Genomic DNA, 72089 nt, shown 5'->3' with positions numbered 1-72089 from the left:
TACATCTTTTTTCAACCAAAGTGAAGGAAGTAATTCGTAATGAAATTGGTAATACAAAGTTTTGCCTAATTGTTGATGAAGCTCGTGATGAGTCAATGAAGGAGCAAATGGCTATAGTTTTAAGATTTGTTGACAAGAATGGCTTTGTGCAATAACGCTTTTTTGGACTTGTTTATGTTTTTGATACTGCGGCATTAACATTAAAAAAATGTATATATTCTGTATTGTCTAAACATCAGCTAAACATTCAAAATATTTGAGGGCAGTGATAAGATGGCGCAAGTAATATGCGAGGGGGGGTGAAATGGGTTGTAAGCTTTGGTTTCAAATGATTGTCCATAGGGGTGATCAAGCGGTTTTTATTAACCATTTTTTAACCGCTAACCGCCTAGGCGGTTGCGGTTATTGGTTAGGGGGTTTCAAACACGGCTAACCGCTAACCACTTTTTCAAACATAATATACATTTCTATTATATATATATAACAATAAGTTGTTGTAGTATAGTGGTAATTAGCCCCTTAATTCATGCAGGTGACTTGGGTTCGATTCTCACTAATTGAGTTTAATTTTTTATTTTCAATATTTTTAATAATAAAAAAAATATATTATCATGTTAGGGTTTTTTGTTTAGGTTTTGTAAGTTGAGGCAGCCTCCCTCTCCCTCATTTCCCAGACACCTCCAGCCTCCCTCTCCCTCATTTTAGGATTCAAAGTCACCCTTCGAAGACGAAGAGCATGACGTCGTACATCACGACACCATAGAGCATTTTTTCAATCCTCAAATCCCATCCTAAGTATTTTTCAAGTTTTTTTTTTCATGAATCTCTGATATTAGATGTTTGATTTTGGGGTTTTGTTCGATTTTACATAACACACTTTATTTTTTCTTGTTCGACTTCTCTACCTCTCGACTGCTCGACCTTCTCTACAGCAGTGCGTCGTTCTCTCTACCCCGGTGACCATTTTTAAGTATTTTGTCCTGAATATCTGAGATTAGATTTTCGATTTTGGGGGTTTGTTAGATTTTACATATCATGATTTTTTTTTTTTTTCTGTATTTACATATCTACTGCTTAAAAATTAATTTTGAAGATTTTGTTTTGGAATAGATTTAAAATTAACTCCTTTATATTCATCTCATCCTCATGGAATATATTTAAAATTACATGAGAGGTTCTAGGAGTTGCTCGTATGTTTATCAGATATAATGGTATATGCAGTAAGTTGTCTCATGGTGTTTATTGTAATAGATTACCTATAAATAAAAAATGTTCTTGCATGGTGTATGTTTGGTGTGCAAACTGGAGTTGGAATTATTCCCAAGAAAAATGCTAAGGAGGTACTTCTGAATTTAAGGTCAAGTATGATGGGAGACATAAATAAAACATAGTAGATATATCATGGGAGATAGGACAAAGTTCCCTTCTGTTTGCGGCAAAATGAGACTTAAATGAAGAAACACTTAAAGGTTGATATTGAAATTATTTTGATCTAGAAATGATTCCTAGTTTGGGATGCTTTGAGTCTTTGATTTCTTTGTCTTTTCTTTAGCCACCTTGAGTCGTTTTGTTGTGTTACTAGATTACACTCTCTCTGTTTTGTTTTAACAGTGAAGTTCTCCCCCACCTAGACAAGATTCAAAGATAATAGTCAAGTATGATGCTTGAGGAAGTTGTAGTCATTTTCTGCTGAAATTATCTTTCTTGGTTGTGGTTAATTGTTCTAATTGCACATTATTATCTATATAATAACAGATGGATGACACTTTGAGTGATGCATGTATTGTGCCCACGGACACACATACCCCTCCTCTTGGGATAGATTCTACTGAAAATGTTAAAAACTAATCATCTGTCCTCAATTCAGGACAACAACAAACCACTAGTTGATGTATAAATGAGCCTATTGTATGGGAACATTTCAAGAAAATGAAACCTATTGACAAGGAAAATCTTAAAGATAGATACAATTATTGCGAAAGGTTAATAGAGTGTCATTATAGGAGAAATGAAACTTCATCCATGATGACACACCTTACCTCTAGTTGCCAAAACTCTCCACTTAGAAAATCTAAAGTAACCAAAGGCCAAACTCTATTGCAAATGTCACTTTTGAAATCAGCGGAAGGCACTATTAGCAACTAAGTTGGAGTCATGAAGTATGATCCTGAAAAATGTAGGACTTTGTTGACCGAGTATTTCATTGAAAGTGAGATGCCTTTTAGGCATGTTGAGAGTCCTTCATTTAGAAAATATACAAATGAACTTGAACCTAGGTTCAAATTACCAAGCCGTACTACCCTACAAAGAGATTGCTTGAAAATGTATGAGAGCGAAAAGCTTATGTTGAAAGATTTTTTGAAAGGTTTGCTTAACTATTGATACATGGACATCTATTCAAAATTTGGGCTACATGTGTGTTACTGCTCACTTAATAGATAGTGATTAGAAAATGCATAAAAAAATAATTAAGTTTTGCCAAATTTTCGATCATAAGGGTGAATCTATTGGAAGAAAGTTGGAGACTGCATTGTTAGAGTGGGAGATTGATAGTGTTTTTACTATTACAATTGATAATGCCTCGGCCAAGAAGTTGGGGATTGAGCATATAAAGACTAGGATGCAAAATAAGCATTCTGCTGTTTTAGGGGGCAAATTTATTCACATTTGGTGTGCTGTCCATATTTTAAATCTTGTTGTAAAGGATGACATAGATGACTTAAGTGATGAAGTTGGTAATATAAGGAATGCGGTGAAATATGTAAGGTCTTCACGGGTAAGGATGGCGAAGTTTAAAGGTTGTATAAAATGAGAAAATATTCAATGTACGAAGATGATGTGCCTAGATGTTGCAACAAGATGGAATTCTACATACTTAATGCTGAGCATCGCAAAGAAGTACCAAAAAGCTTGTGACCTACTAGGTAAGGATGATGGCCATCTTTTTGCTGTTCCTTCCATTACTAACTGGGAAAGTTAGGGCACTTGTGAAATTTTTGAAGACTTTTTATGATGCAACATTTAAGTTTTTAGGTAAATGTTGATAAATTAGTTATTTGCAAATTCAATTTATTTTTCATTATTTATTAATTCATTTTAGTTATTTATTACTTTTTAGGTTCAATTCATGTCACCTCCAATTCATATTTCATGTAACTTTGTATCATTCAACATACATTGAGTGATGGGTGTCTTAGTCTTGATCCTATCTTGAGTGCTGCGAGTTTAAGTATGAAACTTAAGTATGAAAAGTGATGAGTACCAAATATTGCATATTTAGACCCCTTAATTTGCATTTGCTAAGCTTTTAGTTTTATTATTTTCTAATGTTTTGGTTAGTTTTGATGTTTTAGTGTTTTTCAGGTTGCTAAGGGAAAACTGCGCCTTTAAAGGGAAAATCCATTAATTCTGGGGCTTAAGACACTTTAGGGAACATTGTCAGCGAATCTGAATCGAGCGATAATTCGCACCCGACGAGTCTCACTAAAAAGGCCATATCTAGAGTTGTAGAGCTCGGATTGAAGTGATCTCGGTGTCATTGGAAAGCTAACTCAAAGATTTACAAAGTTATGTTTCACAAGAGTTGGCTAACTCCATAGGTAGTGCGCTTGAGTGCACATATAGTGCGATCGATCATACTTGTGCCCATCAAAAGTGGAAAGTGCATGCTCAAGTGCGATCAAGCGCACTCGGCCGACCTGGCAGCGCTGAAACCCTAAAACTAGCTTATAAATATCATTCTTTTCTATTGTAAATGTACGGAGAAGCGCCAGGGGCACCGTACTTTGTCAATTTTTGACTTTTCTAGGTTTTTGGAGCTTTGAACTCCAATTCAATTGTCAGTTTTATGTTTTTTTCATGATGTCAATGAATTTTGTTATGATTTTTGTTATCATGAGAGACTGAAACCTTCAACTAAGGTTGAAGATGAAGCCTTGTCATTGATAAACATTCATGTTCTTGTTATTTTATGTATACAATTCGATGTTTAATAAAATTGTAGTTCAAATTTAATTCAATTACTTGATTAATTTCATTTGATTGAGACTTATATCCATTGTGATCTACAGATACAGTGGATGATTTGTCTTTTATTCATGCAAAGTTTTATATTCGTTGTGTTTTATCCTTGGATACATCGAATGATTTGATTGAAACTTATATCCATTGTGATCTACGGATACAGTGAATGATTTGATCTCAATTTTATATTCGTAGTGATTTGTTTAACGGTTGGATTCATCGAATGATTTAATATACATGTTTACGAAATTTGAACAATGTATAAAACCAATTGTTTGTCGGGTGTATGCATAAAATGAAAGAATATGTTGTTTGATTTGGCGAGGCGGATTCGGAAAACCTTAGTGTTTTTCCATTAATTGTTTTTAAATCACCATGTTTGTTTTATTTTGCACGACAAAATTTGAAAATTCGGACCTAGGTTGAAATAGGGTTAATTTAAATTAGAAAATTGGTCTTTGCAGCACAACTCCTTGTGGTTTGACCTCGCACTTGCACACACTTTATTGCAAACGACTTGTGCGCTTGCGAGTACAATTAAATTTGTACATCAAAAAGTATTGGGGGAATATTGATAGCATCAACTTTATGATGTATGTTGCTTTTATTCTTAACCCCCGTTCTAAGATGAAGGCATTGGTGTTTTGGTTGAAAAAATGCAATGGGCCTAAGTGGGTAGAAAAGATATAGGGAATGGTGAAAGCTCTTCTAAAATGTTTGATGGATCAGTACAATAAGTGCCATATGGGGGAGTCGTATGTTAATGTGAGTATCAGAAGTTCAAATGATGCTTATGTTAATATTATTTGTAATGACTCGGAAGATAGCGAAACGCAATTTAGAAAGATGTTCTCCCAACATGTTGAGAAAGAGAATAATTTGTAGTGTAGGTCCGAGTTGGATCAGTATTTACATGATGGGTGTGAAGCAGACACAGAAGAGTTTGATATTTTAGCTTGGTGGAAGAGTAATGCATCCAACTATCCTATCCTCGCAGAGATAGCTTATGATATATTGGCCATCCCTATTTCCTCTGTTGCATCTGAGTCCGCATTTAGCACCGATAGACGTGTATTGGATTCCTTTAGGAGTTCATTGTCTCCAATTACTATTGAGGCCTTGATTTGCACACAAGACTGGTTATTGGACCGCTTAAGCCATGATGAGTCGGAGGATTTTTTGGAAAGCTGTGATGATCTAGGTAAATGTTTTTAAATTAGTTATTTGCAAATTCATTTACTTTTCATTAATTATTAATTCATTTAACTTGTTTTATTGTAGATGGGCCTCAAGCTTCAAGTTCAATGATCGAATTTGACTGAATTATCATTTTTTGAATTGTCATGGTAATTTTTTGAATGAGACCAAATAGTGATGGAAGTAGAATTGAATATATTTATGTTTGTGTTCCTTGTTTGGGATATCTACTCTAAGGCTTTTTAACAACTGGGTTTTCCTTGATTTTTATATTTGTATTACTATGGGTTAGGAATTTGATCATATATATATATATTATGCTAATAGCTTTTGGGTTTTTTTAGGTACCCTTTACATTTTGTTTTTAATTTTTTTTTTTTTTTAATTTTTTTTTTTTTTTATATATATATGAGCTCATTTTGGAGCAAGCCCAATGTGGTATATTGCAACCTATATGCTTGTTAAATAGTGCATATTTTGATGCCAACAAAGGCACAAAAAAGGGCAAAATAAGCCAAAAACTGAAAATTGGACCAAAAGGCAAAAAATAAAACGAACCTGAAAACAAAAAAGAAAAAAAAGGTGGAAAAAAAACATTTAAAGTAAGCAAAAAAAAAGGGCCTAATTTCCAAAGTTGGCCCAAAAAGAAAGCCCAAACAAAGCCCAAAAAAGCAGTTAGTAAAAAAAGCGATTGGCCAGATGTGGTTAATCGCTAACCGGTGATTAACCGCATATACGGTTAACCGCTTAGCAGTTAGTAAAATGTACTAACCGCTTAAGTGGCTGCGGTTAGTGGTTTCAGCCACTAACCGCTAACCCTAACCGCATGATCACCCCTAATTGTTCATATGCTTACTACATTCATTGTTTCACATATCGTTTACAATTGGCATTAGTGGCAGCATCAAAAGAAGTTATTTCTGTTCATCAATTTTTTACCAATTTGAGTTTTTTTGTCAATTTTGTTTACACCTCATGCAATTGGTATGAAGAATTGCGGGTCGCCTAAGCTGCTGAAAATGCTTACATGATTGCAATTGATGAGATTGAGAGTGGAATGGAACTTAATCAAATTAGTACGCTACAATGACCTAGAGATATGCGTTGGAGTTCTCACTTGAGATCAGTTTTTAACTTGATCAAAATTTTTAGTCCAGCTTGTGAAGTTATTGTTAAAACCACTGATGTGGGAACTACTTCTTCCCAACGAGTAGAAGCTGATTCAGTTCATCAGGTAATAACGTCATTTGAATTTATATTCATCCTACTTCTCATGAAAAAAACTATGCAGATCACCGATCATCTATCTCAAGCATTGCAATCCAAATCTTAAGACATTTTAAGTGCTATGCATCTTGTTTCATCCACTAAAAGGTGTATCCAACGATATAGAAATGACAAATTTGAAGTTTTACTTACCAAAGTGAAGTCAATTTGCAATAAATGCAACATAGATGTTCTAAATATGAATGCATGTTATATTGAGAGAAGAGGTCGAGCTAGCCATCAACAAGCTGACTTTACAATTGAGCATCATTATTGTGTGGATATTTTTTGTGTTGAAATAGATTCTCAATTGCAAGAATTAAATCGCCGATTTAGTGAGCATGCAGTGGAGCTGCTTATTCTCGGCTCGACTCTTGATCCTTGAGCTATGCTTGAGTCTTTTAGAATTGATGTTATTTGTCAGTTGGTAAATAAATTTTATCCACAAGACTTCACCAATCTTGAAAAATTACAGTTGGAAATAGAACTTCACCATTATGAGCATGATATAGTTCAACATTCAAGTTTCCAAAGGATTGTTAAATATTTCCGAATTGTGCCAATGGTTGGTTAGAACCGGAAAATCAACTATCTACCAACTTGTTTTTCGAGTTGTTGTGCTTTTGCTTACTCTTCCCATTTTTTCCGTAACTACAGAACGAGCATTTTCAGCCATGAATATCATCAAAACTAGGCTTCGTAACAAAATTGAAGATGAGTTTCTAATGGATTCTTTGATGTTGTACTTTAAAAAAAAAATTCCTGCGACACTTAATATAGATTCAATCATAGATGATTTTCGGGATATGCAAACATGTCGAGTTTCATTTTGATAGGTGTTTGAGCTAAAATTTGAATTGTATTATGACACAACTATCTATGTATTTTTTTCTTCGTATGTTTATCTTTTTGTTAAAACTAAATTGAAGCTAATTTTTTTTTTTTTTGTATACATTACTTTTATGTATTTTGAATTTATACCTCAGTCCTCCCCAGCAAACTTTCTGGATCCATCCCTGATTGTTGGAGTTAGATTTTGAACTCAAAAATCACCCTTAAGAGGGTTGTACACGTTTTCCTTTATGGCTTAAAACATATTGTTTTCACTCAAGCAACTTCACTCTCTTTCATGTATGAACTAAGTTTGAGCTTGGGCTTTGGTTCAAATCCACTCTTCTCCCATTTCCAAGTACCAAGTTACGTTTGTTGACATTCAAACATCCAATTTACCAATTGGATTGAGGTAATTTCGTAATCCCTAATTTTCCTTTAAGTTAGGTCAATTTTTGAGTGTGTGGCTAAATTCCTAAAATTGGCTTAGGGCTTTTGTGTGTAGTGAATTGCTACACGTTATTTAAGCATTGGGTTGTCAAATTAATGGAATAAAACTTCAATTTTGCCTATGGTTGAAGTAAGGGTGTAAACCCTAATTTTATAGTTTGAATTAAATTTGAGGCTTTTGGTATCGGAACACTAGGAATGCTATTTAAATGGGTTAATTACATTTTAGATGCTAATTAATCCTAGGTTTTCATGGGTTCCATAGAAATTGATTCTATGAGTTTCCTTGTAGTGAGAGATGCTTGTGGGATTCAAGTATCCTGGTGAAGTTTGAGTTGTTGGAGCCTATAATAGAGTTTAACTATGTGTTTATCATGTAAATACATAGGTGGGTCAAGGTTGCTAAGAGAACCCAAGTGGATCATTGTAAGTATTTTACTTACTAGGCAAAAAGATACTATTTTTAAAGTATAAAAGATGTTTTGGATGGATGACTGATGTAAGGTGTTTTGTGATACTATGACTATGTAATGATGTTTCATGAGATGTGTTGGATGAATGTTTGATGTAATGTTTCCATGAGCTCTTATGGGTTGGAAGATAATATGATGATTATGTTATTATGAGAATATTTATGCTTTAAATAGTTGATGACACTATTTCATGATTTTTATGACATGAGTTATGATAGTATATGAGTTCAAAGTTTTGTTAACATAAGCATGAACATGGCATGAGCAATGGAACGGAAATGGGGTTCAATTCCGGTGGTGATTGAGTGTGGTCTCACTACTGTAGAGCTGGCCACATGCATAACGAAAATGGGGTGACAACTCCAGTGGTGATTGAGTGTGGTCTCACTACCGAAGTGCTGGCCTCATGCAAAGAAGGAAATGGGGTTCAACCCCAGTGGTGATTGAGTGTGGTCTCACTACCGTTGAGCTAGCCACATGCATAACGAAAACGGGGTGACAATTCTGGTGGTGATTAAGTGTAGTCTCACTACTGGAGAGCTGGCCTCATGCATAACGAAAACGGGGTGACAACCCCAGTGGTGATTGAGTGTAGTCAGTCTCACTACCGTAAAACTAGCCTCACAATGAGAATGGTACAAGATGATGAACATGAGCATATATAGCATATGGTTGTATGATGATGATGATTGGTTTTATATGATCTTTATATTAGGCGTATCAGTATACATATGTGACTGGTATGGGACAGACACATATGTATATCGTTACGACTGGTTGCATATGATGATTTTTATGCTAGACGTATTAGTATGCATATGTGACTGGTATGGGACGGACGCACATTTATACCGTTATGGCTTGATGATGCATGCTTATATAGTTTATATTGGACAAAATGAATGAGTTCTATACTGCTGAGCGTTTCTATTTTATGGAGACAGCGGGCTCATAATTCCACATGTATCATAGGTGGTGGTAATTCCCTTGGTGCAGATGATGTGGTTAATGTTGATGCAGGTGTAGGGACTTTTGATGATGACACAGTGGCTATGTATCTGGGTTACTACAATGTCTGAGGTATAGATGCGTCGGATGTTATTTTGTCAGACTAGATGATACTCCCATTTGTATAAGCACTCATGGATATGCTTAGCTGTTGGTATTTTGTATATGGCTGGTGTCGCATGTGACCCTTTTGTATAGTCATTCTTTTGTATGTAAATTTTCCTTACTTAGATGTACTAATCAACTCTGATGTGTTATGTATGTCTTAAGTTATTTATATTCCACTACAAAGATATGAACTCTGATTAATCATGGATGATGCATATAGCTCTGTGAGACTTATTAATTTGTCAATCAGGTTAATGTACGGGTTCATGGCATATTGCAGTATTGCCATGCCACTGTGACAATCCGCTTTGTTGTGGGTTATTGATTTTTAAAAAGAAAGAAAAAAAATTTTAGTCATGTTTTTATCTAGCAGGTAGTCAAAACCTCATTCGAACGAGTAAGTGAACTCAGTTGCAACTCGTTCGGACGAGGTTGCAGACAAGGTGCTCTGTGATAAAATTGTCTCTTCATCCGAAGTTCATTTGGATGAGACTACAAATGAGACGTTCTGTGCCTCCTCATCTGAAGAGTGTTTGGACAAGATAGCAAACGAGGCCCTCTGAAAGAAGTTCCTTTGGATGAAGAGACTCATGTTCGAACGAGAAAGCCCAGAAGACAACTTTTCTTTTGTTTGTTATAGATTTTACCATTTGTCTCATTAATCCAACATGTTTAATTTAAAATGTGGGCCTATGTCAAACATAACAAAAATAGACCACCAAATAATGGGCCAACAATGGGCCAAAAATATGTACATGTTAACAAAGGGCCAAAAGGATAAGGGCAACTATGAACTCTTTTGAATTTTATTTTATTTTTTTATTGTTTTTTTCCTCTCTCTTCTCCCATGCCGATAACACTTATTTCTTCGTTCTTTTCTTTTTCCTCTTCTTTCTCCTTCTCTTTTCTTTTCTTTCTCTTTTCTCACCTTCTCCCCTTCACTTTGTCCATAACAGAGAATGAAGTGGGAGAGCGAGACAAATAGAAGATCCGAGATCAGAGTGGGCCGAGTCATAGATCGAGATTTTTTTTTTCCTGACCAAACTGGCACCACCGGTTGGCTATGTTGTTTGTGGGATGCCGGATCTATGAGCAACGTGAACCATGCAGCGGAATAAAAGATGAAGATTGAGAAGCCATGTAGCGAAATATTAGGGACTACATTTTTTTTTTCCCTTGATCGACGATGCATGGAAGGAGCAAGAAGGTTGGACAATGTCTTTGGGAGGCTTATGGTGGTTGTTGGTGACAGTCTTCCACAAAATGGTAGATATGAGCCTCGCAAGCTTGTTTATGAAATTATTTTTCCAGATTAGATTGCAATGAAGGCGTGGATAGATTCTGGAATTATTTTTCCAGATCTGACCAGAAATGGGAACCACTACGACGGGTGGAAATCAGTCCACATGTTTTCTGGCTAGCGAAAATGAGTAGTACCAACACCCAAAGAAATAAAATATGGCAAAGCAAATGCCAGGGCAGTAACAAAATCTAACAAGCTTAAGGTGGAAACAAAGATAAAAGAAATAAGGGGTTTTGTGATTGTGAAAACAATCCGAACCAAATGCTAAGAAACAAAACTAAAAAATTAGAATCTAGAATCTAATAACTGGTGCTAGCCTATTAGCTCTGATATCATGTAAGAACTCATAATGCGGAATATAAATGACAAGAACATAGAATAAACACAAGGAGATTAAAGCGGTTCTACATATAGCCTACATCCACACACTAAAGCCATATATGCTACATCTTGCTTTTATTAAGTGATTTGATAGTACATAGGAGGCCTCAATATATAGAAGCCAAATGGAGAGAGACTCTCATACATAAGCAATGTAGGACAAGCCCACATACTCTCTAACATTCCCCCTCATATCTCAGTTTAATATTTGAATTGGTATATATTTTTGGTTTGGTTTCTATAGTTATCACTTTACTTTGTAATTATCTTCGATTGTAAATTGGTTATACATTTACTTGTAAATAGAAACATTGGCTAGCAATGTACATTCGCTGAGCCATTTTTGAATTTATTCCTTTTTCTTATAGGAAAAATTACAGTTTACCCCACTGAAGTTGACAACGTTTTTCAATTCGAACACCAAAGTTTCAATTTTTGTAATCCACCAACCCCAAAGTTCCAAATTTTTGCAATTTGACCAATTGTATCCAAAACTTCCCATATTGCCCCTAATTTTTATTTATTTTATTTTTTATAAAAAATTTTAAAAAAAAATTCGGGGTGGCTCTTTGGCCATCTGGCTATTTTTACAGACCTAAATTTATTTATTTTTTCATAAATTTTTTTTAAAAAAAAATAAAAATTAGGGGAAATATGAGAATTTTGGGATAATATTGGTCAAATTGAAAAAAAATTGAAACTTTGTAGGGGTGGATTGCAAAAATTGAAACTTTGGTATTCGAATTGAAAAACGCTGTCAACTTTGGAGGGGTAAACTGTAATTTTTCCTTTCTTATATGGTATCAAAGTCTTCTAGGTTCACAGCCAATCTCGATCAAATGACACCTTCATCCTCTTTCGCTACTGTTGTTTTCAACATACCAAACATCTCTCATCTAAGCAACAGAAAACTCAACAATTCCACTAATTATCTTTCGTGAACTTCACAATTTCTTCCTACCCTATGATGCAATGACTTGCTCGGTATTGTTGATGGAACCGAGTCTTGTCCTCCAAAATTTCTTGATGTCTCTGACAGCAAAGAAAATCCTCAAGTTAACCCAAATTTTGTTGTCTGGGTCAAGAAGGACTAGTGGTGCTTGAGTTGGTTAAATACTTGTTTATCTAAGAGTGTCCTTTCCTCAGTCTATGGATTGGAAACCTCATGACAAGTTTGGAGCTACCTTGCTTCAAGATTTGCTTCCCAATCTCGTTCCAAGATAGAACAAATCAAGTGACAATTGTAGTCTCTACAACAAGGAACCTCTTCTTGTTATGAATTTCTGCAATTGGCTAAGTCATGTGTTGATCAACTTGCTGCCATTGGCAAACCAGTTGATGATGACGACCTTATATCTTATGTGATAGGTAGTTTGAACTCCTCATACCATTCTTTTATCACATTTATTAATTTACAATTAGAGATACTAGTTTATCTTACGATCAGTTCCAAACATAATTGTTGAATCATGAGATGTTGATTGTCAACTCTCGAAAGTCCACTGAGCAAGAAGTAGGTGGCTTTGCTCTTTATTCTCAGAAGACCAAGAACCATAAATACCGCAGGAACAAGCCAATTGGTGGTGCTCACCGACCACAGAATCAACGCTTCTCCTTGAAGCAAAATCAAAACTCTGGTTCTTTTGCCCCCCAAAAAACCTAACAACCAGTTGAGTGGCACCTCTCAATCCTTCTCCACTAGACCCCCTTGCTAGATTTGTTGGAAGAATGACCACCAAGCCTTGGACTGTTTCTACATGATGAACTTTTCTTGTCAAGGTCGTCATCCTCCATCTTAGTTAGCTGCCATGGCTACAATGACAAACCAAGAAGATGATCAAATCTGGCTTGCAGACAGTGGTGCCAACACCCATATAACGGCATACATGAGTAATCTGGAAATCAGTGAGCCTTATAATGGTGGAGATGAGCTTGCAGTTGGTAATGGTTCTGGATTGACTATAACACACACGGATTCTTCCATTCTCAAACACTCTCAATCTAAATTCAATCTTGAGGCCTCTTATGTACTATCAAATCACTCAATAAATGCAAAATGTAGCCTATAAGACTTTAGTGTGTGGATGTAAGCTATATGTCAAACCATCTTAATCTCCTTGTGTTTATTCTATCTTCTTGTCATTTATATTTCGCATTATGAAATCTTACATGGTTTACCTTCTCTCCAATATGTGCCACATGGGCTCGTTTGGCAATGAATTTGCCAAAGTCCAAATTTTTTTCAACTCCCCAACATTGTTACCTTTTGTATTACATTAATCACTTTTTATTATTATTCAAATAAAAAATTCACTATAAAACAAAACATTTTTAATTTTCTATACAAAAATTCAAAAATTTTATTTATTTTATATCACATCAATCACTTTCAAATTAAAAAACACCTACCAAGTCTATTCCCAAACAAGCGCCATGATCACTCAAAAGCCATTGACTAGTAGTTAGGGTTAGACACTTTAAATCCTAGACCTTCACTATTTGTCCCTAGCCTACGGTCAACTTGGGCTGCTCAATAAGATGTCTTTGATAAAGAGTTGTGTAAGGAGAAAGGCCAAAAAAAAAAAAAAAAAAAAAAAAATTAAAAATTGATGAGATATGAAGTAAAAAAAATTTTGAATTTACTTTGAATAAAAATTAACCAATTTTTTGTTTTTGTTTTTTTGTTTTGTTTTAAAATTACTTTTTAATGAGAAATTAGAAGAAAATGAGTAATGTTAGGACTATTATATTCCTAAATCTGATTAGATTTTTAAAATTACTATTGAATTTGATAGGATTATTATTGAATTTTGAATTATTAATGATTTTAAAAGCTATACTATATTTGAGAGAAGTAATGCTACAAGTCTTTCTTGCGTCACTTAAAGAATGATGTGGCTCTTAAAATTACCATTGAACTTATGATTGATAATTATTAAATTTTGATCAAATGATAATTTTAAAGTCATTTTATTTTTAGAATGAAACAAGAGTGATATAAGAGAAATTTTTAAAATTACTCATTTGAGAGGACTAAAAAAATTTTAGTGCTTTTAAAGAAAATTGTTCCCAAGCATGCCGCATGAGGTATGGCTAAGGCTTAGGAGAAGCATTATAGCCGGAATTCATCCGAATATAATGCTTTTTCATGGCACATTTTAATTGAGTAATGCTACGGAGCGTAAAGAAATCCGTACCAAATCCGTAATAGATGATGTGTCCTGGTTAACAAACCTTACTAGGGTTATATCAATTTTAGAAAAAGAAGAAAGAAAATTGAATTCCGAAAGGTGCTATGCGTGGATTGAAATTTCATTTCCCACCTTTTCACTTCCCCTCTCCCCACGGACTCTGCTCCCCCATGAACGCTGCCATCCCCCCTCTCCCGGCCAAGCACTGCTGCCCACTGGGAAGCAGTGGCGCCAGCCACCATCCACCACCAACAAGGCCGCCGCCCACCATCCGGTGACTTTCTCCGAAAACACTGCTCTCTCTCTCTCCCCCCTCCGCCAACCACCGATACCGAACCCATCGGCGACGCCCACCCATCACGGCACCGACTTGGACTGCCACCTCCACCCATTTCACCTCCCCCATTTTTCCTAAAATTTTCCCAAGCAAGGCTATCCTTTCATAGTAGATGCACGCGGTTTAGACCAGTGGGAAAAAAAAAAAACACACACCGTGTTATCAAGTCCATGAAATGGGTATAGAATTTTTCCACCCAGAAGAATTTTTCCGGTGGGCAGCAGTGCTTGGACGGGAGAGGGGGATGGCAGCGTTCGAAATGAAATGTCAATCCAGCGTGATTGGATTTGAATTTTTCTTTTCTTTTTTTAAAGTGGATATAACCCTGGTTTGTTAACTAGTATACATCCTACTGGTATACCTCAAAGGGCTGCGGAGCTCATGAATGAAATTCCTTTACTACTCATTACTAGGTTTCCTAGTAAACGACGAAAAGAGGAAATATTTTTTTTTTTTTTTGTTCTTGGCTGGATTTTGTGTTCTCCGATTCGGACAAATGGACGACTCATAATAAAAGAAGAGATACATGTTGCGCCGGAGGAACGCTACTTGTTCATTCTGGGTCCCCGCTACTTGGCGGTAGCCGAGAGGTGGCGCATGCGGCGTGCCATAACCCCACCCACCTAACTTTCTCGTCAATGAAAATGTTTGTTGTCTAGCCACCGTCTCTTCAATGCTCTCAAACTTATCTTTCAATTTCAATGATCCACTCCATTCTAAGTGGGGTGAGATGGCTGAGGCTGAGCTTAGGGAAGGGTTGCTTAAGAAGAATAACAATGATGATTACTATGACAACTGCCCCGGTTGTAAGATTGATCGCCTGAAAGAAGACACACCTGGCCCTCCTTTCAAGCTTCTGCTCTATGTCTTTATCGTGGTCCTCGCCGCAGGTAGGGGTCCCCCGCCCCCCCTCTTTTTTTATGTTCGGTTTGTCAATTTTGGATAATGAAAGATTGGAGTAAAATTAAGTTCTTGTTTCTGTTTGAATTGCCTATTCTTCTCTGCATGCAGCATGTTGGAATCAGACCATTCATTTTCTCATATTATCAAGTTGTTAAAGGGTGTTAAGAAGTTGGAGTAAATTTTCTGTTTTCGTCATTTGTTGGGAAATACTTCTTCGCAAATTTATATTATTATCTTAATGAAGTCAAGATTTAAACAGATAAAATGTATTTGGGTTCCAAGCATATAATGTCTGTATCTTTATCTTCTGTTTGCTTTCCAAGCATATATATAATGTCTTCATTTGCCTTTGAGATCGCATCGCTATTATTTCATTGGACTTTGATATCAATCCATTTATATACACTTCACAGGAGCTTGGTATCAACTTTGCTTGAAAAAAAATCAACAGTTCCTATGGCATAGTGCCGTATGTTTCTATTTAGTTGCAGGAACTTTAATGACATTAGATAATTCTTCCCATAGAGCATGTTGCATTCTTATATGGCCCAATTCATTTTTATATTAAAAAGTATTAGTTCTTTTCCTACACATTTTGTTTTTTACTGAAGAATTGCAACCATTACGTACTCTTTTGTGGTTTTAATTTTTGCAGCTTTGCCCATATCATCTCTGTTCCCTTTCCTATATTTCATGGTAAGTATGTTACTTTGTGAAACTTCTATCTATATTCTAAAAGATTGACCCAAAGGCAAAACAAACAAATCACTACTGTTCATCTTTTTATTGTTTTATTGATAGCTTGAAAATTTTAAAAGTTCCCAAATCACAAATGCTGCAAGTTCAAAGTTTGTTTTTTCAGGGTCAGGGATGAGACTTGTAGTCTTTTTATTTTTTTATTTATTTTTTATTTTTTATAATTTTATAATTTTTTTAATTTTTTTATTAAAGGTTTTCCTTCATACAAGTAAAATACAAGCACCTGGGGGGGGGGGTGTCCAAATGATGATGTTGAAAGGAGTCATCTTTGGGATGAATTGGTTAGTCTTATGAGTTGGTGGGAGTTGCCATGGTGTATTGGGGGAGTTTTCAATGTTGTTCAGTTTCTGTGTGAATGCTCAGGTGATTCTAGACATTCAAGAGCTATGTTGGATATTTCAAAATTTATTTTTGATTAGGGCTTCATGGACATCCTTCTTGTAGGTGGGAATTTTACTTGGTCTAATAATTTAAATGTGTAGTCATGGTTTAGAATTGATAGGTTGCTCCTATCTCCGGTATTGGAAGAACGATTTCAACCGGAGCTTGGATATTCTTATTCCAAATAAAGAAAAATGTGCATGGGTAACCAAACAACCATCTTCTTCTCTAAACCTCACTGGAAGTTTGCTGGTGACATTTAGAAGTTGCCAATGACTACTAGAAAGACAATGACAAAATCAACTGATGATCATAACCACACAAGAATCCGTAGCAACGCCATTGTTTCTGAAATCCCCAAACCACCACTGCAGTCGGATTTGGCCACTAAAGACAGCACTGTGTATCATAGAGAGCGCCAATTACACCACGCAACAGCCTTGGGCAGGAAAAAACTCAAATCCCAGCAGCCACGATTGCGGTTTTTCTAGTTACACTAAAACCGTTGACGACGGAAAATATGGCAGCAATGGCGATGACATCATAACACCAATGACGGTGATCTCGACACCATTGGCCCCCTAACACGGGCATTAAGCCTAGTACTCAATAGTGTTTGAACAGTGCCAAGAACAAAAGGGGTGAGAGAAGAAAGGGAAAAGAGAAGAAGCAGGGAGAAATGGGAAGGATCACAGGGAAAGGGTTAAACCCTAGGCTTTGATACCATGTTGTAGAATTTGCATGGAAGTATTCAGACAGAAAGAGAAGGCTAGCAAATCTAACGTAGCCTCTCTCACCTCTTTATTATTTATATATATTGTAAAATTCAATATAATGACCAAAATACCCCTGTAACAAATCCCTATCACTAACAGATTCTTCTATCTCTTCTAACAAGTCCCTACCAATTAAACAACTTAGAGACAATCAGTATATATTGGCATTTTCTTTTCATTTTTTGTTTTCATTATGTTCTTCTCATTTCTTTATTTTGATCCCTTGCATTTTGACTTTTTGCAGATAAGGGACTTCCATATTGCAGAAAGGGAGGAAGATATTGGCTATTATGCTGGTTATGTGGGTGAGCATAATTTCTATGCATCTATATTTATGGTCTTTTTATTCTTAGGAATATTTTTTGAGGCCCTTATCTCTTATTATATACCTCCCATTCCTTGAAGGATCTGCATTTATGTTTGGAAGAGCTTTGACTTCTGTGCTATGGGGAATGATAGCTGATCGCTATGGTCGAAAGCCTGTAATATTGTTCGGCATGATTATGTTGTTAGTACAGCTCATCATGAGTTTCCTATTTTGTAATTAATACTCATTGATGCAGTTCTGCAAATTTCAGATAGAATTTCTCATTTTAGTCCCTTTGCTTATGGTATGACCGTTTCAGGGTTATTTTCAATACTCTTTTCGGCCTTAGTACAAACTTTTGGATGGCAGTTTCTACAAGGTTTCTTCTTGGAAGTTTGTGTGGTATACTTGGCCCAATGAGGGTATGTCTCTTGCCTTGGGAATGAATGTTTGGGTTCTGTAACAAACAAGAGAAATGCTACAATTCCCAAAATGTTTCTCCAAAATATTGTCCCCAAATGATGTGTGTCACAATCCCATGAAATGGTGACACATTTCCTAAAATAATGGATTACATAGGATTGTGACACATCATTTGGGGCCATATTTTGTTGAAAAAAATTTGGGAAGTGTAGCACTTCTCAACAAACAATAATGATAATAGATTAATAATGATAATAGATTGAAATTTTGTCCATATGTTTTCCTTTTGGGTTTGTAGATTGTTATCCCAAGGTCTTCATTGTTGAAAGGCCTGGAGTGATATGAAATTTTGTTGTGCTTACACATGGTTAGGGAGGGAAGCAATGGTGTTAATATGGAAATGTTTTGACTTAAGAAGGCCAGAAACAGTTTGGTGTCCAAATAAGATAAACTGTCCCGGTGTTAGTTTATATTGTCAAAGGCAAGCTTAAAATGGTGTCAACTTATGTTGTCATGAATGCTAAATCACCATTTGTTCCAAAAGCTTAAGTTGATAGGAAATAGTTGATTTAATCATTTAATTAATATTCTAACACTCCCCCTCACGTGTGAGCTCAAACTTCTCCTTAATAAGTGTGGCCCAACATGGAGAATATGTAATTGAAATGGGAGGTGAATGATGGAAATAAGGTTCGAATTTAAGACATTTGCATTGGTACCAAGTTGGAAGAGAAAAAATGAAGGAAGAATGACAAAATACTCTTATTTTCCTTGATGATCACTCGACGCTATCACATCATGTATATAGAAATTGGTACAATCTAATATGGAAATATAATCAATGAAAAATAAATGGGAATAAAACCAGATCAACCGTGTTGGACGTTTCCTTCTTCAACAATGAAACTCATTACACTTCATGGTGGAAACTAGTTCTTGATATAATACCTATATGATCATCCCTATCATGATATGGCAGACTCAGCATTAACCATGCAGCCTCAAGCAACATCCATCTGCAGTTAAACCTGATCTATACATCATCATCAAGAGCTTGGTTTGGCCTTGCTTTAATATTGTGATCGTGGAATTCTAAGCTGACCTTGCTTTATCCTGAAGTTTGTTTGTGATTTAGGGACAATCTCTTGTCAGTTTGTTGGCTGATGGGTTTTATTACTGCTAACTACCATATTGTCATCTTTTGAAGCCATTCCTAGCTGTTGCTTTGTGTTTAGGCCAAATTTGGGCCATTTGGCCTGTGGTTGCTTTTGCTATCTGGCGCATGTATGAAACAATTAGTGATAATTTTTTCCAGATAGCTGATAAGCAACACCATTGTTATTATTGTGCAATTTGTAAAGTGGATTACATGTAAACATATCAAGTTTTTTGAATGTAACCAGGCATATGCTTCGGAAATTTGCCGTAAAGAATATCAAGCATTGGGAATGTCAATTGTAAGAAAAATTTTCCCTCTTCTTGTAAAGTTTTCAACTATGATGCAAAATAGTGAAGGAAGAAGCTTTTTTTTTTTAAAATTTTTAAAATTTTTATTTTTTATATTTTTTTTATCAGATTAGCACATCATGGGGCATTGGATTAGTCATTGGTCCAGCTGTTGGAGGTTTTCTTGCCCAGGTACTGTTTTCAGTTACTTATTTGTTTATTTATCCAATTTTTTTTAATTGTTCTTATTTGTTTATTTTTTTCTTATGCAAAATATAACTTTAAGGAATGGGTAAATGGTGCCATTATAGTACTGAAAATATATTGGCAACGTTACGACTAACAGTGAGGAATAAGTTCCCTGGGTATGTGTTGCAGCAAGAAACAAAAAATTATGTGCAAACTTGATGGAAAAACAGTATCAAAAGTTGAGGGATTAAATACAAATTTTGGAGTTCCATGTGTTGGACACTCAACCTGGTACAGTTAAGCAGCTATTTGGCATGTTTGGTCCAATTGACGAACCATGGTCAATGATATTATTAGCGATTATTTTCCATTTGTAACAAGATGTCTATTTCATTTCAGTTTAAATCACTGAAAATTGAGGCGAAGTCAATGAGCTGGTGTCCTTCAGCAGACCTCATTTGGTGGTGATGGTAACATGGTTCACTTGGACTAAATTTTTTGTTTTGATAATTAATCAAAATATCATTAAAAGTGTAAGGCGCCTCCATGTACACATGGAGTATGCAAGAGAAGCCACCTAAGTAGTAGGAGCAAAAAGAATAAAAAATCATGATAACTAATCACTAAAGGAGAAATGTAAGTAGCTGTCCAAAGATACAAAATGTTGAAGAAACAAGATTTCAACTCCTCTAAAGTCCTCTCATGATCCTCAAAATACCTATCATTCTGTTCTCTCCAATGACACCACGACAAGCACAAAACCACCATCTTCCAAAAAGCAGCACTCTGAGAGCTACAGGTGGTCCACCACCAAGCAAACAAATCGACTTCTTGTTTAGGCATTCCCAAGACAAGAATCGATTGAAGAAAACATTCTAAATGGCGCAAGCAACCTCACAATGAACAAGAAGGTGGTCCACAGTCTTTCCAATCTCTTTGAACAAAACACACTAATCAACCACAATGATGTGGCGCTTTCGGAGATTGTTTGTTGTAAGAATCTTTCCTAGGGCTGCCGACCACACAAAAAAGGCCACCCTTAGAGGAATTTTAGTCTTCCAAACACTTTTTCAAGGGAAACATAAACTATCATGACAACCCATGACACTGTAGAAGGATTTAACACCAAACAACCATTTTTTGGAAGGGATCCACCACAACCTGTCTTCCCCTTCCCTTATCATTCTTATCAAGGACAACAACTTGTAGAACGAGGCAAAGACATCCACCTCCCAATTGTTAGCCGTTCCAGAAAATTCCGTGTGAGCCTCAACCGGAGCATCCTTTGTGCAAGCATTTCCAAATAAAATTGGGAAAACATCTTTAAGGGTCATATCCACACACCAAAGGTCATACCAGAACCAAACCTTGGAACCATCATCCATTTCAAATTTGGTGTGACTACAGAACTTCCTCCAACCCCTCTTAATATGAAATAATTCGTTTCACTATTGAAGGCAGAAGGCCTAAAATTTGACAAAAGATACAGCCCTAGGCAAGCATAATGGTGAAAATGAATATGTTGCTAAACCCTGATAATTGGTCTATGGCATTTTGGTTACGTTCAATAAGGGCGTTGTACCTCTCATTACAATTTCAGCATTGTTTTTGGGCCTTAATATGATAAAATGTTACTTCCATTTATGGTCTCCTGTTTTCCAGTTAATTAGCACTCTTTATCTTTTCAGGGGATTGTTGTTTTTTCCTTTTATAATGTTTGCTATCATCAATACCAAAAATTAAAAAGCTCAAGAAGTGGGCCATCGATGTATATTATTAAGCTCACACGTACTCCAACATATTAAAGCAATTATTACTTTTGATTTTCTTCTTTGATTGTTTATAATTAATGGTTAGTATTACTGCTTGTTCTTTTATAAAGAGGGCAAATTTGGCCTGCCAAGTGAGATCCAGCCATCCTGTCCCACATTTGGTGGGACGGGGGGTGGACACATGGATCTATATTAGGGATTGGGATAGGTCTCTCCCCTACCCGTTCAATCCTGTTTGACATTTAGTATTTGTTTGTAGTGCAATTTAGTATTTGTTTAATTACATTTAGAAAGAATTATCTTTTAATTGCCTTTTATGTCTTGTGTTTTATACACAAATTTCTACCGATATATTTCTATTGAAAAATATAAAAACATATTATAAAAGGGTATAAATATACATGGTGAGGCAGGGTGGGGACAAGGATTTATTTTGCCTTGCGTGGACATGAGGGATCCCCATAAGTTCTTAACTCAGAGATGGGGAAATTTTGCTTGTTAGGGATTGGGGTGGGAATGGATTCCCCAGCTTTGCTTCTTCGGGTCGCCATCTATCGTTTGACTTTACTTTGAGGGAATTTGACCCACCAATGGATCTTTGAAACCCTTCATAAATCTTGTCTAGTTAAGCATTGCTTCAAACTGAATTGTGGAAAGCAAGCTTTTTGAACTCAGTTTGGACAGTCTCTTCTACCTTGTTTTCTTATGAATGTAGACAAACTTAGTTGTCTTCTTTGATTTATAAAAGGCTTTGTAAGTCAAACTTACTGATCATTTGCGGTTGATTGATTGATATGTTAGCCTGCAGAGAAGTATCCAGACATATTTTCTGAAGAATCTCTGTTTTGGAGGTAAGCAATAGCCTTTCTACTCCATATGCTTAAGCATTACTTTTATGCTTCTCTCAAACAATAGTTTTGGTTCATCCTTTATGTTTAATTAGTAAAGCATAAATTATATTTGTAGGTTTCCGTATTTGTTACCTTGCCTTCTCATATCAATCTTTGCATTGGGAGTATCTGTACTTTGCTGTTGCCTCCCGGTATGTTACGATATCACAAGTTACAGTGCTTTGTCATTTTCTTTCTTTCATAAACATATTGGAGTTCTATATATATATTTTTTCAGCCAATTTGGTCTTACTTTATCTTAATCTATGGTCCTTGTATTGTCTGATACATTCTTGTGTTTATGAAAAGAACCCAACAAAAAAAAAAAAAAAAAAAAAAAAAAAAATCTCATTGAATATCTATCAAGAGTGTGTGGACAAAGGATTATTCATAATAATAATAATAAAAAAGAATGTGGACAAAGGATTGTCTATAGTTTCTCAAAAAATTTGCAGAAAGCAGGTAGCACCATTAAAGTTCAAAAGACTAAAGGCTGGAAACTCATCAGTTGAGGACAATATTCTTATTAGTAATTGCATCTATATACCAAGGTCTGCCAAAGTCTGTTTTGCACTGACTGGGGGATGGATATTATGGATATCCATTTAACATTTGTTTATAACTTCTCCGAAGTTACTAAATAGGCCCATATACTATGCGGCTATTTGACTCTCCCCTTGATGTTATGATCAGAAATCATGAAAAGGTTGGAAGTAATGATTGGGTGTCCATTTGAGGATGTTGGGTTGAAATGCCGGCCAGTGTAACATAAAGGTGCAAATGTTAGGCAACTTGGTTTTCAATTGTTAAACCACCATTTATCTCTGTTGAGAGGTTTGCATGAAGAATGTTTGGGAGAAAGAGGAGGCTCGTGCTTCTTACATAGCCTACCTCAAACATATTATTATATAAAATTAAAGAAATACAATGGAGAGGTTTCGTCATAATCAATACCATATGTTTGCGTAATCCCTTAAATCAAGCAAGCTTTCAATCTTTCATCTTTCCTCTTTTAGCTAGGTGCATCCTCTTGTATACTTCCTATGTAATTAGAGGCGCTTTTACGTCTTTAATGATAATTATTGATTACTTATCAATAAAAGCCTTCGATCTTTCAACAAACCCATTAGGATTTAACTTAATAGTGTTTATGTTAGAATATAAATTAATTGATTAAATTTATAATTTCTTATCAGCATAAGCTTTTCGGATAAGTGGTGATTTAACATGGAATCAGAGCGGAGATCTTGAGTTTGAACCTTGTCTCTGTCATTGGCCTCCCGTTTTAATTAAATATTCCACGTGTTGAAGTTTACCTATTAAGAGGGAGTTTGAGCTCACATGTGAGGGAGTGTTAGAATATAAATTAATTAATTAAATCTACCATTCTCTTAGTTTAAGATTTTGGGATAACTGATGTTTTTCCTGTATACCCATTTGCAATCAGCAGTCTATTTTTGCCGGGTAGTAATGGAACAAACTCCCAAGTTCCATTTTGATGCGAGGCCTCTATTTCCATGGCTTACTTTCAATCAAAGCTAGATAACGTGTTGACCTTACATATTAAGAGGGATTTTGAGCCCACACATGAGGGAGAGTGTTAGAATATAATTTAATTGATTAAATCCATCATATTTTCTTAGTTTAAGCTTTTGGGATAACTGATGATTTAATAGTATTCCCATTTGCAATTAACAGTCAATTTTTTCCGGGTAGTAATGGAACAAACTCTCAAGTCCTATTTTGATTGGAGGACTCTTTCCATTTCCATGGCTTACTTCCGATCAGAGCTAGATAAGGCATCCTTCATTCCTTATCAGGGATAAGGATATCTACAATTCTCATGTGTATTCCAGTATGAGGATAGATCTAGTTCAATTTGGCCGAGCCCTGCCTAGAAGGAATAAAAAAAAGAACAGAGGTTTTGTTTGGTCTGCGTCTAGCCCAAATTGACCGGGTCAACCCATTTCAGCTCGGCCAAAAGTTCTATTTAGACTTGACACTCTTTCGGGTCAAACCGGGTTTTATCAGGTCAACTTGATACCCATTCGATTAATGAGATAGCATGCAGCGAGAACAACATCACTCCAAAATTGTTTTGGAACATGAGCAACATCAACAGATGAAGTCTAATGGATAATGTCTTTGTCAGACAGATAGGATGCAGAATAGCTAGATGTATATTCTTTGGCATTATCAAAACGTAAGATACGTATTTTCTAATCAAATTGAGTCTTAATTGTATTACGAAAAATTTGAAAAATAGAAAATAACACGGAGCGATTTTTCATGAAAAATAACCATGTAATACGAGAAAAATCATCTACGAAGTTCACAAAATAGTGAAATTTATTTGACGCTACATTAATTGGACCCCATACAGCAAAATGAACTAACTCAAAAGGACTCAAAATCTTACTAACAACTCTTGACGGAAAAGAGACACGATGATGCTTTCTAAGCTGATAAGCTTTGTAATGCAAGGACAACTCATGATGAAGACTAGGAATTTGATGCTTCAAAGTAGAAAGTGAAAGATGACCAAGACGAAAATGGCATTGAAGACCAAAGACAGACGATTACAAAGCTCGAGATGGAAAGAGAGGCGCAAGATCTAGAGAATATAATCCACTAGCTTCATGCTCCATACCAATCATCATCTTCGTCTCGAGATCCTGAAAAATGCACAATGATGGATTAAAATTAACAGAACAATTAAGAGCTTTGGTAATTTTCCTAATGGATAACAAGTTAAAAGGAAAACCAGGAACATGTATTATTAGACAACAACTCGAGATCAGGACTAAGATGGGGTAGTGCTGGAGCTGGCAACTTTGGTGAGGGAACGAATGGCTAGGGTGAAACTTTGAGGTGAATCAACATCATGGTAATTAGAGAACAATAGAGGATAAAAGACGATGATAACAATAGAGGCAATCAGCGAGCACAACACAATTTAATGGAAACACAACCTGCCACCGAAACAATCAACCACCAGAACAATGTCCAGCCACCATAGACACCATTGAACACCACAATGCTGATCAACACAAACACACACCCTGAGCGATTTTCTATACAGGACAAAACTCATACAACAACAGCCACAATACTGGTTCTGTTGTTTACCCCTAAACTATCGACGATGACAGAGCCGATGGCAGTGATGACAACGACATAACACCACTAATGATGGTGATATTGGCACCATCTACCTTCAATCATGGGCATAAAGCCCAATGTCTTAGTAGTTTGAGATCAATAGCACAAGAGGGAGCAGGAAAACAAAACAAAGGGAAGAGGGAAGGAGTCAAACCCTAGGGTTTGATACCATGTTGTAAGGTTTGCATGAGAAGCACAAGGAGAAAAAAGAGGCTAGAAAAGCTTGCGTAGCGTCTCTCACACCTGTATTATGTTTTGGATTGCAAATATAGTAAAATGACCAAACGACCCCTTAACAAATTCCTCTCACTAACATATTCTTTTAACCCTAACAAACTCTTCGAACCGGAGGCTTCTTTTAGCATCAACCAAATAGCCAGCATACAGCATAATGTTGCTGGCAGCACAGATGGTAAAGATTGAACATGTTGCTATAGACCAAAATGTCACAAAGTGAAGGATCACAAAGGCCTTTCCTGTCTTAAGGAATTAAAAGCAGACTTATGTCGAGAAATGCATGTATAGAGGACATGCGATCAACCTTTATGCTAGAAAACATTGAAGTTTACCTAAATATGTAATTTTGTAATTGAAGTGAAGAGTTACAAAATATTTACTCTATGAGATTTTAAAATTTATTACAATGGTGACTTTGATTCGTGGGGTCTAAGTGCCATCATGTAGTTCTAGCTATTTATTAAGAATGAAACTTGTTGACTAGTGTGATTGAATATTTGACTTTTATACTAAATTAGATGAGATTATTGTCTACGTCTAACAGTAGATGCTTAGCCGCTTTAATTTTGATTAATGCCATTCGATTTTATTGTACAATGTTTTGCACTTATAGTGAATACAATTTAAGCATTTCTTATCCCTTAGATATTCCCTTTGTTATTTTAAGGGAAAAATACATTTAGTCCCCTCAATCTACCCCTCCTTTGGCACTTAAACCACCACACTTTAAAAAGTGACACTTGACTCATTCCAACTACTAGATGGGTTGGAAGTTCACTCTTCATTAGCATTTGGCATTAAAATGGACTGAAAAATGCTGTGTGATTTGCACGTGAATTGTTTTACTTGAATTATCCACTTACCCCTAAAAATTATTTTAAAAATAAAAACTAAAAAGAAACTTGAAGGGGTGGCCGAACACCCCCGCCATCTCTGAACTGGTCAGGAGGGTGGTTCGGTTACCCTTTATTGAGAGGTTTGCATGAAGAATACTACAGAGAAAGTGGAGGCTAGTGCAACTTACGTAGCCTACCTCAGACATATTATTATATAAACTTTGAGAAATATGATAATGACCAAAATACTCCTAAACCCTTATACATTCTTCTAACATCCTTCTTCTTTTTTTTTTTTTTTTTCAATTGTTTCTAATTTTTATATATTTTAGGGGCAATTTTGGTAGTTCAAATAAAAAAATTCATGTGCATGTCACGTGCGACATTTTTTCGTTTATTTTAACACCATATGCTAATGGAAGGTGTAACTTGTAATGGTGTGGTAGTTGGAGGGATTCAAGTATCACTTTTTGAAGTTTGGTGGTCTAAGCAAAGTAAGGGGTGATAGTTTGAGGGAACTACGTGTATTTTCCCCTACTTCAATTATTAATATTGAAGTGTAAAGTATGATTTAGCATATTAATAATATACTATCTTCAGTATAATTTTTTTGCATTTATAATATTGTGGCTTACAATGATTAAAACTTTAAAGTCTAAAAATTTCTGGATGGGGCAGGAAACGATGCATATGCATACTAAAAATAAAAGAGAGCTTGAGGACTCACGTGATCAACGAGCATCCACCACTTATGGGCCTGATGAGGAAGGAAGCATGCAAAAAAAGTCTGAGGAGAAGTATCCAGCTTCTCAACAGAGCCTTCTGAAAAATTGGCCATTGATGTCATCTATCATTGTCTACTGTGTTTTCCAGCTTCATGATATGGCTTATACAGAGGTAAATTCTCTTCTTGAATTCAATTGTAAATGTTTTTTTTTTGGATAAGGAAATTATGAGTCTTTTTAGTAATAACTAGAACGGTTTTAATATTTATCCGTCCTGGTCTTCAGATTTTTTCATTGTGGGCTGTTAGTCCCAGGAAATATGGGGGATTGAACTATACGACTACAGATGTTGGTGAAGTTCTTTCTATTACAGGTAATATGGCTAGATGGTATGTTACCATCAAGTGAACTATTCTATTTAGTGTTTGATCTCTTTTCTTAGCAGTCTAGTAGTTTGTCTCCTCGTACTCTGAACTTCTTGTTTTTTCAGGATAAACTTGAACTGTTTTGATCTCATCACTGTTACTACCCCAAGGGGTTGGCCCAAGTGGTGGAGGCCTTGGTCTTGAGCTATCATCCCCTTCAAGGTCCAAGGTTCAATACTTCATGGGTGCAAACAATCATTTGGGGCCACACCTCTGGTGAAATGCTAGCGATTTAACCAGTTCTGTGTAGGAAAACTTCTGAGAGTGCGATGCACGGGACCGGGGTTTACTCTCCAGGGGTGGGTCCAAAGGGCTTTGCCTTGGAGAGGTTCCCCGACATCAAAAAGAAAAAAAAAAAATTTTATTTTCTGTTTTCTTGGCACTTGTTCTTTTCTAATTAATATAGGAAAATCGACGTAAGGGAAGAGTGATGCCTATAATTTTATCTGGGAAAATGTAAGAAAATTAATAAAACAATAGAAAGGAGATCTTATGCAACTTTAAGTAGTTGATACAATTAACCTTTAAGGAGGGGACTGTAAAAAGATCACAAAGATACTGTTGTGCATGGAAAGAAAAAATTGAAAGAGGAGGCTTATGTTTGTACTTTGCCTCTCATCTCATAATCTATATACATTGTAATATTCAATACTGTTAAGAGGTTTGCAGGAAAAAGGTTAGAGAGGAAGAGGAGTCTCGTACGTTGTAATGTAGTCTCTGTCAAACATATTATTATATAAGTTTAAAGAAGTATAACAATGACTAAACTACCCTCAAACCCTAATACATTCTTCTAACACTCCCCCTCAAGCTGGAGCATATATATCATATAAACCTAACTTGGAACAAATAAACTCTAATCGGTTACGACATAAATATTTTGTAAATATATTAGCTAACTGGTCTCCAGGCTTCACGAATGTTGTAAAATTTGTCTCGGACATAATGACAATTAACCTCAATATGTTTAATCATTTCATGAAAAACTGGGTTAGATGCATTATGTATAGCAGCCTGGTTATCACAAGATAATATCATACAATTATTATAGAAATTCCTAATAATAAAGAGATTGCAATTAATGTGATAATATTACAAAATATGACAATAATGTAGAAAATATTATGAGGATCCTATCACCCATCACATTCTGATCTCAACCATGGGTTCGTTTGCCACGCTGACATTAGCATTCGTATGGATCATATCAGCTACTGTATGTTGCTGATAAAACTTATTAAGCCTAGATTCTTGCTTTGATACAAGGTGAAGAATATGAACGGAAAAATAAAAAGAGAGAGAGAGAATGAAAGAGAGAGAAAGTGGTTGTCAGAAAGACAGAATCCAAAATTAGAGTTCCTACTCTATCACTGTATTATTTATATTAGACTTGAAATTATCACATTAAAGCTCTCAATAGTAAAAATATTAAAAAAATACGTCACATCAACAAAACCTTCCTCCTTTCTCAGAGTGTTCCAATCTGTTATCATTTTGAGTCAATGACCATATACTAATAAGCCAATCATATGGCTCTTAACATAAAAATAACCGAAGTAACATCTACTGCAAAGACAGTGCAAGAGATGATGTTTTTCATCTGAACTTTATCTAGTAATGTGCAAACTAACATTCAAATGCATTTCTCATCATAGCATAGTTTTCATATGAAGGGTATTACTCATTGGATATTTAATGGTTACCTTCTATTTTCTAAACTACCAGGCTTTGGTCTATTATTCTTTCAACTATTTGTATACCCCGTGGTGGAGAGGATATTTGGGCCCATCATGGTATCTCGCATTGGAGCTGTATGTCTTTTAACAAAATTTCTTTTATATATCATTGTTTTTTGTCTTTTCATGATGATATAAATTTTGCTCTTATTATTACCTATTGATTTCCTATGAAGGTCTTGACCATACCATTGCTGTCAAGTTACCCTTTCATATCTATGCTTTCTGGCCTCAGCCTCACACTACTGGTTGACTGTGCATCGATATTGAAGAATGTGCTCGCTGTAAGTGCAAGCTCAAACTAGAAAATGTACTTCTGGTATCACCACACACTCAAAAGGAGAAACTTATCTTTTAATTTTCCCTGCCCTGTACTATACTTTTGGTATACCATTATTAAATACTATAGAAGGTAGGACTGCATCCAAGCCATTCCTCCCAAGAACCCATTGATTAGGTCCAGCATTAAGTAATGACCACTTTTTTGTTAGTATATTGTTGTGGGGATGCTTGTCGTTGCTGGCTTTCTTGGCGGCCATATCCATTCTTATGAGTCTTCAATGTCATAACACTTTGAATTTTTTCAAGAGAGAGATCAAGACCATGTTCTTTTTGTTCTATTCATATCAAGTGCATACCTTTTATTGAGCTTATGTGGCATACAGTTTTTGTGATAAATGGTTATATGCTTAGGTATATGTTGAGTCTCTAAGACTTCATTTGTCTATCTTCCAAGGATGATGTCAATAGTTATTTTGACTGGAAGTTTCGGATCATATTATTCTTTGATTTCCCCATCATTTTTTCATTTAACTTTTTTCCTCATCCCAAAATAGATAAATTTTTTGGATAAGTAAGAACTGGATAAATTAAACGATTTGGACATAACATATATATTTTTGATGCGACATCAATAGCATGGCCAGAGGAGTTCTCTTTAGAGGCTTAAGACTACAGTACTTGCTTTGACCAAACATGAGTTTTTTGGTACAAAAATAAGTGTCCGTTGTATATAATAGTATTTTACTTGGTGTAGAAAAAGTTGCCTGGTGAGATTCTTTTTCTTTCTTTTCTCTTCTTCACCTTCCTCTTCTCTTTGTCTTCATTCAAGCCATTGTTAAATGTAGTATGCATAGCTTCCAAGGTTATTGATTACGCTATTTTGAACCCAAATCCAAAAGCCCTTTAAAACCCTAGACCTGCAATATTTTCTCTTAACCATTAGCCATTGTTAAGGTTAGGGTAAGTAACCCCGCTAGCTTTCACGGTACAATTAGAGGATACACTTTATTACGAGAATGCCAACTCACATTCCCATCATATAAGTCCAACTTTGAACAAACAAGTTTCAATCGATTATGATCCAAAGATTCTGTGAATGCCTCTTTAAATTGATCTTCAGACTTTACATGTGTGAGAGAAATATCTCCGCTTAGTATCTTTCTTAAATAAAATGACAGTCAACCTCAAAATATTAGGTTCTTTCATAAAATATAGGATTGGAGGTGATATAGAGAGCATCTTGATTACCACAAAATAATTGGAGAGGTGTAAGCCATTGCCCTGTATTCCTGGCTTCTAAACTAAATCGCCCTACCACAGTCTGTTTCTTACTCTTCCATGTAACTAGATTCCCTCAAAAAGATACAATACCCAATAGTAGATCTCTAATTTGAAGGAGAACTTGCCTAATCAGCATTAGTGAAGCCTTCCACTCTGAGATGCCTATTCAGCAAGGATACAGAATTAGTAGGATGAAGAACACCTTTCCCAAGGATAGGCCAAGAAGTACCATCAGCTAAAAAAATTTGGTATTCAACAGGAATCAAATAAAAAGAGAGAGATACTGTACGAGATATATGTTTGTTAGAGCCAGAGTCAATGACCCAAGACAGGGATCAATTGACCACACGTGCAACCTAACCTGAATCAGTTAATGTGGCAGTGGAAGAAGAAGGAAGTGTAGTGTGCAGGGGCTGAGCAAGCTTGCTAAAATGAGTGGTGAGTGCATCATGGGAATCAGAACCAAACGGTACATGTACAGAAGAAGTAAAAGTAGGTTGTGACTGATAGTTCCTCTCAATGTCGCTTCTATTGCTCCAAATTAGTAGTAAAGGGACGATACTGCAGTAATTAATCCCACAAATTTTTAGAGAACTATAGTACTCAGACAATGGTCACCCAAACTGCGTTGTAATGAAAAGCTTCTCATATATCTCATATACCCAAGAAACATTACTCTGATGCGAAAAAGATTCTGCAATAGATTCCCAAATCTTTTTAGAAGAATCACAAAATTCAACTGTGGTAGCAATGCGGGGTTCCATACTATGCCACAACCATCCTATAACAGTAGAATCCGCACTCATTGAATCCTCATAAATTGGATCTCCCTTATCAGGTGGTTTATTTGTCAAATATTCAATTTTATTTTCCCACAAAGGAAGATTTTCACAGCATATGTCCAAGCTAGATAATTTAGACCTTTCAGTTTTTTCGAAGTAATTGATTTAGGCATAGCATGTGTCCATGCTTCAGATCGTGTGATGCCTTCTATGATTGGATTTTGGATGCTTTGATACCAAGTTGGATTGTATGTTCTAGTCCCTTAACCATAGCATATATTTATATTAGGATAAATATAACATAATTACAAGAATACCCTTAAGCTATAAGAATAAAAAGCTAATATAAAAATATAAAATATAAAAACTCTAGCATCTATTATAGATTTTAACGTGGCTCTTACATTTTCAAATATAATCAGGTATCCATCACTACAGGATTGTTCCTTTTGCAGAACAGAGCGGTGGTAATATTACTTTTCCATTATCTTATTTCGTATCTTGAGATACATGAATTGGTAAATTCATTGTTGATTTGATGCTTCTTTGACACTTATGATAGAGCCAAAAGCAAAGAGGAGCAGCAAATGGCATATCAATGTCTGCTATGTCTTTCTCTAAAGCAGTTGGTCCAGCTGGTGGAGGTTCACTGTAAGTATTATCTTAAAAGAATCAATTGTTCATTCACTATTTAATTTGAGGCTCTTATTGGTCTATATGAATTTATTTTGGTTCTGGAAAATGTAACATATGTCTATTTTAGGGTGGGGGGAGTTGGCTGTGTTTAGTTTTTTTTTTTTTGATAAGTAATAACTAATTTTATTGAAAGTGTAAAGGCGCCCCAAAGTACACTGGGAGTATACAATAGGATCACCTAATTAGAAAGAGAAAAGCGAACAAGAAGCAATTTTAGTTGTAGTAAGTCATATTTAATTAATTGCTTTAAAATTTCAATTTCACTCAAATGAAAATAAAACGAAAGAAGAATGTACATAAAATTAGGCCAATTCCATGTTTCTAATGGATAAGCCTAAAGTTCAAACACATGCAATTCAGAATAAAAAATTTGCAGAGTGGATTCATGTGGGAATTTAGGACTATTTAATTGAATCATTTGGCACAAGTTGGAGTTAGGAAATTCCAAAACAAAAAAGGGGGAAGATAAAACCAATTTTCTTAGTAGAATCTTGGTCAAATGATGGAAAGATATGTAAGAATGTGTATGAAAAATAAACAGCTTTGTCTGCTAATTTCCATAGCCACTTCTTAAGGACAAAAATAGATTAAATAAATTTCTTGATTTTACCGTTTCCCTGAATTATGAAAACCAACTAAATATAATTAATAAAGTTTTGCTTTTTGGTTAGAATTTAAACAAATTTTAAGAGACTCGTTTAAATGAAACATAAGCAATGGCGAAATCTTTATTGGATGTAGATAACAATTTTTATAGACAACTGATACTTATGTTTATCTTAATGTCTTTGGTCACTTCAAGTTAATTTTAGTACTAAATTTTACCCTATCTACTGGGCAAGGTTGTCTAAACTGTGAATTTTTTGCTTAACACATTATGATCTTCATAGATAGCAAATTGCCACCCCCATCCCCTCCACCGCCCCCCCTTGATTATTGTTTAATATATTTGATAGTCATTAGAATTCTATCACAGAGATTATGAGTATTGAGTATAAATTATTAGATGTTGCCATTTTTGGATTTTCTTGTAATGTGTTGGAACCAACCTGAACAAGGGGTTTGTTGTACAAATTATATTAACTCGCAAGTGCACGAATCGATTGTAGTTAATGGATTGCAAGTGCAAGGTTGATCCCACAGAGAATTATATTCTTGAAAACAAATTTATGTCTAAATCAATTGAACCCTAACCTAGTTCCAAATTTTTTAGAGATTATAGTTTGAATGAAAAATCAAAAGCAAAAGCAATTTAAAGTAATTGTAATCTAATGACGAAGCACTAGGGTTTCGGAATCCGCACTCACAAATTCATAGCACATAGTTCTATGATCTATAATCTTTCCCAAAGTTCTCACATGTAAATCTTAGGTTTGTTTTACTATTGCTTCAAAGAATTAATCAAAACATCCCATGTATCCATTCATAACCCAAATTACAAAAGAAATCCAATATTTAATTAAATCATTAACTGTATCCATAAATCACAAGAAAATATCCAATTTTTATCAAAACATCAATTGTATCCAAAGAATAAATCACAGGGGAAATCCAATTTTTAATGAAGAAAACCAAGCAATCAATTGCATTGAATAATCTTAAATCATCAAGTGTATCCTTGAATCACAAAAGATATTCAAGAATTATTCACTCCAATTGATTAGAAGTAAAACAAAAGGGAAATTAAATCATTAAAATGCGAAACACTACTTACATGGAACAAAGTGCTAATCATAAGGGAATCTTCATCTTCAACCTTAGTTGAAGGTTTAGCCTCTCATGGTATTGAAAGACAAAACAAGATTGATTGAATTTATAATGGAAAATTGAGTACTTACAAATATGGAATCACAAAGTTGAGATTTAAAAGCTAGGAAACCCTAAAATTCTCTTTACTCGCTGCCAGATTGGACAAGTGCGCTCGAGCGTACTCGAGCATCAATTCCTCTTTGCGGCGCAAGCATGCGCTCGATGGGCTATGGACTGGGCGCGTATGCGCTCGATCGTGGGGCGCTAGGCTCGAGCGCAGGTGCGCTTGAGCGTAGTATTCTGTGCTTGATTGTAGATTTGTTGGTAGCTTCTCCCAAGTGTGCAACTTTCACATAAATCCTACTATTTTCTCATAGTAACCTACAAAACATTAAAGACACAAAACTAACCCAGAACATTAGATAATAACACAGCTAAAGGATTAACAAAAGTAAATTAAGAAGTCTCAATATGCAATATTTGGCACACATCAAGGTTGTAGGAAGGCTGGCCAAGTACAGAATTTTGGAAGTCTTAGAAGAACATTTCTTGGAGTACAATTATTGGGGTTGGTCACTTAAAGTGATATGTGATATGTGAATGTTGGCCCAGAATTCTGCAATGGTGCTGCCAGTTTGGTCTTAGGGTTTACTCGATGCCTGTGGTTGGAAGGGGATGGAATTGTCAGCACCGTAACAGTTGGGATGTCGTTGCCAACCTTCTCGTATGTGCAGCTGTTGCCATTGGTGTCGTAGTGGTGGATAGTAGAACCATATTATGGCTGCTGTCGTAGTGGTTCTACTTTGACAAATATATTGATTCAGGGATATTGGGCGTCACCTATGGTGGATCTTTCCCACTGTCGATCCAAAGGTTGAGGAGAGGAGTCATGTCCATGTGAATGCTTCATGTGAAAAAGTAGGACAAAACCCAATCAGGAGGTTGTGTGCACATATGTTTGCACTTCTACGTACTTTCTAGTACTTTCTAAGTATCTTAGAAGTGAATTTCCCTCTGCGTTAATGCCCATGTAATGTTAATGATATTCTCGCGTGAAAATTGTTCAAAATTTTTTCCTTTTCAATTATTAATGAGTTACCATATATATGCAGATTTTCTTGGGCACAGAAGCGTCAGAATGCGTCTTTTCTTCCAGGTACAGAGCTCTACTTAAGCGTCATTCCTATTCTTTGTTAATAAGAACCAAATTAAGAATTTTGTCATGATATCATACTATCCTATTGATGAAGGATAAGAAGAAAGAATTCTTATTATTTCTCAGTACCTCAATAATACATCTATACTTGTTTATATAGAGAAGCAACACCACTAATATGCAATCACAATAAATGAGAACATGTATAGAAAGGAAATCAAATCACATTCGTTGCATATCTTCAACACTTCCCCTCAAGTTGAGGCAAAGATATCTCGCATGCCTAGCTTGCACAAGGTTGAATAAAGAACATTATTCGACACTTCTTTAAAATATCCGCAAGTTACTCCCTTGTCTTCACATAAGGTATACAAATTAACCCTGCACGCAATTTTTCCTTGATAAAATGTCGATCAATTTCAATTTCCTTCATAAGACACTGTCGGTGTTGCCAGCACAGCTCCAGCTAAGAGTATGGTTTAATGTAGCTTTAGCGTTCCAAATCAGATTATGCCATTTCACCAAAAGTAACCTCCTCCTCTTCCTCCAAACCATGAATTTTCACTCACTATTCAGATTTTTTTGATAACCATTGAATTGCTGTTGCTACTTCCTGTACATTGGAATTATCGAATCAAGTGACATTAAAGCCTTAAGTGGTTATTAAAGGCCCCTGCTGAAGTATTATATCTTCTCCATTTCAGATTTTTTGTTTTTGTTTTCTCTGTTATTATATTTTCAATAACTTATCTTAGTTAACTTAGGCCTCTTATCTGAGTCCAATTGTTATTTTGAGATGCAGGTGGTCATATGGTTTTCTTCATTCTGAACTTGATTGAGGCGATTGGACTGCTGATGACTTTCAAACCTTTTCTAGTTGAACCAGCTGGGGACAGCATTTCATAGCTCAATCCTAGAGGTTGACTAGATATTGAAATTCCATCCTTAGAAGAATGTTTCAAGAAATTTGTTCCAATCATTTCAATGTTGCTAGTAGATGGGGTAAGCTATAAATAATGGGATACTCACATCTCTCTCTCTCTCTCTCTCTGATCCAAACCATAGCCATTCCACGGTCAAAGCGACGCATCATTTATGTAATTTCAAAAATATATTCATTCTATTATATTTTGATTACATTTTATTTCGATTTTTATGTGTTGTGAATATAAAAGTCTTTGGCATGTTGGCTATAATTAGTTTATAGCCAAAATGCCACTTGTCACAGTCTTACCCACGCTTGGATTTAGTTTCTTCTTTTATATTTAGAAGATAAAGACCTCGAAACTGAATTTGTGTACCATGAACCGCATATTTTCATGATACGCCTCACAATGCCTTGCAATGTTCTTTTCTTTTAAATATTATTATTTTTAGCTCTCCCCTCTAATTGAATGTTCCATTTATTTTTGTTGCATTTTCTTTCTTTCAACTTTTGCGGTGCAATTGCGGGCTAGGAGGTTGGATAGAGGAATTAAGATCCTTTTCAGTCCGTTAGTTATATTGAAGGGTATTTTTGTCTCTTTAAAAAGTGAAAAGACAAAAATACTCCTCCAATATAACTAACTGGATATTATCCAGTTCAAATGAATTGGAGAAGATTCTGTTCTTGGATAGAAACAAGAGTCAAGAAACTAATTTTTATTTATTTATTTATTTATTATTATTGTTATTATTATTTCCATTGATAAAATCAGTTACACAGGAACATTAAGTTCTTGTAACGCAATATCACAAATACACTCTGCAATAGAATTAATCCAGGTTCTATCTACAATGTTCCTAGTAGCCAGTTTAGCGAGAGAATGGGCAACTCCATTAGCATCCCTACGAACATGATCTGCTTGCCAACTAGACACCTCCTTTTGGACCATCCTCATATCATCAACGATGTGGCCAAAATGAACTCCTATCTGGGTTCTCTCCTGTAATTAGGGGTGGGCAAATTAACCGTTACCATTTAACCGGCCGTCTACCGGCTTCGACCGAGCCGATATAAACCGTAGTCGATATGCCGATATCCTTATCGGTTAAAAAAAGTATACCGGAATTCGGTCCGGTCCGGTTAAGCGGTTCTTATCGGTTAACAGATTTAACCGATAAGAAACCGGAAATTTTTTTTTTTTTTTTTTTTAATTCTAGTCCCAAAACGGCGCCGTTTAGTCTTTTAGAGAGGTTTCCAAATTCCCACAAGTGACACAGGTTTCCGAATTTGTGTAATGGTGTTGCCCATGACTTATTTTCCTTTTGCTAAGTGACTTTAATTAGTTAATACTTTGTTTATTATTCATTAATGAATTTTATTTTAATTTGGGTTTGGGTAGGTTTAATGTTTTTTTTTAAGTGATGGCATTTGATGGGATTTCTTTGCCTTTGGTAAAAGCATTTTTCATTAACTAGTTTTGCTAGTCTAATTAGCATTCATTATGTTAATTAGTCCATTTGCTTTGGAAAAATGTATTTTATAATATAAAAAAAAAAAGTTGAAGTGGATCAATATAAAAAAGCTTCAATTTTTAGCCCAAAAAACAAACATTTGGGTCCCAACAAAAAGTATTTGGTCCCTAAAATAACTCATTTTTAATAAGTTATTTTAGCCAAACAAAAAGTATTTGGGCTCTCAAAAGTAAAAAAAACTCATTTTTGGTTTTTGGCCCAACAAAATAAATCAATATAAAGCTCTCGGTTAAATCGGTTAACCGGTTTAACCGGACCGTTTAACCGTGTACCGTTTTAACCGAAATTATCGGTTAAAATTCTTATTGGTTCGGTATCGGTTAATAAACCGTTTAACCGAAAATTATCAGTTAATAACCGATAAGGTCCTTAACCGAACCGTTTTGACCGATACCCAGGCCTACCTGTAATGCTTGTATAACAAGCTGAGCATCCCCTTCTACCATCAGTTTTTGGAAACCCAATTCCTTACAAAAAATAAGTCCATGTAGCAACGACATAGCCTCTGCCACAGCAGGTTCGAAACAGCCCAATCTCGTGGTGCTCCGGGCTGCCATCACCGGGCCATTATGATCTCGTATTAGCACGCCTATCCCCGCATGTCCCTTCTGTTTGTCGCATGCAGCATCACAATTCAACTTGACCCACCCCACCGCTGGTGTCTTCCATTTCTCCTTAGTCACTGCAGAAGTTTCCTCTCGTCCCCGGTACAAAGATTGCAACTCCTCCACAGCTCTCTTGGCACCTAGTACCAGCATATTCGGGTGAGTGAATTTTCCTTCGTGTAGCCACGTGTTGCGTCTGAACCAAATTCTCTGGGCTGTAATGACAAAAACCTCCAAATCCTCCCCTTCACATTTTTTAAAGAAATGTTCGGCAACTTGTAAAAAATCTGGAGCATCAAAATTACTTTTTTTTGGAAAATTTTTGTACTAGCCCCCCACACGTCCTTTGGAGCAGTGCAGTCCCATAACACGTGATAGACCGTTTCCTTCTCCATACCACAAATTGGACATGATGGATCCTGAGTGATCTTGCGCTGAAACAAATTCTCCCGAGTGGGAAGAATATTATGGCAAGCTCGCCATATGGAATTCTTCCAAGAGTTTGGAATTTTCAGCTTCCAAAGCTCCTTCGAAATTTTGTTGCCTCCCACCTTCACTGAGCATTCCGCATGTTGAACAACTGCACGGTCTTTTGCCATATAATAGGCACTGCTTACCGAAAATGTGCCCCTTGCATTGCCTCTCCACACTTGCTTATCAGGCTGATTGATAGCACTTATTGGGATAGTTTGAATGACCCTTGCCTCCTCTGGATTGAAAACCTCCTCAATAAGACCCTTCTTCCACCACCATGTATCATGGTCAATAAGGTCCCTCACCAAGGCTCCCCTTTCCAGAATTTTTGGTGGGGATTGAACACAGTAGGTGGAAGGAGTTGGAAGCCACTTTTCTCCCTAGATGTGTACACTTTCTCCATTCCCATTCCGCCACACAAGGCCCTCTTTGATCAGTTCCCGGGTACCAATAATGCTCCTCCAAACAAAAGAGGGTTTATTACCCACTTGTGCTTCCAAAATGGTACACCTCAGATGGTATTTTGCCTTCATAATTTTCGCTATCAAGCTATCCTCCACACTCCATAATCTCCAACATTGTTTGGCAATGACAGCTTGGTTAAAACAATGGAGATCCCTGAAGCCCAGTCCGCTATGTGTCTTTGCCAATCCCTGTTATTCCAACTCATCCAATAAATTCCAGTTCCCTTTGCTTGGTGGCCCCACCAAAAATTTTGAATAAGAGAGTTGATTTCTACACAAAGAGCTTTTGGCAAAAGGAACACACTCATACTATACGTGAGAATAGCTTGAATGACCGCCTTCAATAAAATATCCTTACCCGCCTATGATAGGAATCGCAATTTCCAATCTTGTAGTTTCTTCCATACACGATCCTTAATTCCTTTAAAAGCTTTTGTCCTTGATTTTCCCACCAAGGCCGGTAAACCTAGATAAGTGTCATACCTTTGCGAAGATTGGATGCCCGTAATCTCCACAATCTGTCTCTGTACCTCCACACAGGTATTGCGGCTAATGAAAATAGCAGTTTTCATTAATTAGTCAAGAAACTAATTAATGAAGATACAAGGTGATGGAATGTCCCTCGAAAAGGAGATTTTCAATGAAGACAAGGCTGAAAGGATATGTAGTATGGCGATCAACCATAGTGCTCAAACTTATCAATTAATATGGATTGGTACGTTGATAGGAGCATTTTACGTGAAAAGTGCATACCATATGAAGAAAAATAGGACAAACTTATCAATTAATATGGATTGGTACGTTGATAGGAGAATTTTATGTGAAAAGTGCATACCATATGAAGAAAAATAGGACAAACTTATCAGTTAATATGGATTGGTACGTTGATAGGAGAATTTTATGTGAGAAGTGCATACTATATGAAGAAAAATAGGTGAAAGCTCAAGTGCCTCATTGTTTAGCAACGTGTTAAAGAGGTTTTGGAACCTAAGAGCATGTTTGGCAAACAAATTTTTGTTTTTGTTACTAAGAATTGTTTTCGAGAACAAAAACAAAAATTTGTTTTGTGTTTTTTTTTTTTATTATTATAAAAGCGTTTGGTAAACCGTTTCCAAAAGCATTTTTTTTTTTTTTTAAAATAGAAAACAATGGTTAAGGTGTTTGGCCAATTGTTTCAAAATAGTTTGGGATAATTACCTTTTTTTCCTCCATGAATTATCATGCATTATTAATATCTCCAATGAACTACCAACCTTATTGCCTGACCCTATTAGACTACCATTTTTTTCCTAAAACCCCAATTCCATCAGTCAAACTCGTTAAAAAAATTGAAATGACCTAAATATCCTAACTTTATAAACAAAAATTACATATAATACCCTTAAAATTAAACAAATTAAAAAATATATATCATTAATGTATCCGTACCAGGTTCAATAAAAAAAAAGAGTCAAAATTAAAAAATAAATAAAAATTACAACAAAAAATATTAAAATTAAAAAACACTTATAAATTAATTTACAAATGTAAAAAAGTCAATATAAGAAACTAAAAAACTGTTAAAAAAGACTTAAACTAAAAAGAATATATATATATAAATGAAAAATCAGTTAATGTGGTTGTCTAAATTAAAATTCCATCTGTGTGATATCAAAACTAAAATAATAATAATTCAGAGATTATTGGGATAGACCAAAATAACAATATACTCTTTGTAATCAAATTCCGTCAAAATACTTGATGGATTCTATTAGTGTATCATGTTATCATCAATAGAACGATGATACATGTCATTCTTAATTAAAAGTAAATAAATATATTAATTATATAAATATAAAAATTATTTTTAAAATAAAAAAATAAAAGGTTGGCAGCCACCCCAAAAGTGGTCAGGGTGGCCCCCTGCCACCCCCCGACCAATGGGGTGGCGTGTGGCCACCCCCGGCCACCCCTAAGGTGGGGGTGGCCTTCGGGTCACCATTGGTTTGGTTGGGGGTTGGCCATGTGCCAACCCCATGCCTAGGGCTGGCTCACGGGCCACCCCCAGCCAAATCTGGAAGTGGCCCGACAGCCACCCCACCTAAGGGGTGGCATGTGAACCACCCCAGGGTGGCCGAGGGTGGCCGCGAGCCACCCCCGTGAGCCGCCACCCCCGGCCACTTTTGGGTGGCTTGTTGGAACCGATAGCCACCTCTTATTTTTTTTTTAAAAAAATTAATTTAGAAATTTTATATATTTATATTTTTTGTTTTTTGAGGGTATTTCTGTCTTTTAATGAGATTTAACGTTTAAAAGAGAATATTCCATCCAATTTAATGAGTTTGACTGACAGAAGGAGGGGTTTTTGAGAATAAAATGGTAGTCTGATGGGGTCGGGTAGTATGGTTGGCAGTTCATGGGGAGAAATTGACAATGCGTGATAGTTCATGAGGGAAAAATATAATTTACCTCAAATAGTTTTCACTTATGAAGAAAATAGAAAACTGTTTGGTAGAAATTAAATTATGAACTCAATGCTTTATTTAATTCCCTAAGTCCAATTTCTCCAATTAACCAAGAACCTTTAGAATACACATGTCAATGTTGTGTAAGACATTTCTGTTTTTTAATGGCTCATAGCATTTTACAAAAGCTAGTGCCAATGATTTTATTGTAATATACATCCATCCACCTATCAATTGATTGGTACACCATAATACCATAATTAACATTCCAAACTTCGAGTCGAGAGGCTCCTAGGCTTTTGAAAGAAAGCTTCTTGCAATGTTCCCACCTCCACCATTAGGATAAAACCCGCCATGTTTATATTCGCTGCCACTTCCATATATTATTCTCAAGATCTCTGGTGGCGTCCGAGCATATGAACAGGAGTTAGAATCGGCGGAGAGAACGCTGTGCGTACTATTTTCTACTACAAGGGAGAGAGGTACTTTTATTCCTTCATCTTTGAAGCCACACATGCCTAGCTTGTTTTTGAGCTAGGAGATTTTGTTCGTAAATGTAGCTACAATCATGTTATATGGCAGCACCTTTTGGTCGGCTCTCTCATATAGTAATGTTCTTATACCCGCATCCTGTCTTGACTCCACACCCAAAAGTGACGCCACCAACAACAAATAAGGAGTATTGATTAGTTATAGGGTGATACTTGCATGGTTGAAAGAAAATGATTTAAGCCTTAGGTGTAAATAGTAATTTAGGTCTAGACAGGTAAGCCACACAAGGGTTGTCTTATAATTGTTTGCCTCATCAATCATTACCATTCTTCACCACTTAGAATATAATTAAATAATTAAATAATTAAATCAACTATTTTTTTATTAGCTTAAGTTTTTACTAATTTAATAGGACTGGTATAAGTTCTTACGCTTTGAGAAGTTTCGTTGGTAAGGCTTGGAATGATGCCAACATAACCCATGAGTCCTACATAAGGGATCGCATAAGATGCTAAGAGCTAGTGGACTGTGTCCAAGTAAGGGTCGAATGGAGGGTTCAATTTGAAACCAACTGCTTTGTCAAATAGGTTTGCAAAACTTTGAGGGGTAAGATCTAATTGTGCCCTCGAAATTCCTCCTATTTTTGTTATTATATCCCTGCAAAATTGTTGTCAATTTATTAAATATTTTTTATGTGCCAAAAATTAAAGAAAAATGGAGGTAAATACGAGTAAGTAAATGAATATAAATGAATATATTTTTTATTTTCTATAGGACTTGAGATGACCAACTTCCTGATATGTGAATTCCTCAATGATCTGGCCAACTATATGGTCAACATTGGCCTTCTTAGCACCGATGGGAGGTGGACCACTGCCAGCAAAAGTCGGAGCGATAGTGTCAAGTCCTCTACCAAGTGCACCATACAGGAAAAACTCAGCTTCAAGGAATTCAAGGTTAAAAGCAAATTGAATCCGATTAGTATCATTGGCCACAATTGGCCCACAATTGGGAGAACCCGTCACTTGGTTAAGTGTCAATGAAATAAGAAAGATAAAGACAAAGAAGAAAGTGCAGGCCAATTGGGTGAATGAGATATGTTTAGTATTTGAGTTGGAATTATTAGAATTAGACTATTCAATATTTACCAAAAGAAAAGTTTGTTGGACTAGAAAAATTTGAAATGAAAAAAACATTACAAACTAAACATGTCAAGATATTATAAATTTGAAATAAAAAGAAAAAATCAGTTAACTTCTAATTAACGTGAGGTGAAACAATTATTATATTTGAGAGAAATTGAAACATGGTGTTTGTTTGGTGAATGACTTGATGCGCGAATGAAGGACATTCTTCTTATCTGTATTTATTCAATAATGATATAATTTTGTTTATGAGTTCTGTAAGAAAAAAAAAAAAAAAATAGAAGAACTCAAAGAGTTGGAAAAGTCCATATATATATATATATATCTCCTCAAACTTTCATCTAATTGAAAATGTCATCCCTCAAATTTTCAATGGGGACAATGTCCTCCCAAACTATCTTAAAATGTCCCCCAAGGCCCGCAAAAAGACAAAAATGAGCATACAAATTTTTCAATAAGACAAAAATATGCTATAAATTCAAAAAAAAAAAAAAAAATTTAGATTAAAAAAAACGGAAATAATTTTTATTCTTAGAAAAACATTTTTTTTTTTAAAAGAAAATTTTTAAATTTGTCTACACCCTAGATTTTTAATTTTTTTAAGTTTTTTTTTTATTAAATGTATTTTCGTCATTGGGGAGAATATTGTCAATTGTGTGAAAGTTTAAGGAAGCCACGTTTACTTTCTCAAAGTAGAAACTGGGAATCAAGATGTGAGAAAATAGAGCACTTTGCTTCCTTTGGTATTTATACATGGAAAAAATTCATTTTCTAAACATGTGATCAAAAAATGATCCTATCTATCTAGGGTTTACTCCATTACATTCATCAACTAAGTACTTTCAGGTTGGCCCAAACCAGTGGGCCCAACGTTCTAACCTAAACTGATGGGGTTAGATTGGGTAAACCCCACGACTCGTCGGTTTGTCAGTAGCAATTCTTGAATTTCGATAAGGCTAGGCTCACAAACCTGACTTGAACGAATATATATTAGACAAAAAATTATATTATTTCAAATTATGAGGACCTTCGAACAAGTAGGCGAGGTCTCGGTTCTACACTTATGAGTGTTGAATCATCACTTATCCCTAAAGCTTTTGGGATAATTGGTGATTTAACCTGGTATTAGAGTTAAAGGTCTTGATTTTGAACATTGACTCTATCATTCACCCCCATTTCAATTAAATATTGCACGTGCTAGATCTTATCTATTAAAAGGGAATTTAAGCCTACTGTGAGGGATAGTGTTAAAAGTATTTGATTAAACGATTAAATTTACTTTTTCCTAACAGCTTAAGCTTTTGGGATAACTAATGATTTAATAATGAGCACCTTCAATCAAACCAATCGAGGCTCTCGGTGCTAAATGTTAAAAACTTTGTTTTATCATTGCAAAAAATTGACATGTTTACGTTGTTTCTTAAACAATGGGAATGACGAAATGAACGACGTAAATCAGTTTACATTATTTGGTCATTTTCGTTTGAGATGGGTGGTGATATATGGGGAAAAGAAAATTACGTCATTTAAATGCCAAACAAAAATAATTGATGTATTTTAGTGTTAAAAAACGTAAGAAAGTTTACACGGTTTAGTTAAATGACGCATTTGTATTTACGTTGTTTCATTGAAACAATGTCATGATTTATGTCTTTCTAGCTTAAACCTCGATTATTCCAATTACTCCTAACCGTATTATCTTTACTCCATTTATCAAAATCGCCATCTGGTTTGACAAAACCTTTTTCAACAGTAATCCATATATTATCATTAAGTCCTTTCAAGTAGGCTCTCATTCGAACCTTCCAATGAGTATAGTCATTACCATTGAATAAGAGGTCATAGAACATGTTCAAGACGTGAGTCAAACATTAACGAACCCACCATGATACTAATTGAAAGAATACGAGAATCATGTTCTACCTCTAACCACCAAATAAATAGTTCATATTATACAATCAAGTAATTAGACATGCACAACAGAAATTTAAAGCATCACAATCACAACACCAAAACTTGTTGACGAAGTGAAAAACCCTTTGAACCAATCAAAGGGAAAAACCACTTCGAGGCAGCCAAACCCGAAAAATAACTATATGAATATTTAGATTATAGATAGTAGAAAATACTCAACCCTTTAGAGCCTCTAGACTCTGTAAGAGCAACAAGCTCCTTGTAGCAATGGGAACCGTTGTGTATTGTGGAATGAAGATGAACTAACCAAGAGAAAGGACAGCCCAAAGCTTTCACCACATCCCCTCTTGTAAAACCAACTCTCGAGACACACAGCTCGGAGAAAAACTTTTAAAACTGTTCACAGAAAAATTTCTCAAAAAGCCTGCTTTGAACAGTAACATGAAAAACCTTTTATAGGGAAACCATTTTATTCTTTGCGTCTTAATGTGACTTATTTCTCATTAAGACGTGATGAACAAAACTTCATAGATTCGAGATCTGAAACTGTCCACGTCTTAACGTGAAAAGAGTGCCGTCATGATGAGACCTTTGAGTATGATTTTCTGTGATACTCACTCCATCACTCAAATAAAATGCATCTTAGGGATTTTGCATGCATATAATTGGACAATACACTATCACACATATATGCCATGAAAGAATATAAGTGTATATGTACATTGTTCTATAATAATAATCAAAACATTATTCGATCAATTGGAGTTTTGGACATTATTTTCAACATGAACATTTGAGCCTAACCTCTAGTGCGAACATTCGATTAGGGACCACACCAAACGTTTGATCTGCAACCCTAGAACTGTCGTTCGATAACAATCTGAAAAACAATTTTAACCCATTATCTAACTTTTTAGCTTTATGCACGCCCCTCCTGCTATAAATTCCACCCCTTCTTCGCCCAGACTTTATCATTTACACCAAAAATCATAATCCTAGAGTGAGAATGAGATTTTAAAGAGCGAAGGAGGAGATTTCATAATGATCTTATGATTTTTATGCTTCTCACAAGTTTTAGAGTGCCATGATGAGTTTGTGTTATTATTCTCTTTAAAAAATAAAAGGTTTTTTCGAACATTTTAAAACAAATATTGTTTTCTTAGGCTTGCATGATATTATAGTTTGCTATGTTTGTATGAACTTAATAAGAGCCTAGGATGCGATTTGTTACGTATATGAGCTTTGCATGCATTTTGGCATTTTTACTGAACGTTCCTTGCAGTCTGACCAAACGTTTGACCTTGAGTTCGAACGTTCGACCTTGAGTTTGAACGTTCGACCATAAGTCAAAACGTTCAAAAATTGTCCAAAATTGGTGAAATTAGGGTTTTGTGATCTTCTAGCTAGTTTGCTTTTCGGTTAAGACCATATGTGTTTATAATAAGTTCTCTGGCACTACGCGTAACGATAAACTATGTTTCATTATAGTAGGGACTCGAAATGTCAGAGGATTTGAGCGAGCTTACAAGGTAAGTAAATACTTACAAATGCTCTCCATAAAAACGTGTGATATGTCAATTGATTGAGCATGCATATGTTACGAGCATAAACTTGACTCTATGGTCAATATATGTGTGTTCTATGGGCATTGGGTCTAATGGTTGTTCGTGACCGGCGCAACCATGTTTGATTGGCGGGTCACTACAGGATGTACGTCATTAATAGCGTGGGCCACCCGAGGTTAGACTCGGTCGGGCTGCTAGTGTTACGGATGGTAGCGTGCAATATTCGGGGCACTAATATTGTATTACAGGTCCCTTGGGATAGCATTAACCATTCTAAGAATAAGTAATATCTCAGGTAGATCATGCATGATAATTTTGACCTAATTATAACTTTAGTTTGTTTGCAACAAAACTTAAAGGTAATTGTCGCTGAGATTATACCTATACTTCTTATAAACTAAAACTATGCTTTTATGGTGTAATGGCAAAGGCAACCCCTAATATGTTGCAAAAATACACGTTTACTTCTGCATTAAAATCTGAGCTCGTTTCATACTCAACTGTAAGATTTACTTACTAAGTCTTAGACTCAGACAGTAATTGCAGCTTCTTAGGTTATCTGTTTTAAGCTGAATTTCTTAAGGGAAGAAGCTAGAAGTCGGTTTTCAAATACCAGGTTTGATTAGAATCATTATTTTGGTTAGAAACTCTAAGTTTATGATTGATGGTAACACTTGCATAACTTATGATTTTTAGATATCTCAAATCTGTCACTTTCACCCTATACATACATTTACTTTGAGTATGTTATACGGTTGATCCTTTGAGTCAGTTACTAATTAATTGAACTGGAGGAATTGCCAATAACCCTACCAAAAAGGTTTAGTCCAATTTTGAGGGTTTTGCAAGGCGTGACTGTCATTCGTGGATGGTTGCATTGGTCACTTTAGCCAATGGATCCAAGGCAACCCTAACATTTCTAAATTTGATAGGGTTAAATTGTATAGTTTAGTATGCACGTGCCACATATTTCTTTCACGATAACGTTTTGCATTATTTAACAAAAGTTGTCATGTCACATGAGCACGTCATTTCATTTCCATACATGTAAAATAGCACTAAGAGTCACATAATCGCAATATTCGAACATTATGATCGTTCAATCATTCATTGCAATGTTCAAACATTATGACTGTTTGATTAGTTCTTGGATGTTTGAACGTTCTCTAGACATGAACTCTAAAACTTCACACTGTCCTACCTTTAACCAATCTAGCACGTTCCAAGGCCCGAGTAAATTTCCTAATACCATCCTAAGCACAAATCAATCCTTAAACCAAAACCTAAACACCAAAGTCCAAACCTTTTTACCAAAGATCCAACATTTCTTAGAAAAGATAAGCCTTTTCCCTTAAAACAACTCAAATGCACATAGATATAAACACTTTAATCAGTAGTATATATACTCTTAAACAAAGTGAAAAATGAGGTAGTTCATACCATCCTCAAACTCCAACTATCTAACCCTATAATCATCATTAATCCACAATAAATCACATACACGCTCCCTTAATCTCGTTTGTCATCCTCCTTTAACTCATTTTTCACCATATACCCCAAAGTCTCTAGAAGCTTAAGTTTTTTCATAGAGGAGACCTTCACCTCTACCATTCTCACACAGAGAAATGTTACACAAGCTCTCAAGTTTACACTCTCAAATGCTTACTCCTTGACATGACAGTGAAATTAACATTGGATTTTCGATAGGTCGCCATTAAATTTAGGATCCCATGGTGATTTCATTGCCACATTAGGAAGTAAGCATTTGAAAGTGTAACTTGGGAATTTGTTTAGCATTTCTCTTCTCACCAAATGCGCATAAAACCCATTAACCAAATGCACTCACACACCACATAAATATCGAGATAGTAGATTCATGTAACATAAATCATTTGAAACTTAAAAGAGGAGTGTTAGGATCTTACCTATAACGCCACAATGAAATTAATAACTGATAATTGACTCCATGGTTTGCATCCTAACCTTATTCCTTTCGAAGTAAGACTCAGGTATCTCATTCTTTCTGAAGAGAGATTGCAGCAGAAGACTTTGACTAAAGGACAAATATAGCAATAATTTATAAGCACAATCATAACAACCAGAGTGAAACTGAAAGCATCATAACAAAGATAGGTCTCCAAATGTCAGTCAACGACCGGTCATTGAATTATATTACACATCACTACCAATTGTTTTGAATAAATTAAGGCATACATAACTAAATAAAGCATAAAGATGATCTTGAGCGTCTCTAGACAATAGATTCGTCAGCATCCCACATCGACTTGTGTCATACAAGGTTCAAGTCCTAAAAAATGATCCTAAGTTCTTCATAATGACTAGATGTCTCCCCGGATCCATCCTTAGATAGCCTAGCTAAGTAGCGCAATTATACATAATAGAGGGGAAAGAATACAAGGGTAAGTCTAATGACATAGTGAGTAAAAATGCAAACGATATACATGTCATTAAAATAATGAACTCAGTTGTTGATAAATCACATATAACATTATGAAGTGACAGTCTATCATGAATGTAATATAGATATAATATATGTCGTAATATGAGATTCAAGTTATAGTTCAAATTGTATGGTCTACCCGAGATATTACCAATTCTCAGTAGGGTTGGCGTTGTCCCGAAGGACTTGTAATACAATATCGGTGCTCCAGCTATTGTACGCTATGGTCTATAACACTAGGAGCCCGACCGAATCTAACCTTGGGTGGCCCACGCTACTAATGATGTTGTCCTATAGTGACCTGCCAATCAAATATGGTCACACCGGTCATGAAACAACCATTGAATCTAAGGTCTATATAACACATACACATTTGACCATAGAGTTAACATGTATGGTAAGCCCATGGCCATTATCTCGCATGTACCGGTGTACCATGTCTACGATGCAATTAATCTTATCCGTCTTTTACGTGCATGCTCTTACAAATCTCACCATGTTCATTATCTTGCTTAAGCAACACACGTTTTCGCAAAGTAGAGTTTATAATAGATCAAAACATATTTTATGAGAGTTATAAAGATGCATGTTTGGTACACATAAAAGAGTCCTACAACGCAAGAAAAATAACAAGAAGTATTCATGTGAGTTTGTACTCACTTGTGTCGTAAGGCTCCTCCAAATACTCCTCCAGGTGTTCCACACTCTCAAAACTTGTGAAAAGACCTATTATTAGTCCTAAATCTGAGCTAAAACGAGTCCTAGACCTAAAAATGTTCAAAACAGAGTTTCTGCCTGATGACCATCAAGCGTTTGGACAGGTTAGATCGAATGTTCGGCCTCGATCTTGAACGTTTAGCCAAAGAGGTGCAAACATTCACTTCTAGGCAAAAAACCCATTTCGAACCAAACAGCCTTCTAATCAATTTTGAGCAGGTTCTAAGATCACAATAAAGTTCCTAACATACTCCTAACCCAAAATAACATTTTCATGTAGAATAAAATACGTCCAACAAGAATGAAACGTTAACCAATGCTTAAACTAAGATTTGAACCTAAAACAATACCAGCAGCCCAAAACTAGTAACCAAGCTATGGAAAATACTTAACTAGCATAACAACTAGATAAAGAACAAGCTAAGTTAGGAAGGTTACCTCTCTAGAACTAGGATCTCCAAGAAACCTTCCTTCTCCTTCTCACAACTCACAAAACATTCAAGTAAGGTTTCTCTAGGGCTTAGAGGGTATAATGAGGCTTAGAAGGGCATAGGAAAGGGTATTTATAGGGTTGGAAAAGCTGAGGGCGTTGCTCTGATAATCCTGCAGGTCAGCGAACGTTTGGTGGTCCTAGGTCGAACGTTCAGTGTACTATTTGAATGGTGGTTCTAGTGTTGCAAGAAGAACACTTAGTCACTACCTAGTGGGTGAAAATTTAGTCAACGAACGTTCGGTGGTCCCCTCGCAAATGTTCGGTGTACTATTACCCAACAGGTCTAGGGTTGCAGAGAAAATGTTTAGTGGTCCCCCCTTTGAACGTTCATTGAGAACGCAGATCCCAGAAATCTTTCTCCCAGCAAACCCTAATGAACCGAGAAATCTTGCTAACCCTCCAACTAAGCTAAACGCAGTCTAGTATTTACCTAGGGCACTACATTACCCTTAAAGCTTGTTCAAAGCATACTCCCTTTCTCTTCTTCTCCTATCAAATTTCCTTCCATTTCTCTATTTCTCTCTCCTAGGGTTGCTTGTAAGGGTAAAAACCCGGTTGTGGTTATTGGCTAAAACTGCTAACCGCAACCGGGGCAACCAGATGGTCAAATTAGAAAATCGGAATCGGTAACCGGTTCATTAAAAAATTTGTCCTATTTTGGGTACTAAGCCTACTTTTTGGGCTTAATTTAATTTAATTTTTTTTTTGCCCTTTTAAAAAAACAATTAGGGCCCTTTTGACCCTTTTTCAAATCCTGAATATATCCTCACTATAATTAACTCATTCTTTCAGAAAAATCATTCTTAATGAATAGAGTGTATATACCAAAAGAATATTTGGAATAAGGAACAAGATTTTATAGCTTATCCAGTTGTGTATCTTCAAACATCATGGCTTGAGTTGACAGTTTTTCTAGGTAATCTGTTAAGCATTGGATTACAAATGTTTGTTTTCTACCTAGTCAAAAAAGATGAAAACAAGTATTGTATAATTGCAAGCAAAGTAGATACTAAAGGCAACAACAAAAGAAGAATCATATTATGGAAGTGTTGTAAAATTAAATGGATGGTGCAAAAATTCTTATTGATGCTAAATAATATTAATCCGAACAATTAACAATAAGATAAATAAAATACAATCAATAAAAATAGAGCAAGGAAAAATCTCACAAAGTTATAGAATCACGCAAGAGCGTTGTCCTTAAATGTTGATTTCGTGCCTCCCGGAGTGTATAACTCAATACGATCAAATCTCTTGATACACAACCTCCTAGGATTAGACTATAGTATCTACCTTCGTTAAGGACACACTTCCAAGCAACGAAGAACAAATGAACAACCCTTTGATCAATGAGAATGAGTGACTAAAAGCCATATCGAAAGAAAACCAAGTTTAATGGCTGAAAAATTATTACACCAAGAGTTGTACGATTCTGAGCAAAAGAAGTGATATATCCAAATGCTCCTTGGTAGTTTTTTTATATAGAAAATGAGATGAATTAGTTTTTATAAAACCATTAAAACAAAATGAATGACCAATTGTAAGAAACGTAGGCTTCATACTTTTTTCTCCAAAGCTCTAGTTAATGACAAAACGGTATTAAAAATCATAAGTTAATTTTGATCATAAAACTCATAAAAGACGACTTGATGTCAAACGGTCAAAAGAGAAAACAAAAATCAATGAGAAATTTATAATCAATGTTTGTAACATCACAACAAGAACGGTTTTTTCTTTAGATTTTGTGAACATTGAAGATACAAATTATTAGGCACAAAACTTAATTAATTTATTAGACAAGGCAAAATTAATTAAAGAACCAACCATATATATATATATACACACACACACCCTGTTACTGGCTATAATTGGGCATTTGAAAATGCAAAAACTGGTAACTGCCCTGGGGTAGCTAGTTATATGTTACCAGCTGATAGTTGGTAGCTGGTTACTGGTTGGTAGTCGGTTATAACCGACCTACTTTACACCCCTAGTTGCTTGTTCGTAGTTTGAAGTTAGGAGGCACACACAATAGAGCCTTAACCCCAAAATCCCTTTTTTATAGTTTTAAAAGTGACATTTTTGTGTTCTAGGTCATTACCATTCAATTGCTTTACCACATCGTTTGATCATTGCACCAGACAACATCACACAATGTGTAGTAAAACAAGCATAAATTTTGCTAGAAGTCTTGAAATTGCGCATGTGACCCCATTATAGAAAGCTCAATTCGAAACACAATTCATGGACACCGTTCTAAGCTTGGTGGGTGTCATGTTAGGGATGAAAAAAATCCAATATTTTTTTTTTTTTTTTGAGATAGTGTTTCTAGTGTTTTCTGGCCCTTTAGAAAAATTACCTTAACTTTTGCACCATAATTGCTCCCATAATAATTTTCCTAATCATTCCTCTTTTTTTTTTTTGAAAGAATAACTAGTATTCATTAACTCAAAAAGATCCAAATAATAGATCACACAAAAAGAGGGGGGTGGTCGCTCTTTACAATATCACCAAGGCTAGGCGGGAAATTTTCCAACCAGGTAGACATAGTCACATGGGTGGAAGCCAACTTTGCTAACACATACGCAGCACCATTGGCCAACCTACAAACATGATGAAAACTAACTTCCTTGAAATCGGGCATTGCTTGTTTTACGCTTTCTACTATGTGTCAATAATTGCTAAGGCACGCTTCTGCCACCTCAATGGCTTTGATGACTTGTTGTGCATCACCCTCTAGTATAATCCTCTCAAAGCCGAGCTCCTTCCCAAACATAATTGCATGCATAGCAGCCAGCTCTTCTGCAATGGGAGGGTCAGTCTTGCAATTCTTCGTAATACTACGTGTAGCCACGCATGTGCCAAATGAATCTCTGTCAACTAGACCCAACCCTACGTGTCCTTCAGCCATGTTCATTGCTGCATCCTAATTCAACTTGATAAACTGGGTAGGTGGAGGTTGCCATTTAACAAGGCTTCGTTTCGGCTGATAAGCGCTGAATGTTGCACATTCAAGCCCCTTAATTTGCATATGTTAATTCCTTAGCATTGTTGTTTGTTTGATTTTTGTTTTGTTTTTGTGTTTTAAGGTTATAAATAAAGATGCAATTAATTCCATTGATTTTGGGCTTAAAAGCACACGTTGAGATGATTAAGCGTAGCCAATCATAACAGAGGACTTATATGTTGTGGTTAAGTTTAATCAAATAAAGGAAGGGATTAATTCGGAATTTCTCAAATTGGAGTGAAAATCGGATTGGATTCAATTTTGGATTCTGCATATGTCTCGGTATTTTGGCCATAACTTTCAGCTCAAATATCCGATTGAGGTGATTCAAGCGGCACTGGAAAGCTAACTAAAATTTCTACAAATCATTGTGAAATAGCATTTTCCTAATTCGGAGCGCCGCATTGCTAAAATCGCCCCGCAAGATAGGAATGCAATTCTGGGCGAATCCTATTCCGATTTGGACTTAGGTTTTCTTTATCCTAATTGGACTTGGACTTAAATCTCCGAAATTTATAGGATTACTAGGGCTTCTAGGACTCTCCTAAGCCCTATAAATAGGCCTCTAAGCATTGAGAAAAGACACACCGCCTCTTAGAGCAAAATTCAGTAAATTGTCTTTGGAGCTTAAGAGATCATGAGCAGCTAAACCCAATTGTGGGGTATTGATGTAGCCCTTTCCAAGCACAATGGTTTGATTGTATTTAATTTCTAGTATTTCAATTTATGCATGTTGATTGTATAACCCTGAGGATTGCTACAGTTGATTTCTGTTCTTCATATTAAATGCAGTTGTTCTTTAAATTCCAAATCAATATTAGTAAAATTCTTATCTTGTCTTAGAAATTATTTTACTATTATTGAACTCAAATCCTTCTTATTTTCTGTGATCATAAGAATGATGGTTATACAATGGTATTTAATTGGCATGCAATCAATAGGGTTAGATAGACCATACCTAGGGAAGACGGATCGTACTACACCTTAGTTTAGTGTAATTTAGGTAGACGGTCCGTGCCAACCGAAGATGGGTTATGATATTCCATTGATTGTATGAGATTATTTTCTTGTTAAAATTATAACATGCATAGAATGAATTACTAGAGTTAATTATGGTTAACCATTGATGTGCGGATCGTGGTGAAGTCAATACCCTACTCTCTCTTTCATAAATTTACTCCCTTTTATTTCCGTTTATTTTATGCACTTTAAATTCTCACAACCAATTCACTCTCTTTTAATTAAGTTAATTTTGATCTTTTAATTTTGATAATTAAACCCCTGCAGTCCTTGAGGTTCGACACCCTCAATATAGCCCTATCCTACGGGATTCGTTCTATTGCGAGTGGTAATTTTATTATTGATATTTTTGGTCACAAAAATACCACATCATCGGCCATCTAAGTTCATTCTTCTTAGCACATTGAGCGACCTAGTAGTAATCATCCAAAGCCCCTGTTGCTTAACGAAGCTGTTGATTTAGATGGGAAAAAGCTTCCCCATGAACCATGGAGTTCCACCTGAGCCATATCCTCCTGGCCGTAACTGCAAAAAGTTCCATCACGATCTTATCGCATTGTTTCATCAAATTTTCAAAAATAGCGGCAAAGCAATCACCCATGCAGCCTACTTTTTGCAGTTTGATTGGCCCCCCCGCCCACACGTCTAACGATGAAGGACAACTCCATAGTATATGGGCCACCGTCTCATTCTCTAATTCACAAATAGGGCATGCTTTATTTTAGACTATTGATGAGTGCCAAATATTACATACTTGGACCCCTTTATTTACATTAGTAAATCATTTAGCAGTGTTGTTATTTAATATTTTGTGTTAGTTTTGTGTTTTTAGTATTTTGTAGGTCCTTTTGTGATTTGTGCAATGAATGGATACATGGGATGATTTTGATTAACTGTTGAAGTATAGTAAAACATATCTAAGATTTTAATTGTGAGAACTTCAGATAAATATTGATGAACATGGAGTATGTTGTTATGATTTGGTGAGTGTGGATTCACAAACTTTAGTTTTTATCTTTTGTTTTATTTAATTTAGTTTTTGTTTATCCTTTAATTTTCAAAAATCAAAATTCAAACTTTTTTTGGAACTACGTTAGGATTTAATTAGTTTAGATATAAATTGCTCTTTCAAGAATACAATTCTCTATGGGATCGACCTCGCACTTGCAATCCACTAATTACAATCGATTCGTGCACTTGCGAGTTAATATAAATTGACACAACAGTTTTTGGCCCTGTTGCCGGAGAATTGTTTAATTTTTGAAACTAATTTATTTCTAGATTCATTTTATTCTTCTACTAGTTATAATTAGGATTTTATTTTTCTGCAATTTGTTTTGTTTTACTCTTGTTACTAATAATAAAAAAAAAGATTTATTTTGTTTTGTTTTGTTGTTTGTTTAATAGTTCTGCCGCAACCACCTTCCTCACGCCACTGCTAGTGTGATCGATCACAGCCCTGCTACGATCGAGTGCACTCGTGACCAAGACAGCAAGTCAATGCCTTCAATGAGTACAAAAAACCCACAACTGGACCGTTTTCTAAATCTTACAATCCAGGGTGGTGGAATCACCCCAATTTCTCTTGGAAGCAGAATCAGCCATTGAACCAGGGAGGTACCTCCACTCAAACTCAGAATCTGTACTGGCCATCTCACCAGGCTCAACTGCTTGTTTATCAGTCCACCACTCATGCACCACATCCTGCACCACAATCATCATTGGAAGACATAATAAAAACACTCATGCAAACTGTCAACCAGTCTGAAAAGAAAATGGAAAGTGGTTTTCAAGAAATAAACAGAGACATGCAAGAGCTAAAAGGTTTCACCAATCAAGCCATACAGGAGTTGAGGAATTCCAACATGGCTAATAGTAGAGACATACAAGAACTTAAGCAGACCATGATCAAGGTAGAAGGACAAGTTGGCTAGATAGCAAATCAAGTGGGGGAAAGAGAAAGAGGGAAGTTCCCTAGTCAACCTGTGCCTAACCCAAAAGGGCAATTTGTGATTGGAAGTTCCTCCGCCTCTACTCATGGTTAAGAGCATGTACAAGCCATCACCACTTTGAGGTCAGGTAAACAAGTGGATAATCAAGTGGTCATGCTTGAAGAGGCCACTGAGGCTGCAGAAGAGAAGGAAAGCCAGGACAAGCCTGTAGGAGATGCTGGATCAGACATTGCCATTCCGATTGCTGAGGATCCTTCCAGAAAGTATATACCTAAAGCTCCGTATCCAGAAAGACTAATAGTGCCAAAGAAAAGCTCGAAGTTCGATGATATTTTGGAAGTGTTCAAGCAAGTGCAGATCAACATTCCATTCCCAGATGCCATCCAGCAAATGCCTTCTTATGCCAAATTTCTTAAGGATTTGGTCACTATCAAGAGGAAGACGAACGTCCCTAAGAAAGCTTTCCTGATTGAGTAGGTCAGCTCTATCTTGCACTACAAGATGCCTGTAAAGTATAAGGACCCTGGATGTCCTACCATTGCTTGCAAGATTGGTGACAACCGAGTTGAAATAGCTTTGTTGGATTTGGGGGCTAGTGTAAATCTCCTGCCATATTCAATGTATGTTCAGCTGGGATTGGGAGAGTTGAAATCCACTTCAATTACACTTCAGTTGGCCGAGAGATTTGTGAAGGTTCCAAGGGAAATTATTGAAGACGTGCTAAACAAAGTTGATAAGTTCTATTACCCTGTGGACTTCATCCTCTTAGATACAGAGCCAGTGATAAATGCAAAAATTCAAGTTCCAATCATATTAGAGCGTCCCTTTTTAGCTACGGCTAATGCCCTAATCAACTGTAGAACTGGAGTCATGAAAATATCCTTTGGAAACATGACAGTGGAGCTGAACATCTTTGATATCAATAGGCAGCCATTTGAGTATGAGGAGGTCAGAAGCACATGCTTAATTGAGGAGATAGTAGAGAAAACTGTCAATGAACCGGATATTGAAGACCCCTTGGGAGAATGCCTGATTGCACTGGAAAATGACATGGACCTGGATACACTATTGGAATAAGCGGACGCCTTGTCAGACTCAACTCCTGAGATAGAGACTGAGACTGCAGAAATTACTTGGACATCATCCCCTGATCCATCTTCATTAGCAGCTGAGACTGTCAAGCGGGAGTTGAAGGCTCTACCAGACACCCTAAAGTACAAGTATCTGGATCGTACAAAATCTCTGGGAGTGATCATTGCTGCCGACCTGGATAGTGATCAGGAACAGAAGCTGCTAGAAGTCTTGAGAGAGCATAAAGAAGCAATCGGGTGGTCAATAGAAGATATCAAAGGAATCAGCCCTGCAGTAGTGATACATAAGATTCATCTGGAAGAAAATCCTAAAACTTCTCATGAGCCACAGAGAAGGTTAAATCCGGCCATGCAAGAGGTAGTTCGAGTAAAGGTAATTAAACTTCTGGATGCGGGAATCATATACCCAATCTCTGACAGCAAATGGGTGAGTCCCATTCATGTAGTGCCGAAGAAGGCAGGGATTACAGTTATCAAGAACAAGGAAAATGAGTTGGTCCCAACTCATGTGCAGTCAGGATGGAGAGTGTGCATTGACTACAGGAAGTTAAATGTCGTGACAAGAAAATACCATTTTCCTCTACCTTTCATCGATCAGATGTTGGAGAGATTGGCTGGCCATGAGTACTACTATTTCCTTGATGGCTACTCCGGCTACAAACAAATTCCACTGGACCCCGAAGATCAAGAGAAGACTACTTTGCTTGTCCTTTTGGTACGTTTGCCTATCGCCGTATGCCGTTTGGATTGTGTAATGCACCCGCCACCTTTCAGTGGTGCATGATCATCATCTTTTCATTTATGGTTGAACGTCACCTAGAGATCTTCATGGATGATTTATTAGTCTTCAGTTCGTCAATTGAGGAGTGTCTACATCATCTTACATTGGTGCTGGTATGGTGTAAGGAGAAGAATTTGGTTCTGAATTGGGAAAAATGCCACTTCATGGTGAAACAAGGAATTGTTTTGGGGCATGTAATTTTTCACAAAGGTATCGAGGTTGACAGAGCTAAGGTTGATCTGATCTCTAACCTTCCGCCCCCGTGGACAATTAAGGAGATTCGGTCGTTTCTAGGACATGCTGGGTTCTACCGAAGATTCATCAAGGACTTCAGTAAGATAGCAAGACCTCTATGTAATCTACTGGCAAAAGACGTTCCTTTTGTTTTCAATGACAAGTGCTAGACAACCTTTGAGATTCTGAGGAAGACCTTAACTTCTACACTAATCATTCAGCCACCTAATTGGGGGGTTCCGTTCGAGATAATGTGTGATGCCTCCGATTATGCTGTGGGAGCCATTTTGGGTTAGCGAGTAGAGAAGCTTCCACATGTCATATACTATCCCAGCAAGACTCTGAATGATGCACAACTCAGCTACTCTACCACTGAAAAGGAGTTGTTGGCTGTAGTGTTTGCTCTGGATAAGTTTAGATCTTACTTGTTAGGGTCTAAAGTCTTAGTCTACTCGGATCATGCTACGCTGAAATATCTTTTGTCAAAGAAAGATGCTAAATCTTGTCTCATCCGGTGGATTCTATTGCTGCAAGAGTTTGATATTGAAATTCAGGACAAAAAGGGTTACGAGAATGTGGTAGCTGACCATCTATCTAGGCTGGTTGTGGACTTCAATGAAAATGTGTGCTGATTGCTGAGACATTCCCTGATGAACAACTTATGCACATCTCTCAAATTCCTGCACCATGGTTCGTAGACATAGTGAACTACCTTGTCACTGCCTAGATGCCATCACATTAGACCAGGCAAGACAGATCAAAATTCTTGGCTGGGATAAAGTACTTCTTTTGGGATGATCATTACCTGTTCAAATACTGCCCAGATCAGATTATAAGGAGATGCATTCCTAAAAATGACTTGCAAAATGTCCTATCTTTTTGCCATGATCATGCATGTGGAGGCCACTTCAGTTCTAAAAAGACCGCGGCGAAGATTCTTCAAAGTGGATTCTATTGGCCCTCCATTTTTCGTGATGCCTACTGTTCAGCCTATGATAGATGCCAGAAGTTGGGGAGCATTGGAAGAAGGAATATGATGCTGCTGAACCCAATCCTTATTGTGGAGCTGTTTGATGTTTGGGGCATCGATTTCATGGGGCCCTTCCCGAATTCTTATGGGTATTTTTTCATCCTTGTGGCGGTGGATTATGTTTCCAAGTGGGTGGAGGCCATTGCATGCAAGACTAATGATCACAGAGTCATGTTGCAATTTTTGAAGAAAAATGTGTTTGCATATTTTGGGACACCACGTGCCATCATCAGTGATGGGGGGAAGCATTTTTGCAACCGATATTTTGAGCAACTCATGAAGAAGTATGGCATTACTCATAAAGTTGCAACTCCCTACCATCCTCAGACAAGTGAGCAAGTTGAGATATCCAACAGAGAAATCAAGAGGATATTAGAAAAGACGGTGAACCCGACAAAGAAGGACTGGTCTCTTCGACTCAATGACGCTCTGTGGACATACCGGACTGCATTCAAGACTCCAATTGGCATGTCTCCCTAATGACTCGTATATGGAAAGGCTTGTTATCTCCCCGTGGAATTGGAGCACGAGGCTTATTGGGCTATAAAGCAGTTGAATTTCAGCCTCACCAAGGCTGGTGATCAAAGGAAGCTACAGCTAGATGAATTAGAAGAATTGAGGAATGATGCCTACGACTGTGCCAAGCTATACAAAGCTTAGATGAAGAAGATTCATGACCAAAACATTTTGAGAGGATCGTTTGAAGTTGGTTATAAAGTCCTCATTTACAACTCACGTTTGCATCTCTTTCCAGGAAAGCTCAAATCCCAAAGGACTGGACCATTCATAGTGCGTGCAGTTTCTACTCATGGAGCCATCATGATCGAGGATCCTAAGAATAGAAGTACTCTCAAGGTCAATGGTCAGCAGTTGAAGCCGTTCTTGGAACTGAAAATTTCGGAGATTGAGAAATTGCTCTTGGAAGATCCTATGTCGTCTACTTAAGCATCAATGGCGAAAAGTCCGGCTGAAGACTGTAAACTTAGCGCTTATGGGAGGCATTCCTTTTTATTTTTTATTTTTAGTCATATGTTTTTTATTTTTTATTTTTTTCTTTTGTTTCGTTTATGTTCATTTTTGTTTATTTTGTGTTTTTTAGGACGGGTGTTGTCACGAGTAAGTTAGGGGGTTGTCTCTTTGCTCACTCTGGTTCCTTATACCTCTTGGTATTGTATTTCTACCCACATTGATGACAATGTGTGTTTCAAGTTTGGGGGTATGGAAAAACATTTTATCTGTTTATTTTTGTTCTTATTTGTTTAGTTTAATCTAAAAAAATAAAAAATAAAAAAAATAAAAAATAAAAAATAATTTTTATTTTTATTTTTATTTTTTGGTGCTATGTTATTGTCAAGTTTGAGTTAAACTGTAACTGTGATTTGCATTTTATTGGCTCGCTTAAAGGGTTGAACACATCATCATGTTATTAGGAGTCTAAGTCCTTTGACTTATTTTTGGGTAAAAGAGATTTTATTTGTTTTGAGAAAAATTTTATGAGCACATTAGCATATTCTCTCTGAGGTATGATGTTTGAGCTTAAGCTTGTTCTTTTTGAGATTTGTTGGATGACTTATTGGTGAATAACCTTGGCTTGCAAGATATAATAAAAGAAAAAAAAAAAAGATCATGTTGAGTTTTCTATTGAGTAACCGGACCTCTTGTCTCATTAAGCGTTGAGTGTTCGCATAAAAGGTGTGAAGTTCAGTGTTGATTTATGATATGGCTAATCTGACATCGTAGCCTTTTTGACTTAAGTTAATAAGCCCTTAGGGATGTTTTACATCTAATTCCCTAAAGCCACCTAGCTTGGGAGTCATTGGCCTAACACTTGTTACATGGGTCAATTAGAAAGCTTAAGGGAGTTAGACATTGCAAAACCTGTTAAAAAAAAAAAAAATGCATATCTTGCCTTGATTGTTTTATTTGTTAGGGATTCTTATAAATTTTAGGGAACTTGTCTTGAGTTTAAGCTGAAAGCTTCACAATTGTATGATAATTACACTTTTCACTTTTCAGAACATATGAGGTCTCAATTGTCCATTTATGAGTGAGTTGATTCTGGATTTCATTTTGATTGAAATGACGGTGTTTGTCTTTTTAAGCTTGCTCATGAATAAGAGCCATGGTTTGTGTGAAACTTCTTTCTTGTTAACAACATAGCGCTACAATGTTTGTGGGTATCATTTCTTTTAAGCCCTCAAGAGACTTCACTTGTCCACTAGGAATGCCTAGGGGTTTAAAATGCTTGTTGCATATGCTAAATGCAATCGTCTCTCCCATGAAAGAGGAATTATGTTTCTTGCATTCATTTTATTTTTCGTTTTGTTTTGCTAAGGGACTTGCAAAATGTAAGTGTGGGGGTGTTTGATGAGTGCCAAATATTACATACTTGGACCCCTTTATTTACATTAGTTAATCTTTTAGTTGTGTCGTTATTTAATGTTTTCTGTTAGTTTTGTGTTTTTAGTATTTTGTAGGTCGTTGAAGAAAAACTACAGCTTTAAAGGAAAAAATGCAAGGTTTGGAAGAAAGCATACTTTGAGAAGACCTAGATGATGTGGTTAAGTTTAACCAAATCCAAGAAAAATGTTAAATCAGATGAAAGATAAGATTGAATAAAATTTCGGATTGGATTCAAATTCAGATTCTGCACACATCTTAGTATTTTGACCATAATTTTCCGTTCAAGTATTAGATTGAGGTGATTCAAGCGGCATTGGAAAGCTAACTCAAAATACTATAGTTCATTACGAAATAGTATTTTCCTGATTCGGATGGTTACTATGCCAAAATTGGCCCGCAATAAAAGGACACAAATCTGGACGAATCCTATTCCGATTTCAGACTTCTATTTTGACTGGGAGACAGACCTCCGAATTATCTAGGTTTCCTAGGGCTTCTAGGACTTCTCTAAGCCTATAAATAGACCTCTTTGCATTCAAGAAAAGATACACAAGTCAAGAGAGCAAAATTCTACAGCTTTTCTCTTTAGGTTAGTTTTTCTTTAGGTTTAGGTTTAGGTTTAGGTTTAGATTTTATTTTATGTGGAGCTAAATTCTCAACTAAGGTTGGGGATGAAGCCTCACCGATGAAGAACGACATCACTTTTATGCAAGTCTTATCCGATTTTTTTGAGTTTTATATTTCAATTGTTTTACTTCTTTTCAATTGGAATGAATGATTCTTGGATATCTTTTGTGATTCAAGGATACACTTGATGATTTGAGATAATTTAGTACAATTGATTGCTTGATTTTATTTGCCTGAAAATTGGATATCCCTTGTAATTTGTTCTACGGATACATTAGGTGTTTCAATTAAAATTGGATATTTTTTATGATTTACGGATACATCTGATGATTTAATTGATATTGGGTTCCTTTTGTGATTTGTGCAATGAATGGATACATGTGATGATTTTGATTAACTGTTGAAGCATAGTAAAACATATCTAAGATTTTAATTGTGAGAACTTCAGATAAATATTGATGAACATGGAGTATGTTGTTATGATTTGGTGAGTGTAGATTCCCAAACCTTAGTCTTTATCTTTTGTTTTATTTTATTTAGTTTATGTTTATCCTTTAATTTTCAAAACTCAAAATTCAAACTTTTTTTGGAAGTAGGTTATGATTTAATTAGTTTCGATATAAATTGTTCTTTCAAGAATATAATTCTCTACGGGATCGACCACGTACTTGCAATTCATTAACTACAATCGATTCGTGCACTTGCGAGTTAATATAAATTGACACAACAACTACCCCCTTCTTGCATAGGTTTGCCTTGGTAGGAAGGAGGTTGTTAAGGGCTCGCCATAAAAACATCTTCACCGCATTTGGAACCATAAGATTCCAACAATAGGTCCACACCGCACTAACACCTGCAGGCTTTGACCCCCCACTTCGCTTGTTGGCTAATGTATCCATCTCCAAGTAGTAAGCAGTCCGCACCGAGAAGACACCATTCTTAGTACACCTCTAGATAAGCTGATCTCACATTGGGAGATGGCTAGTTGGTATTTGCAATATCACTTCAGCTTCATTCAATTGAAAAACCATAGAGACGAGGCTAGCCTTCCACATCTTTGTATCATGGTCAATGAGGTCAGCAACTCGGGCCTGCCCATCAAGTATAGTTCTAGGCGATTGAATCATAAATGTAATCGGGGTTGGGATCCATCTATCCCCCCACACCCGGATGTCTCTTCCGTCCCCGACTCTCCAAATAAAACCATTTTGGAGAACCGGTTGTGCTGCCATGATGCTTCGCCAAACGAAAGAAGGCCGATTCCTCACTTGTGCCTCCAAAATCAAACAATTTGGGTAATACTTGGCCTTTAGAATTCTTGCTGCCAATGACTTTGAACATTGCAGCCCCTCCTAATTTGTTTTGCCAAGAGGGCTTTATTGAAAGTCACAAGATCGCGAAAGCCTAGGCCTCCCTGGCATTTTGAAGTCCCCATTTTTTCCCAAGTCATCCAATGGATCCTAGAGGTATTCTCTTTATGACTCCACCAGAATCGTTGCATCAACCCTTGAATTTCCTTGCATAACGCTATAGGGAGCTAAAACACGCTCATGCAATAAGTAGGAATTGCCTGAGCCATTGCCTTAATCAAAATCTCCTTCCTAGCTTGTGACAAGAACTTCGTCTTCCAATTATTTAGGCAATTCCATACTCTATCCTTAATGCTCTTGAAAGGCTGTGTTCTAGATTTTCCGACTAGAGTTGGTAGCCCCAAATATTTATCATAACTTTGGGTAGCCTAAAGTCCTGACAAATGAGAAATCTCCTCTTTCTTTTCCGGGATTGTATTTCGACTAAAAAATATCGAAGTTTTATCCTTATTCAATTTTTGTCTCGAGGTAGCTTCATATTTTTCCAATAGCTTAGTTAATCTCCTCCATTCCATCGAATTTGCTTTACAAAAAATTAAACTATCATCTGCAAAGAAAATGTGATTTATCCGAGGTCCTTTTTTGGCAGTAGGTACCCCAGTAATTACCCCTTTCCTCTCTGCTTGAGCCAATAGGGAACTTAGCACTTCCTCACAGAGGAGGAATAAATATGGGGATAATGGATTCCCTGCCGAATCCCTCGAGAGGGTTTGATACTCCCTATTGGCTGCCCATTCACCAAGATAGCATAAGAAACCGAACTTACACAATTCATAATTAAATTAATCCATACCTCCGGAAACTCCATTTTTTCTCATAACAGCCTCCAAAAACAGCCACTCCACTATGTCATAGGCCTTGCTCATATCCAACTTTATACCCATGTACCCCACTTTGCCCCACATTTTTGTATGAATGGAGTGTAGGGTTTTGTAGGTAGCCACTATATTGTCAAAAATCAATCGCCCTGGAATGAATGCGCTTTGGTTCTCAGAGATAATAAAAGGGAGGACCCTTTTGAGTCGGTTTGCCAATACTTTAGAAATCAACTTGTAAATCACATTGCACAGACTAATAGGCCTGAAATCAAAGACACAACTAGGCACTGTTTTTTATGGGATTAGAGCAATATGAGTTACACTTATTTTCTCATCCATCTTAGTGCCATTCAGGAAAAATAAAACTGTTTTACATACTTCTAGGCCCACCGTGGCCCAATGCTGTTGGTAAAAACCAACTGAAAAACCATCCAGTCCTGGTGCCTTTAGTGGAGCCATTTGCATCAACGCCCTATACACCTCATCCTTTGAAAAATCAGCAACTAACTGGGACTTCATTGCCTCGGTAAGTCTTCCTTCAATGGCCTTTGTGCACTCGTCAACATTGTAAGGGGTGGTTGACATGAATAGGGTCTAACAGTAATCCACAAAAGCTGCCCCAATGTCATCCTGGTTCGCACAATCCCTTCCCTGCCCATCAGAAATCTGTTCAATCCTTCATCCAAAAAAAAAATAAAAAGAAATCTGTTCAATCCTATTCCAACCTTGGCGCTGATTTGCACAAGTGTGGAAAAATTTTGTATTTCGATCTCCATCTCGCAGCCAATCTTCTTCGCCCTTTGCTGCCACTTGAGATCTTCTTGTTCCAATAATATGTTCAAATCTTTAAGGGCTTTCTCTTTACTCACATCATTCGGGTTTGCCTCCAATTGGAGTTTGGCCAGTTCATTTTTTTTGTCCTGAATGATAACCTCACTTGGCTGCTTCATCTTTCTCACCCACTTCATTAGGGCTTGCCCGACACCTCTTGAGATTCCCCTTAAAATTCAGCCACGGGTTTTGGCCTTGGTGAGTACCCTCCCACGGGTCATGAACTACTTTTGTATAGTCGGCAGATGTCGCCCACCCTGCTTCTACCCTGAAATGTCGTCTCTTTCGCTTAATCCTATTGCCATTTTCATTTAATAGGACTAGGAGGGGATTATGATGCGAAGAAACGATACAAGACCACTTGGGGTGAGGAAACCGTAACCATAAACCAGCCAGCCCGCCCCGAACCGCCCCACCAGCGGTTTCTTTGTGTTTTTTTGTGAGGTTGGATAGGATTCGCTCAACCCATGTGGAAGTGAATTAGTTCTTGAAGGTTTTAAGTTTTAAAGTTTTTTTTTTTTTTCGCGGGTACCTTGACCCTACGCGTAAATTATAAAAACTAAAAAACCCTAACCCTACTCTATTTAGCCTCTCTCTCTTTTCTTTTGCCGCCTCCCCCCTTTTCTCTCCCTCTCGCTCTCTCGTCTCCCTTGCTCTCTCTCGTCTTCCTTGCTCTCTCTCCAGTGTGTTCTCTCTCTCTGCCTCTCGTCTGCTTCTCTCTCTAGTCGACGTCGCCGCTCCACCTCCTTAGATCACTACTGCTACACCGCTCCCACCTCCACAGACCACGATCTTGTAGATCCAGGTTTTTTTTCTCTCTCTAGACCTCTTTCATGAATCATTCTTTGGTTTTTCTTTTTCATTGTTTATAGGTTTGATGCAAGGTTGTGTATGTTTGTTTGTTTCTCGGGGTTCTGTGTTTATAGGTTTGAATCGTTTGATGTAGGTAGTGTTTGTTTCTCGGGGTTCTGAAAGGATTTGACGAAAATGGAGGAGAAGAAAGAGGATCTGGAAAAGAACCCACACAACCCGCAATACCCGCCCCGATCCGCCCCACCCTGCAATACCCGAACCCGCACGGGTATTGTTGTTTGTGCTCGGGTGACGGGTTGAAATTTTGAAACCCGCAAGGTGTGGGGTGGGTTGGGGAAAAGGCAGATACCCATCTTGCCCCAACCCATGCTCACCCATACCTCTACTGCCACGTCTTCCCATTCCTCTTTAGTTAGCAACTATTTCCATCGGATTTATCATTATTACGCCCGATTTCACATTTTTAATCTATAATTTTGAAGCGGGGTATTACAATAAAAAGCAACAGACACTAGGTGAAAGGAGACTTTTATCTCCTTTTCTTAGCCTTTCACATTCCTAAGTTATTCTTCTTAGCTATATTAACTTAAGCATCAAAGCTATCTTCTGCCATTCCACTTTGACAAACTCTTTTGCTAAACTTTCATTTCAGGGTCTTAACAATTTTGAACACCCCATTCCTCAAAGCATAATAACTCTTACTAATATTTTTAATTTCTTAATTGGCAAACACTAAACTAGAGTCGATACGAAACCAGGCACACCAACTACCACAAAGCACCTCAAAGACCCAAAACATCAAGTCAAACTACTATTTATGATAGTTGGGTAACTATGAAACCCACAAGAAAGACTTTACTTTCTAGAGCTTGATGGTTAAGCTTCGTTCTTGGCGTTTAAATTCCAATGAGCTTGTTGGGATTGTAAGACAAGGTGGTGGGTTATAAGTTAAAGGTGCTGATTGTGAGAGTCTTGGTGAATTTAAGTCAATAGGTGGCTAGTGAAGGAAGAAAGTTGTGTGCAGATGGCTTGTTTGGGTTAGTTAAAAATATATAGAGTAAAAGAAAAGAAATTGCTGAAGTGAGAGATAGAAAGTCATCTGAAAGGGAAATCAGATAATATGGAAGATATGGCAAGTGAGAGAGGGGGTTATGATGACTATAACAAGGAGTAAGGGGATGATGGGAGGATCACATGGGATTATTCATTTGCAAGAGAGTAATGTCAAAAATTATATTCTTATCTTGTTGGACTAATGCGTTTGTAAAATAGAATACGAGTAAAATAAGGGTGTAGTGTTTTTATTTTTTAGCGTTTCTCTTTGCAAAAGTGACTATTGTTCCTCAAATTATCGTTTTGAGTTTGCCCATCCACTAGTATTTTCGTAATTTGTTCATTATACCCCATCAAAAAATGGTATCAGTTCAAAGAATAAGTGTAATTTTACCTTCTTTTATTATTATTATTATTATTATTATTATTATTATCTTGGCCATATAGTTGGAGTAATACAATTTTAAATATTATTTTAATTAAAACATTGAAGTTTTATTATCTAGACGAGAATAATTTCTATAGAGTCTTGGCACAAACCAAGGCTTTTGTGCCTTCCAATAAGAAGGCGACACATCAGCGTTGAACACTATAACAAAAATATGGTATTCCACCTAATCTTTTTTCTAGAATATCTAAAACAAAATACATTCTAGAATAAACTTTTCATATTTTTGTCCAAAATCACCCCCAATCACCAACCTGCCACCAAAGACGACACCGGCCAAAACAGAGAAAGCAGGAGACGATGGCGGCCGATACCCCTCTCTCTCTCACCGGCGGCAACAGTAGAAACTATCACAAAAGCGACCCAAAATTAAGATTCATTCATTCTTGCTTCAACATTATCTAGACAGAAAAATTATTCACAATGGGCAATAAAAATACTAGAAGAAAATCATTGAGAATTGTTCCAAGACATTTTTTTTTTCATCTAGAAGATTAGAAAACATCACCGGTGTGTGAGAGAGATGGAGCACAAGAGAAAAAATCTCTGTTGCCGCCGGTGAGAGAGAGAGGGGCACCGGCCGGCGTCGTCTCCGGCTTTCTCTGTACCGGCCGGCGTTGTCTCTAGCGGCATCTTCAATGGTGTCTCCATAGACAGGTTGGTGGCTGTGGTGGTTTTAGAGAAGAATATGAAAAGTTTATTCTACAAGGTGTTTTGTTTTAAGCATTCTAGAAAAAAGATTAGGTGGAATAATATATTTTTATTATAGTGTTCCATGCTGATGTGCTGCCTTCTTATTGGAGGGTACAAAAGCTTTAGTTTGTGGTAAGACCTTATAGAAATTATTCTCTATCTAGATATATATAACATAAATAGCCCTTCCTATTCGTCGTGGTGTAAATTAGTTTCTTTACGGCCTCCAATAATAGATCGGCACGTAAATGGAAACATAAAAACGCATTAACGTGAAAACACCAAATAAATTCCTATTCTCATCCAGCCGATGACAAAAAAACCCATGCACTGTCACCGCTGTTAATTAGGTGAAGATGAAATAATTAACAGCATATTGTATTTTCGAATTTTTGTGTGTTACATATTTCAATATTCCTATGTCACAAAAAAAAAAAAAGAAAAAAAAAAGGGAAAAATATAAAAAAAAACTATCAAACTACCAGCCGTTTTCGATTTAGTCTCTTAATGTTTCAAAAGTGATAAAATAGCCCCCCAAACTACCAAATTATTATATTTTGACCACTTCGTTAGTCCAAACCGTCAGTTTGAACGGAAACTGCAAAACGACGTCGTTTTGTTGGGGGGTTACTTTATCACTTTCTGAGCATTAAGGGGCTAAAATGAAAACGGCTGGTAGTTTAGAGGGCTTTTTTATATTTTTCCTAAATTTTTTGTTTTTCATATAACGGCATTGTAGTAACTTACCCATAACAAAACGACGTCGTTTTGCAGTTTCCGTCCAAACTGACGGTTTTGACTAACGGAGTGGCCAAAATGAAATAGTTTGGTAGTTTATGGGCTACTTTATCACTTTTGGAATATTAGGGGGTTAAATCGAAAACGAGCGATAATTTAGGAGGCTTTTTTATATTTTTTCCATATAAAAAAAAAAAAAAAAAAAAAACACAAAACAAAAAAGGTCGAAACAAACGGTCGGGGAAAGAGATGATGACGGGAAACCCTTGGAGGAAGTGATCCAGAAGAAATCAGAGGTGAGACGGCCCAATGTTTCAGAACTCGTCACATTCACCCTCGGTCTCGTCCCTTTTGATCCGCTACCTGAAGAAGCCCCAGGCCTTCCCCTTTCTTCTCTCAGTCTTCCTCCTCCTCACATGGCTCTCTCTCAGACTCCAGCACTCCTCCCATTTCTCGGCTGCTTCTTTCGACAACAAGTTGAGCAAAGAGGATGACTCAAAGGCCAATTTGGTCAGATTCAGTTCTGGGTTTCCTTCCACGCTCGCAAAAGACAACCGGGGTTGGTCGCTCAACCCCATCTCTCTTGCCCTTCATTCCGGCATTTCGGGTACATTCTTTTACACACGCACCCACCCACCAAGGTTCATATTGTGTTATGGGTATTCACCTATTTGGTTGCTTAACATACGGGTACAATTTTTCTATTGAATTTTTTTTTTTTTTTTTAATTTTTAATTTTTATATATATTTTTAAAGTACGAAATCATACTCAATTCTATGCAGCCAAACGTAGTCTTGTAGAGATTGTATGCTTTAACTGTTGTTTGTTGTGTTTTTACGTTATATTCTACAGTTTGACAGAGGAATCTTTACAGGTGGGGCGGTGACTTGTACTTCGGTTCATCTTGGAGAAATTCGACCTGGTGCTGTAAGGGGAAATCACAGGCACTATACTTGTAACGAGACATTTGTCATTTGGGGAGCGAAAACGAAATTCAGGGTGAGCTCTTGTTTTACTTGAATGGAAAATAGCATAGCGGCTTGCTTCTGTGGATGTGAACTCTACTGATTGTTTGAATTCTCCTTTTTGGATGCATTCTTTATCATGCCACACAAAGAAATTAGGGATTGAAAATGAATAGTATCAAATTGGTGAAAAAGTTTTGCTTGAATGACACAACGGAAGCCTGAAAAGTTAAAAAGTATTTCTCATTCTATTTTTCAATCAAATGTAATGGTTTGCCTTATTAAAATGCTGATGTCAGGTCTATTTCCGGGGATGGAAACTTATATGCTAAGTTATGAGTTTCTCTTGTATATTTTTTGTGTACTTAGGTTGCGTCCTTTCTTACCAAAGAAAAAAAAAAGAGCAAGAGTTTAAGTTACATCAAGGAGTGTCTACAACTAGACAACTCAACTTAACTCAATTGAGTCTCAATCTCAACCTTATGCGGTCAGCTAAATGAATATGGTATATGAATGGTTTTATGTCAGTTCAAAAATTCCTATGATTCACGTCTGTGTCTGATTAATTTGGCTGTCTCTACCTATCACAACCTCCCTCTTGGTCGAACTGATAACCAGCCATGCCCATGCTTGAAGATAAGATATTTGGCATGGAAATTGGACTTTGCGAGTGTTATAATAGTAAGTTATATGGGATATGGCATGTTGATACTTATCTATTTCAGTCAAGAGTTTGAGTTTGTAGCGCTATGGTGCTGTGTTTTTAAAGTAATACTATTGCTTTAAGTCTAGTTGTCATAAGAGTCTAAGTGTCAATAAGGTGTTTACTCCAACTAGGAGTTCTCTCCAATTCGATGTTGTAATTTTCCTATTTAACGAAGTGAGTGATTAATAAAATTAAACAGAATTAATCTCAAACCTTGTTTTTGTAAATGGTCTAGGTTCTCTTAGAATCTAAAAGGTTTAGGTTCTCGTCTAGGTTTTCTTAGAACCTAACAATCTATCATGTTACATGTTTAAGAATTATTCACGTAACAGCGAGTTGACAATATATGCTAGTCAACTCTAGTGTATATGTTTTTTGTTGTTTCTTTTTCCCGTTTGTCCCATTATGTACTTGGGTAAATAAAATAGTTTCTAATCAAAATCACAATTGTGTTATGCCTTCTTTTGTACAAAAACAAAATCAACATATAACAGAGTGATGGGCTAGTTATTGAAATCACTATACTAGAAATGCAGTATCTATCTGTGACATCATGGCACTAGAGATTGGAAAAGGACTGATTTGGTTTCTATATAATACAATGAGGATGGTATATGTGATTCAAATGCAAATTGCATAAATTCAACAATGTAAATTAAGGAATCTGATGTATCAATATTTTCCTATTCTTTTGGCTTTTTTATAATCCTGTAATTGTTATTTGTGAGGAAATGGCAGTTGGAGAACAGTCAAATAGTTGGTAAAGGTTTTGCTGAAGCCATGATTAGTGCAGATG

At 36.3% G+C, this 72089-nt stretch overlaps 2 protein-coding genes and 1 pseudogene across 4 annotated transcripts in view; 2 read left to right on the top strand and 1 right to left on the bottom strand.

Moving 5' to 3' along the window:
- Positions 1 to 14371: 14371 nt before the first annotated feature.
- On the top strand, positions 14372 to 36631 carry LOC132161841 (protein ZINC INDUCED FACILITATOR 1-like). Of its 3 annotated transcripts, XM_059572042.1 has the most exons (17): positions 14372 to 15458; positions 16127 to 16167; positions 17632 to 17692; positions 17793 to 17895; positions 18014 to 18116; positions 19521 to 19574; positions 19693 to 19755; positions 22326 to 22375; positions 22491 to 22566; positions 27328 to 27546; positions 27660 to 27747; positions 29525 to 29610; positions 29712 to 29819; positions 32303 to 32347; positions 32443 to 32531; positions 35438 to 35481; positions 36284 to 36631. In XM_059572042.1, the coding sequence occupies exons 1-17, from the start codon at positions 15242 to 15244 to the stop codon at positions 36385 to 36387; spliced, it is 1551 nt and encodes a 516-aa protein (XP_059428025.1). In that variant the 5' UTR covers positions 14372 to 15241; the 3' UTR covers positions 36388 to 36631. The 3 variants fall into 3 exon arrangements, with proteins under 3 accessions (XP_059428025.1, XP_059428027.1, XP_059428026.1); XM_059572044.1 differs by lacking the exon at positions 16127 to 16167; XM_059572043.1 differs by lacking the exons at positions 14372 to 15458; positions 16127 to 16167 and adding an exon at positions 16803 to 17394.
- A 5585-nt stretch (positions 36632 to 42216) lies between these two features.
- Positions 42217 to 53623, bottom strand: LOC132162304 (ferritin-like catalase Nec2; annotated as a pseudogene).
- Positions 53624 to 69843: 16220 nt separating this feature from the next.
- LOC132191978 (uncharacterized) overlaps positions 69844 to 72089 on the top strand; it is a 2528-nt gene continuing 282 nt past the window's right edge. Inside the window, exons 1-3 of the mRNA XM_059607146.1 lie at positions 69844 to 70228; positions 70497 to 70621; positions 72032 to 72089. The exon at positions 72032 to 72089 is cut by the window's right edge and continues 282 nt beyond it. Of these exons, the coding sequence (XP_059463129.1) occupies positions 69931 to 70228; positions 70497 to 70621; positions 72032 to 72089 (481 nt within the window). The 5' untranslated portion in view covers positions 69844 to 69930. The remainder of the gene's footprint in view (positions 70229 to 70496; positions 70622 to 72031) is intronic.

Source organism: Corylus avellana, chromosome ca9 (genome assembly GCF_901000735.1).
Source record: "Corylus avellana chromosome ca9, CavTom2PMs-1.0".
Taxonomy (NCBI): Eukaryota; Viridiplantae; Streptophyta; class Magnoliopsida; order Fagales; family Betulaceae; genus Corylus; species Corylus avellana.
The sequence above is the reverse complement of the archived record's forward strand: the minus strand, read 5'-3'. Positions and strand labels throughout refer to the sequence as shown.

Bases quoted from the DNA above. Each gene is read 5' to 3' on its own strand.
- LOC132161841 (XM_059572042.1), top strand. From the start codon at position 15,242: ATGCTCTCAAACTTATCTTTCAATTTCAATGATCCACTCCATTCTAAG. The intron at 19,575-19,692 runs GTAAGAAAAATT...TTTTTTTATCAG, and splicing joins AAGCATTGGGAATGTCAATT to ATTAGCACATCATGGGGCAT. The intron at 19,756-22,325 runs GTACTGTTTTCA...TTGATATGTTAG, and splicing joins TTGGAGGTTTTCTTGCCCAG to CCTGCAGAGAAGTATCCAGA.